This window comes from Microchirus variegatus (genome assembly GCF_963457635.1).
Source record: "Microchirus variegatus genome assembly, chromosome: 4".
In the NCBI taxonomy this organism is placed as follows: domain Eukaryota; kingdom Metazoa; phylum Chordata; class Actinopteri; order Pleuronectiformes; family Soleidae; genus Microchirus; species Microchirus variegatus.
Genome location: NC_139805.1, coordinates 566067 through 638155, shown reverse-complemented (window position 1 = coordinate 638155; position 72089 = coordinate 566067). Strand labels below are relative to the sequence as shown.

General features: G+C 39.5%; 3 protein-coding genes across 5 annotated transcripts in view; 2 read left to right on the top strand and 1 right to left on the bottom strand.

Annotated features, from left to right (window-relative positions):
- ppfia4 (PTPRF interacting protein alpha 4) overlaps window positions 1-8623 on the bottom strand; it is a gene marked incomplete at both ends in the record, with an annotated part of 104242 nt that extends 95619 nt beyond the window's left edge. Inside the window, one exon of the mRNA XM_083888630.1 lies at window positions 8357-8623. Coding sequence (XP_083744756.1) covers window positions 8357-8623 — 267 coding nt within the window. The remainder of the gene's footprint in view (window positions 1-8356) is intronic.
- A 6805-nt stretch (window positions 8624-15428) lies between these two features.
- On the top strand, window positions 15429-25089 carry tmem183a (transmembrane protein 183A). The gene is made up of 8 exons (XM_083887652.1): window positions 15429-15605; window positions 17215-17304; window positions 17397-17567; window positions 18571-18730; window positions 19088-19268; window positions 19603-19683; window positions 19802-19957; window positions 22306-25089. The coding sequence occupies exons 1-8, from the start codon at window positions 15542-15544 to the stop codon at window positions 22489-22491; spliced, it is 1089 nt and encodes a 362-aa protein (XP_083743778.1). The 5' UTR covers window positions 15429-15541; the 3' UTR covers window positions 22492-25089.
- A 1657-nt stretch (window positions 25090-26746) lies between these two features.
- tfeb (transcription factor EB) lies at window positions 26747-60405 on the top strand. Of its 3 annotated transcripts, XM_083888126.1 has the most exons (12): window positions 26747-26988; window positions 39910-40001; window positions 47931-48035; window positions 48228-48401; window positions 52246-52344; window positions 52443-52631; window positions 53264-53353; window positions 57484-57601; window positions 57782-57832; window positions 58427-58502; window positions 58606-58753; window positions 59465-60405. In XM_083888126.1, exons 3-12 carry the CDS (start codon window positions 48006-48008, stop codon window positions 60035-60037), a joined length of 1548 nt encoding a protein of 515 aa, XP_083744252.1. In that variant the 5' UTR covers window positions 26747-26988; window positions 39910-40001; window positions 47931-48005; the 3' UTR covers window positions 60038-60405. The 3 variants fall into 3 exon arrangements, with proteins under 3 accessions (XP_083744252.1, XP_083744251.1, XP_083744253.1); XM_083888125.1 differs by lacking the exon at window positions 39910-40001; XM_083888127.1 differs by lacking the exons at window positions 26747-26988; window positions 39910-40001 and adding an exon at window positions 37998-38096.
- Window positions 60406-72089: the final 11684 nt, after the last annotated feature.

Genomic DNA, 72089 nt, shown 5'->3' with positions numbered 1-72089 from the left:
ATTGAAATCACTTCCCTAGGTTGCTATAACATGCTATACTCAATTTGTCAAAAACATTAAAAAATTCAAATTGTATAGTATGACGTCTTTGTCAAATTTTGGATGGAAAATTTTGGGAGTTTTTTTTTTTCAATTTTTGGACGACAAAGTATAGTGTGACGTTTTTGTAACATTTTGGACGAAAATTATTTTTTTTAAATTTTTGGTCAAATTTTGGACGAACAATTTTTGGTCACGTTTTGGCCGAAAAAATTTTGGTCAAATTTTAGAAGAAATTTTTTTGGTCAAATTTTAGACGAAAATGTTTTGGTCAAATTTTGGACGAAACATTTTTGGTCAAATTTTGGACGAAACATTTTTGGTCAAATTTTGGACGAAACATTTTTGGTCAAATTTTGGATGAAACATGTTTGGTCCATTTTTTTTCTTCAAATTTTGGATGACAGTATAGTATGACATTTTTGTCAACATTTGGACAAAAATGTTTGGTCAACATTTGGACAAAAAAATGTTGGTCAAATTTTGGACAAAAAAATGTTGGTCAAATTTTGGACAAAAGAAATTTGGTCAAATTTTGGACAAAAACATTTTGGTCAAATTTTGGACAAAAAAATGTTGGTCAAATTTTGGACAAAAAAAATTTGGTCAAAAAAAATTTGGTCAAATTTTGGACAAAAAATGTATGGTCAAATTTTTTTTTCAAATTTTGGATGACAGTATAGTATGACGTTTTTGTCAAATTTTGGACCAAAAATTTTGGGTCAATTTTTTTTTTCAAAGATTTTTTCAACTTTTCGACGACATTTTTTGTCAAATTTTGGACCAAAAAAAAAAGAAATGGTACTGCAACCAGTAGTTCCTTATAGATGTCATTCATAAAGTAGATATTTGTAATTGTGTTGATTTATAAAGTGGAAATGCTGGTCCTGACTTTGTCAGCAACCCGGTCCTCAGTATGCAGCAAGTACAAGAATGTGTGTGTGTGTGTTTGTGTGTGTGTGTGTGTGTGTGTGTGTGTGTGTGTGTGTGTGTGTGTGTGTGTGTGTGTGTGTGTGTGTGTGTGTGTGTGTGTGTGTGTGAAAGCAGGCATATATAGGTCGCTGTCTCTGTGTGTTTAAAACCTAATTTGTCTATGGGACAATCCCATCTCTGAGGGCTATGTTAGAAGCATTATGCACCGTAATGGTTTGACATGTTAATCTGAAACCCTATTCTCTGTAGCTAATGAACATATCCATCCTAGACTCTGTATGCTCTGTGTGTGTGTGTGTGTGTGTGTGTGTGTGTGTGTGTGTGTGCGTGCGTGCGTGTGCGTGTGCGCATGCGTGCTTGTATTTGTTGCCTTTTAAGGACCTTTTCTGGCATAAACACTGACCTTGTCAGGATCATGGAGATAGGGTTTGGCATTAGGGATTACACTTTAGCCATGTTTCCATTGATTGGAACGGTTTGGTTTGGTACAGCATGGTATGCAATTTTTTTTTAGGAATAGTACCAAAATAAGGGTTCTTCTGTGTGGAGTTTGCACGTTTTCCCCATGGGTGAGTGGGTTCTTTTTGGGTATTGTTGCTTCCTCCCAGTCCACAGACATGCCATTTAAAAACTCTAAAGCGACCAAAGGTGTTAATATGAGAGTAACTGATCGTCTGTCGCTGTGTTTTTGCTCTGTGATGGAATGGAATTCTGCCATGTTTCCATCAAGTGGAAAGGTTTGGTATGGTACATATTTTCGCGCTACCATGAGGCAATAGAACCAAAATACCAAACAAACCCCAACTGTTCCATGTTTTTGGAACCCTTTCCTTGTGGTACCAGAGTAAAATGGTACAGTTCTGTCAGAGTGGAGGTAGACCGGCTCCACCCATGACTCATGATAGACAGCTGACTGGGCAACAGAAAAATGTCACTCCCTAGTAGAGCCTGTACCCTAACCCTACCAAGTAAAGATCCTATTGGTAGTCAAAACGCAACCTTGACCCAGGGCTTCACCATTCCAAACTGTACCGTACCATAATAGATACACAACATTTGTTTAGTTTGTCTAAATGAATGGAAATTAATGCTGTCGTCTGAAGAATAGCTGTTCAAACCTGCATGTGTGTTTATGAAAAGAGGAAGAGGGAGAAAAATCTCTGACAGTTTTGGGTCAGTCCAGTCCCATGAGGTCAGGAAACCTACAGAAGACATAACAAAACACACAAACACACATACACACACCTAACCCTGGATTTTCACTGGACGCGGAACGGCCGCGGAACGGCAGCGGCGCGGTCGCCGTTGCAAATCGCTTCCATTCTAATCAATGAGAGCATTCCCACCAGACGCGCTGCGGAGCGTCTGAGCAGCGTCCCAGAAGCGGCTCGCCGCACCGCAGCGCTATCGATAGGAATCAGTTCTATTTTTTCCGTTACCGCTGCTGAACCTCGTAAATTTCAACGAAGCAGATCGCACCGGACAGGAAAAGCGACACGGAATCAAAGTAAAACATTTCCGCCCCCCTTTCAAAACAAAACACAATACGCAGATCATATAGCCTGTCACAACTTCACATCAACATTACGTCGTGCCGCTGCTGTCAGGTAAACAGTCAATTAATCAGAGCGTCTCTGAGAGTCATAATGTACGACGAGAGACTGATTGTTGAAGTGGAGAAACATAAAATCATTTATGACACCAGATCAACAGTTCTTCCACGTCGGAGAATGAAAAGAAGCTGTGTTGTTGTTTACTTTATACACACAGTCTATCGCTGGATCTCGCGAACTCGCGTCCGTTCGAGATTATCGCGCGATCTTCTGTGAATACCGCCGGCTCCCAAGGCTCCGCGCCGCTGCCGTAACGCGCCCGGTGGGGATTGACGCTGGGGAGAGGAAGAAGCAGAACCGCGCCGCTGCCGTTCCGCGGCCGTTCCGCGTCCAGTGGAAATCCAGGGTAATACAGGTAAAAAGACAATTCTTTAGGCCTCTCCCTATGATCCGCATATTTGATTTGACAGAGATTTTGCCCTTCCTGACGCAATTTATCCAGGCTTGTGACCATCACAAGGAGTACACTGAATGTGGCACACAGGAAAAACATGTTTGTTGAAATACTTACAAATACTAAGATTTGGGCAAAAAAGGCTGTCTTAAAAAAACTTAAACATCCAGCTACACCTAATAATAACACATTACAATAATAAAAACACACACAGCAAGAAAATAAATGATATCTCACCTACACGTTTACATGACTGAGCAAAGGATGACACAGAAGGCCAGGAAGTGCATCACGGGAGCTGTAACATCGTATTGTAGTTCAGGGCAATAAAAACACCAGCTATGATCATGCTGAGCATGCTGGGAATCGGCCTAATTATCACTGACACATATAGGATAGTGAGGTCAGCAGCATCACCAACTGCTACAACACCACTCTAATATATTCATCACACCCAAACTTGAGAGATCAGATACAGTATGTTATTTCCACACTTCCCCCTCATGGTTACAAGATGCACTCTTCAGTTTCCAATGATGAATCCAGTCCAGACTCTTCTCACAGTAGAAACTGAGAAGAAGTCGTTTTCTAACTTTTTTTTTTCTCATTTCTCAGTATTGCTTCACCCACTGTCCATTGCATCATTATCATTGCTGCTATGTAGCTGCTGTGGAAATGACCACTGCTGTGTAAGTCATGTGAGTGTATGCAAGTGTGTGTGCTGTCTTGAGAGAGTAAGAGAGCGTGAGACAGCTTATGCATAAAATACACCAGTCATAATATCTGCATAATGTCCTCCAGGTTTATGGGTGAATTCCAATTCCTTACTTAATCCTCAATCTTAACCCTCAATCTCAAAAATGTTCTCCCTCTAGTGCAAGTGCTGTCCTGATTCTCAGAAAAATTAAGTTGAGGGTCAAGTTTAAGGGCTGTATCGCCCTCAATATTGAGATTTTCCGACACCACCCTTGGGAGCAAGGGCTACCCAGAATGCATTGCGTGTTTTCACATAAGAAAGATGGCGTCGAAAGCAGCGAAGCGAGTGCGATACAAATGAAGTATTTTCTTTGTTAATAGAGATATAAAAATGATCTTAGTTTAGGCCCATATTATGGATTACTGACATCATTGTTGCGTAACATTTATTTTTATTTTACCATCTTTTGTCAAAAGTCGGCCGGTGTGGTTTACTTTTCAATAAGTCGTGGTGTGTGGTAACTGTCAGCTGAATATTTGTATGAGTATCATCTTATAACTAACTGACAACCTAATAACTTGACTGAAATAATATAATAAATAAATGATCCTGATGTAAATGTTTTCTTCTTCTTGTTTTTTGGAGTTGACAGACTGGACGCGTTAAGATTAAGGGTTGAGCTTGAGGGTTAAGATAGGAATTGGAATTGGCCCTAAGTCTGTATAACTAATATTTTATATTATTATTATAGTCAGAATAAAACATTACGTTGAACCATAGAGGATTAGAAAAGAAGCATGACACCTGCTTGCCACTCTGGCCTCCTGACACACACACACACACCCACACACACACACACACACACACACACACACACACACACACACACACACACACACACACACACACACACACACACACACACACACACACACACACAGAGAGAGAGAGGTGTGTATGTGCAGAAGCAAGCAGCCCAGGGCCCTGTACTAGCAAGCAGCCATGTTTCTTCCAAAAGAGGCTGCAGTGAGGCTGTCAGCATTGTTCCCTCTCTCTCTCTCTCTCTCTCTCTCTCTCTCTCTCTCTCTCTCTCTCTCTCTCTCTCTGTCTGACACACACACACATAGCGTATTGTGACATCATGCCACACATTTAGAACAGGGTCAGAGGGTAACACAGCTCAATGTGCTGAAGCTTCGTTGTCGTCATGCACGGTGACTGCACCAGCCCTTATTCAGCTCTCTTTCTGTCACACACACAAACAGTGACATCCCAGTTTACCCTAGCTCCAGTATCACGTCCATTACCACTGACACACAGAGGTAAGGTTGTGTTTTAAAATCCAGATAACAGTATGTGTGTGTGCTCTGCCCTTGTCCGTGGTCAGCAGAGCTCTGGCTCAGCCGTCTTACAAACCCTCCACCCTAACCCTCCCACACACTGTTAAACCTACTACATTACCATTTCTACCTACTAGACATTCAGATCCTCCTGGCATGTTGCCACCATCAGTCTTTGAAGTGACATATGCCTGTATATCCCCATTATCTTCACATTTATCCTCATGAAGACATGCAGGAGTGTGTGAGGAGTTTCCCAGCTAAGGTATATACTTTGAAAATCCAGTCCTCCACTATTAACTCCCCCTTTGTGAATGAGATAATACTGCTCAACTTTTTCAGTTGCCACTCTAATGTGTTGCTCTTGTCCAACAAAGCAATTAAGATATATTTTCATTCCATTTTATACTAATTAGTAGGATTGATCTGCTGGTTACATCCTGTTAAATCTCTGCAGAGCAATACATGTTTTTTTGTTTTTGTTTTTAAATGACTTGGTCCATGATTTAGAAACGGGAAACATAAACATGAAACATATGACAATGCATGGGTGGTGGCATCACTGAGTCACAGAAGGTCATAGATTAGAATCCTGGTTTGATCAACAGCTTTTATGTGTGCTGCTCTTTTTGGGTATTTCCCACAGTCCACAGACCCCAGAGTGGGGTTAGGTCATTTGGAGACTCTTAAACTGACCAAAGGTGTTAATGTGAGACTAAATGGTTCTTCTGTCTCTGTGCTTTTGCTTTGTGATGGATTGGCAACTTGTTGAGGCTGTACCCTGCCTTCCATTAGGGAATAGTACCAAAATAACCAGCCCAGACAGTTCAATTGTTGGCACCCTTCCCTTGAAGTACCAGAGTAAACTGGTACGGTAAGATCACGACAGTCAGCTGACAGGGAGCGACAGAAATACCTCACTCCCTTTCTATTCAATGCACGCAGTCTATTCTCATACAAAGTTTGGCGTATTTTAGAGACAACAAACAGCAACAAACCGAGCAGAAAAAAAAGCTGCTGGATGTCCTCTGCTGTTGTCTGTTGTGTCGCTTTCGATGTCATCGATTGCCGTTTTTGCACCACTATGTATCTTGCTGATGCGGCCATCGGGCACAGCCCACACCCCCGCCTACCAAGCAAAGGTAGTGTTCTCAGACAAAACGCAAACCTCACTCAGGTCTTGACATTCCAAACCTTATCGTATGATACCAAAGAGAACCGTAGCATGATGGAAACACAGCTTGAGTCAGCTGACTCCAGTTTCCCCCAGTGACCCTGAACTAGATAACCAGTAGAAAATGAAGGAACAAATGAAAGAATGACTATGCAAATATAAACACAAATGTCTTGTAACTGGATCTGGACAAAAGCCTTTCAAGCCAAGATCTCCTTTCATAGAGCAGGACCCGCAACATGTCCTACATTCTGCTTCCTCCAAAGTTTCCAATCACATCAACAGAAACCAAGTAGCAAAGATAAAGTTCCAGTGTGTAAGAATTAGTGATATCTAACCGCCATGTCACACTTTCGGAGTCGTGTCTCCTACGTGGACTAACGAGAGTACACCACCAGTTCAATTCCATATAGACTATATGTCAACTGCACATGCTCCCTGTAGCACAACACTTTTCAGTTCACTTGGTGGCATGCTTTTATTTTGGTCAAAATAGACAACAAATAAGATGGTAACCATGGAAACATGCTTGAGGCTATGCAAGGAGGTTGCTGGTACCCAAGCACGTACAAATCAGTGCTCAAACAATACAAGGACGTACATGAGGGCACTACTGGTATGTAATATGAGCTGGAGTATGCATTCATGGAACACTAAACTGACACGGACCCTTATTTAAGTATGAATGGAACTGTGGGCATTTACGCAATTGCAGAAATATGAATCGACTCCCCGTGGATGTGAAAAGCCATGACCCAGCCCTAATAGTGAGACTGCAGATTGTAAAAAAAAAACCCAGAGAACTCCATCTCTATCAGGGAACTACAGTGGCCTTTACATATATGAAATGATGTAGTTCTTCATTAGTATAGTAAACTTCAAACACACACTCTGGCTGGTGTGTCTTTGCAGGCGAAAACAATACATGCTTCATACAATACATTTTAAAGTAATTATCAGCACCTTGGTTGACATCAAATTCAAGGACTTTTCAAGGACTTTCCAGGACCAACAACCCTCAAATTAAAAGACCGAATGTGCTGACACAGCTTAAGATGGAAGGCAACTTGTAAGAGCCGCTTCACCCATGGCATCCACTTTTATTGATTGGCATCTGGACAAGTGATTGTCCGTGGGATCATGGGCAAGGAAGTCTTTTTTTTCTTTAATTAGCCAGAGATCTTGGAAATTTTAATTTCCCAGGAATCATGTCATTTGCGCTCTCTTGCTTAGCGTTACTCGCTCATTGTTCTACATGGAATCTCATGTCTATGGCGGAGAGAGACAGTGTCCACAACACTACTAGTAATTACGATTCGATGTTTGTTCTGCGTAAGGTTAGTCCACGTACATCAAGCAATGCAGGGCGCATGAAACAGTGGGTGGTGTCGTAAGAAACAAGGGTGGCATTTACCTGACATTTACATTTACCTAAACTTTTTTCTTGAACAAAATTCAAGCACTTTCAATGACGATGATGTTCCAAACCTTTCAACGGCTTTTTTTTTCAAATTCAAAAACTTTCAAGGGCCCACGGTTGGTGTAGTGGTTAGCACTCTTGCCTTTGCAGCAAGAAGACCCGGGTTCCTGGGTTCGAGCCCCGTTTGGAACAACTTCGGAACAAGGGCCTTTCTGCAAGGAGTTTGCATGTTCTCCCCGTGTGTGCGTGGGTTTTCTCCGGGTTCTCCGGCTTCCTCCCACAGTCCAAAAATATGCGATATGGGGATTAGGTGAATTGGTGACTCTAAATTGACCGTAGGTGTGAGAGTGTGAGTGAGTGGTTGTTTGTCTCTATATGTGGCCCTGTGATGGACTGGTGAACTGTCCCCGCCTATCACCCTATGTCAGCTGAGATAGGCACAGCACCCCCCACGACCCTCTGGTGGAGGAAAAACTGGTAGATAATGGATGGATGGACAAACTTTCAAGGATTTCAAGGACCTGTAGGAACCCTGAACTACACACAAACCTGCTTATGGAAAGTGTGTTCAATCCTAAATGTTACACACTGGACCTTTAATTGACCTGTGTGAGCTTGAACCCTGTCCTGCTCACATGTCTCCTGCTGTTGTCACTTCAGTGTCATCAACTACTCCACAACAAACAGAAGCATCACATCATCACCCTCCTTCTCCAGCTCGGCCTCGTCTCATCTCACACACTCACCTGAGGCAGCGCGGCGTTGATCTGCCGCTGGAGCGCGTCCCTCTCGTGCAGCGCCCCCTGCAGTTTAGTCTGAGACTGAATGAGCGTCTCCTGCGTCTCCCTCAGGGACTCCAGCAGCTTGTCCCTCTCGTCCAGCATGTTGACCATCAGCTGCTCGAAGTTGGCCTCCTGCTCGGAGCCGTTGGGGACGCCGCCTCCGCCGGTGCCTCCTCTCGGAGGAGCAGCCGAGTCTCCCTCGCTGATGGTCGGCATCACCTCGCACATCATCGTCGCTGCTCTGTGGTCAGGGCAACGCTACAGGACAGTGTCGCTGTCGGGATTAAAGGGGAATAGATATGAGGGTTACGAGCCTGATAAAACACTTACATTAACTGATAAGAAGGCCTTTTAACGCCCCTGTAGCAACCGGCAACCTCTGCAGCCGTGAATACGCGCCTGCTTTCTTCGTAATAAATTCCCAAACGTTCGTTCCATGGCCTTACCTTATCAGAGTGATTGAAATGACGAGATGATGATCAACCTTTCATCCATATTCACCGGCGTTTCTTCACCCAGTGAGCAGATCCGCCCTGCCCGGCGCGCCATGCACTCACATGTACGAATCCCCGGCGCGATATGATTGACAGCTCAGAGATGGACGGCTGCGTTTGGAGGGGAGGTGGCCGCGCGCGAGACGGAGATCATCGCAGGCGACATCCGAGGTGGAGACGGTGATTAATCCGCGTGATTTTAGTCCCGAGGACAGACGGAGAGAGTCTGATCTGCAACCGCCTCCTCTGACTCCATCTCTGCACATCCACACACCAGCGACACCGAACTGACGCTCACTCCTCCTCCTCCTCCTCCTGCACACACACGCGCACACACACACACACACACACACACACACACACACACACACACACACACACACACACACACACTTTAGATGCTTTATTCAATTCCACATTACAAGTAAATTTTCATTAGGAATCAAATATTTTGAATGATCAAACAGATTAAAACACATTGTTATGTATGACACAGTTTCATAGATACAGAAAACATCTCCTTCTCCAGATAAACATGCTTCCGATAATGGCTGAAATTGAGCAGCACTTTACCAACTGTTTGGCTCTTGTTTTAAATAAACCCTCAATGCAAAACCCCCGGATCAGCAGCCTGTGTTCATGCCCTTAGACCTAACACCAGCACAATAAAACGGCATCTGTAGCCAAGGTTTTTAATGATGGATATTAATGATTGATATTTCACAGTCTTGGAAATGTAAGAGTCCTCCATGAACAGATCTAAAGCACACGTTACTTCAAATAGCCTAATTGTTCTGGAATGCTGAGACATGACAACAATATCTGGTGTATTTGGGATTCCTGCAAAAGTGTTTGCAGGTGAGCACACACACACACACACACACACACACACACACACACACACACACACACACACACACACACACACACACACACACACACAGCATTCATAGTGAGGACACTCATCGATACCTTACCCTAACTTTAACCATCACAACTAAATGCCTAACCCTAACCCTTACCCTAGTGCTAACCTAAACCTAAACCCAATTCTAACACTGAAGTCTTAACCCGCAAAAAGTCCTTTTAAGGGGCCTAAATGATCCAAATTGCCCTCACTCATATAATACATTCACTAATCTCAACCCAAATACCAAGTCTTAACCCATGTCACACAAGATAGCTCTTCATGGGAAATGTTTTTTCAGTCTTGATGACCACTCAAATGACCCTACAGTTCCCATTCACCCATTCACAGCCATTCACTCACACTTTCATATGTTCCTCTGTCACTTATCTTTCATACCCACTCACACGCTGCCGGCACAGGAGCAACGTGGGATTAAGTGTCTTGCCCAAGGACAGACCGGTTGTTAGACTAGCGTTGACAAGTTGAAAGACGACTCGCTCTCCCACTGAGCCAGCGTCCTAGTCCCTAAAACCAAGCATTAACCCTCAAAATAACACGTTTAAGGGGTGAGAGGATCAGCCAAAATGTATCCTAACTCGTGTTAACCCAGGTCTCACTAAACAACCCTCACTTTTCCAAATGTCCTTTCTCCCTGTGATTTACGTCCCTCGTGTTGGTCCTTACAAAAAAACACACACTCATGCATACAATGTGAGAACCTGGGTCTTTTTGCTGCAATGCAACAGTGATATCCACTCTCCCACCACCGAACCCTAAACTTAACCTCAAAAGTAATGTTCTGCCTCATTAGGACCAGTTTTTGGTACTTTAAAGGTGAATACACACACTCACACACATACAAGTTGGCACAGCTGTTCTGCTCAGGACACTGCATTGACTTCCATTCATTTGGACAGCCTAAGTGTTTTCCCTAACCTCAACCATAGCCAGTTAATGCCTAACCCTATAACCTTAACCTATATCTTTGTCCTAAACGTAACCAGTTCCTCTGGAAGGAGCTTCTGTCTCATTTGGACCAGGATTTGGTCTCCAGGAGAATGACTGGTCCTGACATGGTCGAGGTTTATGCTAGAAAATGCCATAAAGAGGTGACACACACACACACACACACACCGGTTTCCATACTTCAGAGGACATTGCATTGACTTACATTAATTTCCTGGAGACTTGCTCTAATCTCATCAATACTCACTACTGGCCTAATCTTAACCTATCCCTAACCTCAGCCTAACTGAAAACATGTCCTCACCTTAAAATGTAGATATTCATATAATGGGGATTTTTTTTCAGCGTAACGTGACTGGGTAAATAGATTTAGGTCTCCACCATATAAGGAATTCCAGATACACACACAAACACACAGGAGTTGTCACTGCAAGTTTGAAAACGAGAGACCAACACCCCCACAATCAGACTAAGTGATTTGCTCCACATGTGTATATTCAAACCAGAGAGAACTGCCCTCAGCTGGACAGTCATTCATGTCCACTATAATAATCATCACTAAACCACCGTGTCATGTTACAGCAGTAAACTCAGTCCTGACCCTGACTTGGCAAAATGTAGGCTACTAATTAACTTGTCTCATCAGCACCAATAAGCATGTTCATGACCTGACAGCTGACAGAGACTGGATGTGCATTCTAGTGGCATCAGCCTCAAGACACAGAGGTGGATTATTCACTCAGGAGTTTACCGTCACTGACATTAACCTTAATGTGGAAGCATTTCTTATTGAAAAACAATATTTTTTCAGTTAATTAAAGCTCTGGATATGATGTGTCCTTTAAATAGGACACTTTAAAGATTTGAGCCTGATTATTTTCCTCACCACGCAATCAAATCAAAAAAATAATCTGTTTTATACCAACATTGCAATTTAAAATAATGGAATTAACAAATGCATTTAATTATTCAAGTTTTGATTGGATACAAAGTTATCATCTGTGTATTAGACTTTAGTTAGTATTCTTTGATGGTGCCATTTGGTAATGCTCCATCAGATTTTCAATCTATGTTGCAGAGAATATTAAACCGAAGCTTGACTTAATTATATCGCAAATCAAATTGCAATTGCAGTGTCAGTCAGAGAAAACAACTACAAATTATTTGCCCTAAATCATTCAGCCCTACTGTGTAGAACAGTGAAATTACCTCTGATACATGATTATAAGGCTACATGGCAAAGAGATGACTGAAGAGCAATGACCATGTTTCTTAGGTTTTCAGTTTAAGAATAATTCCTTATAATCCTTCTAAATTGAAATGTCTTACAAGTGAATTAAAAGCGTAGTAATATACTCAGTATACTTTATGATTTTGATAGAATATAATCCAGATTCAAATAATCTGTGCATGATTATTTAGAGAAGCCTTTACTCTGCCTGGTTAAAAAAACAAACATCCATGGCTATTTGTCGCCACCTAGTGGTTGCAACTGTATGAGTCCTGCAAATCAAGTGTTCTTGCACATGGCAGAAGGTTGCCTGAAATACGTTGTGCCAGAAAGTGTTTGACATTGTGAAAAGGTCTATTTTAACCCAAGCCATGAGTTATTTTATTTATTTTTTCTCGCTCTAACTGATCCAAGTAGCTTTGTTGCCGACTGAAAACTGAAGCCAGGAAACTGTTCTGCCAAGTAAAGCTTATACTGGCAGAAGACTCTGAAGACAAACTTCTCCCAGCAGCTTTTCCACTCTGATATCTTCTGACCTTCACATGATGTACTACTGTCTTACTACTGTGGGGGCACCCTCCCACCTTCAAGCTTGATTATTATTGATTCAAATGTAGCAGTGTGAATTGCATTAATCATAGTTGTGTTATGTTATGTTTTTAACTTGATAGGGCAGTAGAATCACAAAAGTAGAAACACAAATACAGTTGTAAACAGTGTTCCAGCGCTGGGTGTTTCTGCTTTTCCATTGGGGATAGTACCTGGTACCTGCTCTGGCGAGGTTCCAAGTGAACTGAGTCGATAGTGAAATGTGACAACATCTGGCAAAAGAATCAAAGCCAACATATAAAAAACTGACAAGAGAGTTACAGCGAGAATATTACACGAGATGATCCAGTGTGTTTGTGTTGCATATAAAACAACATCACGGCACTATGAAGTAATGAAAAACCACATGCCTGATACCCAAACTGAGCATATTTGAGTTGAGTCGATCCAAGTAGTGCTAGAATGGACATGGAAAAGTGCCATAAGTGTGGGGATACTAAACTTGAATTGAACAAGTAAACTAGTTTAATAACTTTTGTGAACAGTTGTACACTAATGTGCACTAAATGAGACATTTTCCAAAATAAAAACAAGGCAATCAGAGATGGCCTTGACTTTCACCCCATTCACGCAATAATACTCTGGCGGTTGGTCATATTGGCAAGTGCAAATGTGGAAGCACAGACAAACAGACAGACAGACACACAGAGCCACTAAAAACAATACTTTCTCCTGGCATTTCTTGCAACACAGTTTTGAAACTCAGAGGGAACGAGACAATTGTTGTGTTGGCAGTTAATTTGTCAGGGAATACTTCCTGGTGGCAAGAGGTCAATGCAACACCTCAGCTATTTCTCTGGAAACTAATTTTGTTTGTGGAATTAGTCCTTGGAGATGTGACTCTCTGTCACTGAGCTTTTTTTGAGGTCTTGACAACAATTTTGTCATCAGCACTCTCTATCAAACACTCAACTCAGGAGCGCTTTCACATTTGGGCTGGTCAACATTGTCAGTGAAAATAGACAATCTGCCGTATAATCTGCTCAGGATCTGCTGCTGCTCTGGTGGCTCTGAAGGAAAGAATGTGCAGGGCCCACCCTGACCTGGTTCTGGAGATTCTGTGTTGTGTATATAGGACTGAGAAGTCAGGCTGTGATGTTTGTTTTGTGTGGGTTATTGGCCAATGTGGAGTGGAGGGGAATGAAATCTCAGACCAAATAGCAAATCTTCATCAAGAGACATAATAGATATGAGTGTCCCATTTGGGGAAAAGAGAAGGTTTTAGCATCTGTAAGGAAAAATTGGAACATCAGTGGCAAGAAGAGTGGGTGGAGTAGCAGAGGGGCAGGTATTAGTTTTCTTTGCAGGAAATGTAAGATATTGACAGTCAGATATTGCACAGAGATTGTGTTGTCCTGAGCATACATGAGGAAAACAGCCAGATGAACTATGTGAATGTGATTTTGTGGAAATAGTGCAGCATGTCATTTTCTTCATGTATCAGATAACAATTGTTCAAATACCTTTTAGATCTAGGATGTTTTGTTTTATTTCCTTTTAAGTATTTTTTGTTGATCAGAGAAAACATTTAAACTGCTCAGATAGCTGTTATACAGCAGGACTATATACTACTGGACTTTACATGAGAATATAGGACAGGGTCTCAAACTGGCGGCCCGGGGGCCACATGCAGCCCCCCCACTTAATATCATGTTATAATGAAAACATGGCCCACGACCTCACAGTCTGTTAAACACAGTGTGTAGCTGAGGCACAGCTGCCAGCGAGGTGATATATGTTTGCTAGCAATGTTTTTTAAAACAGTAATAATAAGACATTTGGTCATTATTATCCCATTATTAAATGTATCATATACAACATATTACATATATAAATACACTATGAATGGCAGTGGCCCAAAACGGCTCCTGGTACGAATTTTACATACAATTGTCCACACTGTTATTGATGTAATTTAAAACAAATGTCTGTTTTTGATATTATTAATACATTAATTTTGCATCATAAATTTTTCTCCACTTTTTGATCTCTAGGCCGCCCCCTCTTGGCCACAATAGATGCGCATTGGCGCCCATATGGAAGTAAATCTGTGCCATCTGAGTTTGAATTCGAATTTCTAACACTGAACTTTTTTGCATCGAAATTAGACTTTGAATTTTAAAAACCATCAAATTTCAAGCACTGTTTTTTTTGCCATTCATTTTTTTTTTTCAACGTTGAAATAAATTCAATGTAAAAAAATTTGATGTCTCAAAAAATTGACTTGCAAAAATTCACTCGCAAAAAATTCACTTGCAAAAACATCAGTTAATATCCGGGTCACCAGAGAGAAGCAATCGATCCCTGTCTCAATTCATCCAAGTATAATTTAAGTATCTCGAAGCAGAGCCAAGTGGTCTGCTTTCTAAATATGGAATTTTTGCAAGTGAATATTTTTAGACTGAATTTTTTGCAACTGAATTTTTTGAGACATCGAATTTTTTGCAACTGAATTTTTTGAGACATCGAATTTTTTGCAACTGAATTTTTTGAGACATCAATTTTTTTTACACTGAATTTATTTCAAAGTTGAAAAAAAATCAATGGCAAAAAAAAACAGTGCTTGAAATTTGATTGTTCTTAAAATTCGAAGTCTAATTTCGATGCAAAAAAATTCAGTGTTAGAAATTCGAATTCAAACTCAGATGGCACAGATTTACTTCCATACCCCCAGGTCATTTGAGTTTGAGACCCCTGATATAGGGTAATGGTTAGATTGTGCCTGCGGAGGGCAGCATTGGGCCATTTTGCGTACAGCCTGTCAGAAAACCCTATTAGAAGAAGAAGACGAACGTTACGTCATTCCATGATGGCTGAAGATCCCGGCGGAACATTTTTCAATTTCTCTCTCATTCTTCTTTCTTTCTGTCTGCCTCAGTTCGCCATAGAGACATGGCAGGACTCACACCCCTAAGCGTTCGCAGATCACTGGTGTCGACATGCCCAAGAAAGGGAACCGAAAACGGCTGAAGTTTAAGGCTGGGGACGTTTGTTCGGAATCAGGTGTGTTACGATTACATTAGCCACCAAGCTAGCTAGCTAGCACGCTCACTGTTAGCAGCGACAACAGTTTCCAAACTCATTTTACTGCGTTTTATGTGCGTCATTTGACTCTAATGTAATACTGATCAGCGTAATCGTACGACGGTGTTTGTTGTGTTGTGCGCGAGAAAGTCTTGCTGTACTGCTTTAGAATAGAGTCACAGAACATATATCTTTATTACTCAGGTGAAACTTCTACATGTAAGCGCAGTTGCCAGATCTCGCGAGAGCAACCGGGACTATGATAACAAACCCAGAACAGGCGACTATAGCTGATTATATCTGTGCAATTTGTTTTGCATTCATCATTGTTCACACGAGGGCTTGACATTTTGGTCAGGTACGGATTCATGGAACAGTCAGTATCGATATTTGTTGTGATACATATCGTGTTAATATTGATGATAAAACATCCACCATTAAACAGATACATGTTTCACGCATCTGAGGGAAAACATCCAAAGCAATAACATGCGTGTTATAGCCCAAGGATCTTGTCACTATACAGTAGAGTGAGTCATCTGTTGAATATTTTATCAAATAATCTAGATTAAGGGTGTCTGTTTGGCCCAGAACATGTTGAAAAATGTTTATAGGTTTTTCCAAACCCTTGAAAATTATGTTCTCAAATGTCTTTTTTTTTTTTCACAAACAAAAACAAAACACACTCCCAAAAGCACTCAAACACTCTATTTAACAATTATAAAATAAAATGGTTAACAATTAAACGAGTACTTGATTAATAATTGATTCAATTAAAAAAAGTAGTTACAGCCCTAAACCTTTGTTGCAGTTGAATATATTAATATCCTTACATAAACTGTACATATGTATGGAGAGTGAGTGGGAGGGAAAGATGTCGATATCTTGTCATTGAATAAGCCCTAAAAGATAGATTTAGAAAAGCAACAATTAGTCTTTTGAAAATGCATAAATATGCAAAACAATTATATTACTAGTCATACAAGTTAGTCAATTATAAGAGCAGGGAGACGAATAACATGCTTAAAATCACACACATTCGACAGACGATCATAAATTAGATTTTTTTTTGAAGAAAACTCAAACAGATACAAGTTAAAGTCAATGATAATTAAATTATTAAATAACATTACATACCCAGTAATAGTAGTAAAACACCCAATTTGTCCAAAGGCTGACTAAAGCACAGTAATACAGATCAGAGTTATTTAAAAGTACAGACACTACAGACTTCTTAGACCTGACATTACTGTATGTTGGTAAACTGAACCCACAGTCAAATGAAGGCATGATGAAACCCCCAGTGAAATATACCGTGACTTTACCATATCAAGGTGAAATGTTGTGGTTTCTAACATAATAAAGCTGTGACAGGTCAGTCTCAATCATGCCTGCGAGCACAGCACAATCTTGTTATACTCTTGTGGGGCTTGTGTCAGGAAGGGCTTCCAGCGTAAAATCTCTGCCTAATTGCGGACAGAAGAAAAAACATGAAGAATTGCTTAATACTCTGCAACCTTTGTCAGCCCTTGTTGATATACTGAAATGAATGGTTTATTGATTATGAAATGTGATGTTTTATTTCTAGTCACTGTTGCTGATTATGCCGATGCCGACCCAGCCATTGTGAAGTCAGGGAGGCTGAAAAAGGCTGTTGCCAATGCAGTTGTCAAAGAAGGTAAACTTGTGATTCAGTTTCACTATATCTTGTCTGTAAAAGGAGACTGGGGTGTTTTAACCAGTGATTGTGTTTTGTTTTTTATTTTCTAGTGAAATTACTCTGTGGTCTGGAAGCATCCCAAGGTGTTGTAGAGGAAGTCCTCTCCTCTGTAGTGAATGTCGAAACAGAATCTTTGGACAGCAGTGATGACCTGGACCCTGAAGAAGATGGGGAAAATGAAAATAAAGTGGCCCACAAAAAGAAAAACAAAAGAAGAAAGGGTATGATTTGCAGAGTACATTAACAAATGCAAGACATGCTAACTAGGGCTGCACAATATATCGTAAATCTGTCAGCATCGCAATATCAATATGCGTTGTGATATACATATCACAGGCGACCACTTAAAAGCAATAAATGTTTCCCAAATAGAACTGAACTGGACTGAAATGGACACTCAAAACACTCAAAAAGGGTTTAAAAAATATATCCAAATAAAAGTAGCTTAATTACTGTGAGTCTGAGTTACTTTCCCCACCGTCTGCACACACTCACCCCATGTATTGAACTGAAAGAGGAAGAGAGGAAATGATCATCCACGACTACAACATTTTTACATTCAACATTAACATTTGAAAGTACATTAAAATACACTGACACATATACAATATTCTAAGGCTCATGGAATCATAAAATGCCAAATGTTGATGATGATTGAAGTGATTGAAGTCCAGTCCAAGCAAGTTTTGAAAGCAAAAATAAATAAATATATTACTCGGTAACGGCTTGATGTTGAAATGTAGAGAACTAATTAACTTAAATTTACGTGACTGACTTTTGAAAAATACTAATACAAAAGTACAAAATAGTGACTCAATTACAGTAACGCGAGTAGTTGTAATTGGTTACTTTGGCCACTGATTATTCTTCACACAGATACACCGGCAGTTTCATTGATCATCACTTACTTTTATCCTGTATTTTTAAATAGCCACTGGCTTCAGCGACAATAACATGTTATATAAACCTTTTGCACTTGGCAATAACAATAGCTAAAAATATCAAATAAATCTAGTTCTTTTTGTCAGTATATTAATAAATAACAAAACAAACGCTTTTATTTTTATTTCTTTTATTGCTTTTATTAATTAATCGCGAGTGATATTCATATGTCATAACAATATTCAAGCGTTATCGCATATCTCATGATTTCCTAATATTGTGCAGCACTAATATTAACTAATAGCTCCTGGTTATTGTGATGTTTGTATGCTGTCTTCACAGAGAGCAGTGAGAGCAGTGATGGTGAAGAGTATCCAGTAGATATTTGGTTAGTGCTCTCCTCCTATATAAGGCCAGAGGACGTGTGCAGGTTTGCATTAATCTGCCGAAATGCCTGGACAGTCACTTGCACCGCAGCATTTTGGACCAGGCTTTATAGAAGGTGAGGTGGTTACATCAATGTGAACTTCACTTTTATGCTCCGCGCTCGACGAGAGACGCGGAGCATATAGCGTTAGCACCGTTCCGTCCGTCCGTCCGGACTAAAATGAATACCTTCCTGTGCGCGTACGTCCTTCACATTTTGCAGGATTGTTTAGTGGGTGAATATCTCCAGGTGTTTATTTCGTTTTGCCAAAAAAAATATGTTGTTCTGCTTGCTGCGTAAAGCTACACCACGACTGCCCGGAAATGACAATGACAGACTTCTGCTTACATGTTTCTACTGAAAATAAGGTCTATAGTGAATGTGATGAGGCAAAAACTCTCATAATTAATATATTTTCTCTCTTCCAAAAAGACACTATAGTATTGATGTGGATCTGCCGTTTCGTCTCCAGCCGGACTCTGTTCACATGATGCACTCTCTACGGGCACGTGTCATTCGCTGCCTTTTTCATTTGTATGAACCGTTCAGCGTGCGTGTCTCTAAAATCCCCGCTCTGCCAGAATCGACACCCACAACCGTGCTCAACTCTAAGGTGAAATGTCATTGATGAAGATAGATAGATGAAGCTGAATTTGTGTTCTTATTCCATTTCCATTTACTTGTATTTTACATGTCATTGGGCCAAATTTCCTGTCTTTTTCCTGATTGTCCTCATGAGGTTTGCCCTGTTTTATGAGGTTTTAATTCTGCACAACAGTGGTAGTAGTTCATATAGTTGTTATGTGTGTATATAATTTTTTTTGTTTCATATGTTTCATGTGATTGACAAAATACACTTTTTTTCTCAAGTTACATGACAATGACAAATGACATGACATCTTTCTGTCAGTTTGTATTTATTTGTGTTTTCATTTTTCACGCTGCAGTGTTTACTCTTCTGGGTCCAAAGGCTGTCAGGGGCTCGTTCAGAGGCATTATGGGAGTTCAACTTCAAGTTTTTAAAGCAGGTAACTCCTAAAACTATTTATTTGTATACTACGGTCATAGCAATTTGCTAATAGCCCACTTTGACTTCTGCTGTCATATTTATCATGTGTATACTTTTCTTGTTTTGCTCGATCACAGCAGAGCCACACTAAAAATGGTTGTGCCCCGTCCTTGTGCTCGCCCAGACAATACAAAGACGTCCACACAAACCCAGACTCTGACTGCTATGTGCTCCAAGTCACCACACTCAACTTCATCTTCATCCCCGTGGTCATGGGCATGACACTGACCCTGGTTAGTGCCGCACATTCTACAGATAATTTTTCAAGATTCATTATCCAAAGCAATTGTGTAGTGCCTAAATGAGATCCAGGTGGTTAATTAACAGTCATCAACACTAAACATCACAAAAAAAAACATTTTATTAAAAGCACAGTGGCCTCATTTATAGTTTGGATTTATAAAAAAACTAACTTGACATTGGTTCCATCACAGAAACTAACACACACACACATTCTTGTACTTGCTGCATACTGAGGACTGGGTCGCTGACAAAGTGAGGACCAGCATTTCCACTTTATAAAATTAAAACAATTACAAATATCTACTTCATGAATGACATCTATAAAGAACTACCGGTTGCAGTACCATAAAATGTCGGCAGGTGGAGCCCCATAGCAACAAGGGCAGGAAAACTTTTATTTATTGATTTATTTTAAATTTTTGGTCCAAAATTTGACAAAACCGTCATACTATACTTTGTCGTCCAAAAGTTGGAAAAAATTTGACCCAACATTTTTGATCCAAAATATGACAAAAACGTCATACTATACTATGTCGTCCAAAATTGGAAAAAAAATTGACCCAAAAATGTACCCAAAATTTGTGGTCCAAATTTTGAAAAAAAAATGTGACCCAAATGTTTTGGTCCAAAATTTGACCCAATGTTTTTGGTCCAAAATCTGACCCAAATTTTTTGGTCCCAAATTTTGGGTCCAAAATTTTGGGTCCAAAATTTGACAAAACAGTCATACTATACTGTCGTCCAAAATTTTCCAAAAAAATGGACCCAACATTTTTGGTCCAAAATTTTACAAAAACATCATACTATACTATGTCGTCCAAAAAGTGAGTTGTTTTTTTTGACAAATTGAGGATAGCATGTTATAGCAACCTAAGGAAGTGATTTCAATGAAAACAAAGTGAGGACCGGCCTAAATGTCCTCACTCCGTAAAAATGACCTCACTTTGTTGGTTAAAAACCCTCACTGGTCATCAGTATGCCGCAAGTACAAGAACACACACACACACACACAAAATATATAAAAAATTAAAACAAATTATTGTGAAATAAATTGATTGCATTTTAAGTTTGATTTCATTTATTGGATAACATGCTGTTCTAATCAAATTTACTATTATGAAAGTCATTGTGCAAAATAGTCTGTCATCAACAGTTTAATTGCGACAAACCCGAGCTGTATGTCGTATATACACCAACTTGCCTACGCACACGTTTTATAAATGAGACCCCAGGTCATTTCAGACCACAATTGCAGGCAACGCAACAGAAATATCTGTTGCGTTATAACATAAAAAAAAGATTATAATAGATAATAGAGGCACAGTCTAATTGGTGATACATTTGCCTTTTATTGCTCTTAATAGGCTGCGGTTTTACTGGCACACAACATGCGAACACAGACATTTGCTAAATGTTTTGATCAGATCTGGTGCCAGAGTTTAATTTGTGGACGGGCATTTTTGTGAGGCAAAAAAATGTAACTGCTTTAATCAACTTATTTTACTGTAACAAGACGGAGCAGAGTTGAGTATATTAACCACATTCTTCAAATTTCCAGTTTCCTATTTTTAAATTTCATCGGAGGTGGGCCTGATTGGTTAATTCTTGGGAATCCTGTTTCTCGGTTTTAAACCCTAGCTCAAAGAGCAGTGACTTTCAAACTAAAACATCCACAATATCTTCACTTCTTGCAGTTTGAGCTATGCCGAGAAACGTTTCAGGCACCACTGATGTCTGTCAAATTCTGTGATCATGTGTATTTGGAATGAAGTAATGCGACTTAAAGCTGCTTTTGTATATTAGCGAGTTGTCAATGAGTTTTACTCATGCAACATGTGTATGTAATGCTCAAACATGTCTTATAAACCTGGCGTAATAGACTTTTTTAGGACAAACACAGGATTTACCAGTAACATAAATTAAGGTTCCACTTCAGTATTAACAGAGCTGTGTTATTATATAATTAATTATTATTGTTAGTTATTGTATTGTTAAGTGTAAGGGTAGATCACGCTTAATACTTAAATAACGCTAAATAACTAATATCCTCTACACCTGTAGAGGATATTATTTGTTTGTTTGTTTTGTTTGTGTTGTTTAAAAACAACAAAAAACTGCATCCATATTTTCTGGATGTGTTCCAGTAAAGTGAAGTAGAAATAATTATCCTCTATTGTTATAGCATTACTAAAACAACACATTTAATGGCTAAGATTTCTGCACAGTACTGTATATTTGACAGCCTCAGTTAAAATGATCTTCAGTTCTTGGTCACAGATGAACGATAAAAAAAATCTCAACTTTTATTATCTGGTCTATCTTTGCCTTTTATTTCTAGTTCACGATCAACGTGAGCACAGACATGCGGCACCATCGCGTTCGGCTGCTCTTCCAGGACTCTCCACTCCAGCGGGGGAAGAAGAAGGGGGATCATTGCGGGACACAGGTGGTGTTGGATCCCGTACACAGTGTGAGGCTCATGGACTGGTGGCATCCACAGTACCCCATTGTGTTTTCCACGTAGACCTTTCTCTGTCCCTGCTGCAGAAAACTTTCACTCCAAGAACCTGCTCTTGACTTCATCCCGCTCATCCCAACAAAGAAGAAGGCCAATGGAAGATTCTGCAAAACCTCTGATGTTCAGTGACTGAGGTTGCAAAATGTTCTAAATTGGAAACTTTCCCTAATGGAAATTTATGGGTATAAATTGGAAATGTTCTAAATTGCAGTTTGGGAACTTAAATGTACTTAGTAATTATATATAGTGTGTATGTAATATATGTGTATATTAGCATAAACTTGGCTAAAACAATCAGAATGGATGCAAAAACATTTGAATGTCAATGCTGTTCCTCAAACTCCATTTGTATATCACACAATTTCTTTAAATTACCCAAAATGTTAAGTTAATTTCAGGTAATTTTCATTATTTCCCATGGAAAGTTTCCAATTTGGTCAAATTCCCCAACTGAAGTCCCAATGAAAATTTACTTCGCAACCCAATCATTGACTGAAGCCTAGTTCACACCACATCATTTTCAGCCTGATAATCTTTTCCATTATACAGTTCTAACACTACTCGACTCTATAGGGTTTGGCGCGTTGTTTTCCATTACGCCGTAGTACCACCTTCACATGCAATGGTTTCTGTTTGGTAGAGTTCAAAAATTTGAGTGTGAACCCTCCTTCCACAATCAATGGTCACATGTGAACTTACAGCAACTGCAAACACTTCATCACAAGACAGCACATCATGAAGCGTGGGATGCATTGCAGTCCTGTGACTGAAAGCTGTGCAGTGTGAACTTGGCTTTAGTTTTTGCTCCTTCACATTTCAAATCTCATTACTTATGTCTAACATCCTTCTTTAATGTCTTACACCCGACATGGTTAGATGTTAAAAAAAAAAGAAAGGAAAGCTGACTTAGGAGTAAATATTTTCTTTTACAATACTACAGTAAACATCCAGCCATCGTCTACTGCTTTATCCTCACTTGTAAAATCTCACAGTTCACATCCTCTCTTCCCCTCTTCTGGCCATGTGCATTTCTTTTCTGGCGTAGACGAGCCCTGGAGCCACGTCTGTGCCAGTCGGCATCCGTTTGCTTCTGTCAGTCGTTTTCCTTAGACAATTGTTTTTCTCTGCTTCTTTTTTGGCCAGCTCTGCCATGATAAACATCTAAAATAACGCTATCACTGCCTCGATCTTCTAGCCTGGCTAGGATGTGTGTCGTGCCGTGAAGCAGTTTGTGTGCGACTCCGCGAGATCGGACTCCAGGTCGATGGCCCTGATCTCTCTGCCAACAGGCAGTAGGGTGAATGGAGACAGCCCCCATTTATCACAGTAGCTATGTTTACATGGACACAAGTAATCGGAATAACATGTCATGCAAACATGCCAATCTGAAACCTCTGATCTAGTACAGCCCATTCAGTGACAAATTTAATTCTGAACAAGAAGGCTTGTCATGACTTCCTGGTTTTGTGTCTGATCCACATAAATGCGATGCATTTTCGTTTAGTTTCTGCTGTATTTACATTCCCAAAGAAGAAGAATTAACAGACATAAAAGTCAAATGTGGAAGAGGGAGGGAAATGAGATGGATAGCAGATGATGAGGGGATGACACAGCCAGTGTTTGTCTACTATGGTGGGAGTGGAAGTAAAGCTTCTTCTTCAGCTTCTACATCTGGAGAATTGCGCATGTCAAAATGGTCCATTCCGACTGAACGCTTAGATCGTGTGCACACACCACCATTGCATCATTTACTTTTGTGTACATGTTAAAGATGGAATTGTAAATTCCAATCTGAGCTAATCTTCTTTTGAAATTTTGCACATAGCTAATGACTCCGAAGCTGTTCAATTTGGCAAAAAATCGGACATAATTCTGCATTAAATTGCATAACCATTCACTAACCTCATCACCACACTACCTGTCATTTCTCTCTGGTCTGAATACAAATCTGCTAATGTCCACACAGACACATTACCCTGACCTAAAGCAGGAAGGATTTAGCATGGTAAATTTTTTGCTTTTAAATAACTTGAGTTTTACATTGATTTGAAATTTGACAGTGTTGCACCAACATAATTTTATTTCTATTTTTAAATATGTACCCCCCCCCCCGCGCGCATGTATTTAATCCAAGGCAGCCTAACGACACCGCTCTACACTGAAGCAGCCAAAAAAAAGATGTAGTTGGTGTCACACATATTCATCTGCTGATTTGGGCTTTATTTTGTGTCTGTTCTCAGTCTAAAACATCTAGATTGACTGATTGTAGCCATGGCTCTTTCTACTGCCATCTATCTCTGGAACCTCAGGCTCACCTGACTGGCTCAGTGTTTAAAGTGTGTCCTGTGTCTATTGAATGTCAGTACAAGTGCTAAGGAGGTAAAGAGAGCTGCCATTGACATCATCTTCACATCAATTAAAGTAATTTAAACTCTGTTTTGCACATAAACGTATAATGTTGGATTAGACACTTGCAGTGTTCACCTCTAGAATAAAAAAAATTAAAAACAGATGTCAGCAGGACTTCATAGCAGAAATGTACATGCATTTGATTGTTTTAGTGCTCTGGTTTTATCATGTGAGACGTCATCCTCTGATAAACATAGTTACTACACTGAAGCAGAAAATAAAACTGCACATGTTAAATGCCTCTGGCTTCCTGTCATGACATAAAGATGCACACTGTGTTTGCTTCTCTCTTGTGGTCATTCTGGGTACTACCATCAATGAGTGCCCACTCATTACAACAGGGTACTACCAAGGTCACAAAAGTCTGGGAATTGTTGAATATCCTTGGGAATTGATGGGAATAAAATGGAAATGTTTTGCTTGAATATAATTGTAAATAATGTACTGTATATTGTAGTCTCTGGGTAAAACAACCAGATTTGATGTAAATACAGTTTAATATCAATGCTATTTTTCAATCACGGACAGAGCACATTACTTACTGCAATCTGCGTCATTTGCGTTTTGTAATTTTTGTAATTTATTTCCAAAATTCCCGAACTGAAGTTCTCATGAGAAGTTTCCACCCCTTTGTATCCCTATACAGTAGACTTTTTCCTGTCCACATTTCTACTTTATTTTATTTTTGTCTTGTAAATGAATCAAGGATGTAACTAGCAAAACATAGATATGTTTGTACACATGTACACATCCACACAATTTGAGATATGCAAATCAGTTTTTATACAGTACAGAACTGTCATTTTTTGGTAATGGTAAACATACATTTACCACTTAAAAATATAAATAAATGGCACATTGAGTACTGGTCATTCACTATCTTCATTAATATTACTTTCAAAATCACATTTCATTTCCAAAGTGCTGTATCAGCACAGCATAAAGCAAGGAGTCATTTGAGTTTGGGAGAAATAATCCGTATGTCGTCATGTGACCTTCTCAAGAGGAAAGGGGAAGAGGGAAAAGAAAACAAGAACCATAAAAAAGTCATGTAGTAATGGATGAGTCCAGAAGACCACAGACGTTAGGAGGAGAGCTGCCAGTAAACGCCTCTACTAACCCAATACTGAAAGTGTGAACGTATTGCAGGACATAATGTGCAAATATAGAATCAGAAAAAATCGTACAATAAAAAAGTAATAATGAGCGTAAAACGTCATTAAAAAAAATACAAAAAATAGAATTTCATTATCTAAAGTGGCTCTGACTGTAGGTCATCATATTAAAGTGCATTTGTAAAAGGTATTTGAAAGCTGTACTAAAGTACAAGCCAATACCATTTGAAGTACATTGTGAGTGTATTACTAAAACACGTACTGTACGTTCTCTCTATATAATTATAATTGATTGGCTTATTTAGATATTTGTGTTTTCCAGATAATCTTCTATTGCTCAGCTTCCAGACATTTTCTAAAATCAGTTTTCCCAGTTTCTTTGAACTGAATTACTGTTTTCACTTGTGTTCATCTGCAACATTTCTACTACTAATAGTAATCAATAATGATTTCCAGTACTAAATAACCAGTTTTAGTGCTAGCATGTCAAAGTTAGCATGATTACTGTTAATAATAATTGTTTTATTGTGATACATTTATTGGATAATAAACGTGTGTGACCCACTGCGTTTGTTGTCAACACGCATTGCCTCATCGTCCCAAAATACCCCAGTGAGTCGCGCGGGTATTAGAGAACTACATTACCCACAAGCCCCTCTGCTCCCTCCCATTGGCGGTGGCACAGGTGACCACGGACGCCCTCGAGTTGTGACAACATCACGACGGACAAAACGAAAACAAATTAGCGTCCGAGCTTCTCGTGGCGACACAAGTCGCTGTGGTGTCGTGTCTGTGGAGAAAAAACACTGGAAACGTGTAAAAACACACGAGTGTTTTACTGAAGCACGAGTGGTTTCGTCCTTCACCGACAGTGAGTGACAGCTCACCGTGATCAAAGACGCCGCAGAGAAAAGCAGACACGCACTTTAAAAAAAAACAAAAGTTGAAGTCGACTCTTTACTTGTGACCTTCAGAGCTGGTAAGTGATATTTCACCACCGACACTGACTTTTACCTTCCGCTAAAACACTTAACACAGTTGGAAACACAAACAGTGTGAACTACGAGTGCGTCTTTTCCCACTTTTATGATTTGTTTGTCTAAAACCAATTGCTATTACAACACAATTATGCCTCGTTATTTGTAGCATCACTATCCTAAAAATGCTTCCAACGTAGTTAGACAACGGGGTTATTTCTGCCTGTGTCAAACGTTTATCCTTATTACATTTTAAATTTAGACTATACGCGTCTTAAATCACGGTTTTTAATGTATCCAGCTTGTGATAAGTTTATCAGAAGTTATCAAGGAAACATTCAAGATAAGATAAACATATACTTGAATGTCATGTAGGGACACATGTGACTTCAACAGTAGCACATAAAGAAAACAAACACATAAAACCACCTAGTATGTATTTCTATATGTTTGTCTTCAGTCACACACACTTGTATTCACTTATATGATATTTGACTCATATATTTGACTCGATTTCCTCTCGTCCTAACATAACGTGATATAAAATACTTTGATAATTCTTCTGTTTGCGTCGTGTTCAACAGGGAAACACTGGTTCTGACTCCTGGGTCCACCGAGTCTGACCCATAATGCACCTCTCTCCCTGTCCCTGTGCTCAGAGCTGCTCCTCTTGCCATTTATAAGCAGTAGACTGTCTGGTATCAGTAACAACACCTCAGCCCCACTGGTATGTTGCTATGTATAAGCTGTGACTGTAAATTGTACAGATTGTAATACAAGTGCTTTCATGGTGTCAATACTGATTTCCCCTTCGGTCATCTCTCTGAAGACATGGCTTATCTTAGCTTAGCTCATATATATATATATACGCTCACCGGCCCATTTATTAGGTACACAAGACTCCTAATAAAGTGGCAGTAGTGGCATCCACTGCTGTAGACCACCTGCGTCAAGGTTTGGTGAGCTGTGCTTTTCACAGGTGGTCTTATAATGATATATCATTTGGTTCAAAGAGAACTTCTACTCGCTGGATATTTTCTCTTTTCTCGACCATTCTGAAAACCCTAGAGATGTTGTACACAAATTCCCAGTATCAGTTTTAGAAACAGCCCATTTGTCACGGACATTTAGAGTCACTTAAATCAACGTTCTCCTCTCTTTCTGAGGCTCAGTTTGAACTTCAGTTTTGTTATCAAGCAGTTAGACAGGTGTACCTTATAAAATGGTAAATTGAGTGGTACATAATCAATGTGTGGGGTGGTTTGATTCCCGTCTCCACTAGTCTACCTGTGGATGTGGCCTTGGGCAAACACACTTAACCCCCATGTTGCTCCTGGTGGCTGTGCCAGCAGCATGTGGATGGATATTGAAGGTGTATGATAGAAAAAAGTGCTGGACATACATGCTCTGTATGAATGTGTGAGTGAATAAGTGAATGGACAAACTGTAGTGTAAGGGCCAATTCCAATTCCTATCTTAACCCTCAAGCTCAACCCTTATCTTAACTGGCCTCAAAACCAAGTGTTGAGGGTTATTTTGTCACTTAGAAATGGGACACCCCTTAAATGCAGATACGTCTTCAGACTGTAGGGGGCAGAATAACGTGAAAGCTGCGTCCAGTCTGTCAACTCCAAAAAAGAAGAAGAAGAAGAACACATTTACGTCACGATTATTTATTTATTATTTTATTTCAGTCAAGTTATTAGGTTGTCAGTTAGTTATAAGATGATACTCATACAAATATTCAGCTGACAGTTACCACACACCACGACTTATTGAAAAGTAAACCACACCGGCCGACTATTGACAAAAGATGGTAAAATAAAAATAAATGTTACGCAACAATGACGTCAGTAATCCATAATATGGGCCTAAACTAAGATAATACAATGGTTTTCATCATTTTTATATCTCTATTAACAAAGAAAATACTTCATTTGTATCGCACTCGCTTCACTGCTTTCGGCGCCATCTTTGTTATGTGAAAAAAACGCGCAATGCATTCTGGGTAGCCCTTGCTCCCAAGGGTGGTCTTGGAAAATCTCAATATTGAGGGCGATACAGCCCTTAAACTTGACCCTCAACTTAATTTTTCTGAGAATCAGGACAGCACTTTCACTAGAGGGAGAACATTTTTGAGATTGAGGATTAAGATTGAGGATTAAGCAAGGAATTGGAATTCACCCTCATCAAGACTCGAAAAGTGCTATATAAATACAGAAAAAAATGGTATGTCTAGATGAAGCCACGTGTTCTACGGAGGACGTCAAACTAAGCGATTCATTCCTTATAAATAATTATGTCTTTGAAGATTCACAATTTTAGTAGCGTGGTCCTGCTGCTGCTGTTGATGGTGTCAGTAAACACCAAAACACAACTTGGTCGTGAACCGGCAGCTTTTTTGTCCTGTTCTAATCAAGGTCAAATTTGATCCCCTCAATGGTTTTGACAGGCAGAACTACATGTTCCTGTAAAGTATGTGTGCCGACGCACTCGTAGCAAATGTTTGATATTAGACCCGGTTTGCTGACCACTGTGCCTCAAATCACATCACTCTGCAGAGAACACAGGTTCAAAGGTCTCACTAAGGCTTGACAGTTTGTAATTGTAATTTTCTGAGCTTACTGTTCTCTTTAATTTTGAGGACAGAAATTTCCCGTTCTAGTCATTCTAGTGGCAACAATGATGTGTTAGGAAAAGCTACGGTGACAACTGTATGAAGTAAGTCACCAGAAATAGAAGATCGAGACCTCAGCTATCCTAATAAACCAAGTATGTGATATTATTTATGGCACACATCATGGCAGGTGCACTGAGGCCACAGGGAACTGCAAGAAAACCAGAACAATATATGAACAAGTAGCAATAAAAGAGAAAAAGAATATTGACTGGGAATATTAAACGGGGTCAGTCGGTGTGTTTTTGCAACTATGGTTCAAACATTTCCCCCCAAATACAATAGTATTGATGCAGAATTTTGACACATGACTTATGTTATGTCATCATTGAATCACCACATAACTCGTCCTCTATTGTCTCCCTGTGCTGTGGTTTGTCCTCATCTGCCCAGCGATCATTTCTATGAACCTATGAATGAAACCGTTTCCGTTGTATAAACTGTTCCAAAGATACAGTGCTGTGCAATAGTCCCAGGTCATCATTATATGCATATAGCAATACTATAATGACAAAAGAGGATAATTATTGCTCAACCACTTTATTGGAACACTTCCATAAAATACTGGAAAGGTGTTTCTAGAAAAAAACCTGACGTGGAACCCTAATTAATGTTACTGGTAAAACCTGTGTTTGTCCTTAGGGTTGCAAAAGGGGAATTCCGGTTCCAGTTTGGGAATTTAGAAACATTCTTATTCGGAAAGTTTCTATTGGAATTTATGAGAATGAACTGGCTAAACTTTGGATCATTTTAAAGAAACTGTGTCATTTACAAATATAAACCCTTCTGTCATAAGCGGAGAAGCATGCAAATAGAGACAATTAAAACACATGATGCAGATTAATTAGTATATATACATATACATATATATATATATACATACATACATATATATGTATATATATATATATATAGCAACTATATATGAGTTCCCTACCTTCAATTTTGTACATTTCCAGATTATTTCTGTTAATTCCCAAGGAAAGTTTCCAATTTGACCTCTTATTTCATGTCAACCAATGTCTGTCGTGAAAAGGTCTATTACACCAGATTTATTAAAGACAAGCATGAGTTAAACTCATTGACATCTTGCTAATATATAAGACCAACTTGGAGTCACATTATATAAATCTAAATGCCAATCAGTGAATTTGACAGACATAAAAACAACAACGCTGATGTTGCCCTGAGATGTTTGCACAGCACTGAACATCTGCTCATCAGCAGCATTGGTATGTAGTTAAGGTGCAAACACTACCTGAATGTCAGGCTACCACATGTCAAACTGCTTTATTTAAATGATTTCCTCGCCATTTTTACCTGCGCTGTACTCATTTCCTGCACAGTGGTGAAGCACAGTCTGAAGAATGGGACTGATGCAGGGTTACTGGGTGCACTCACTTTAAAATGTCAGGGGTCAGTGAACACACTGAGCTGTTAGGTCACTGTCAGTAAGGTCAAAGGTCCACAGCTAGTATTTGGAGCAGCACTGACGCCCGGCAGCATGATTTTACTCACTGTCCCAATAGCACAGCTGCAACTTGCATAGATGTCCAACAAAGGAAAGCAGAGTCGAGTTTCACAGTAGAGGTGACCGCTTCCACTCACTGTGATAATTAAGAGTCTAATTAAAAAATGACTACTATTTCAAAGCCTTTCTCTTCCCTGGCCTGTGTTTACAGTCGTGTGCGTGTAGTAAATCACAAATCAATTTAATTCTTCTATTTTTGATTGTTATATCTTTGATGCAAGTTAAAAGATGGAATGCATACGTTGCATATGTTGAACACAATATCTTTAATGTATCATCTTGCCATAGGATCCAGAGTAATGCATTTTTATTTTTAGTAGTTAACATTGAACTTACCTTATACTAAATTATATCACAAATCAAATCGTCGCATTATCTAGCAGAAGAACAGCGAAATGTTTTTCCCAAATGATTCAGCCATCATTTAAATGTGTGACACAAAAACATCATCAACAGTCTCTGTCAATGATTATTGCAATAAAATGTCACATAGTTCAAAGTTGAGTTCAAGGTTGAGTTTTGCTCCTGAAAGACCAATTGTTGTTGTTGTTACTTTTAACCGAAAGCATCAAATACTTTTTCTTAAACTGACTTATTTTGTAAATCTGAGTCAAATTGTGTTTGTGCAACAGGCCTATTGGAGGTCTGCAACTAACCAGTATTTAGTTGTTTCATCAAGTACTTTCTTTGGTCCCTAAAGTGAAGAAAGAAAATTATATTGCCGTATTATACATTTATCTATGGAAGTAGTGTGTCTGTGCTGCTGCTGCTGTGTTCATGGAAACATATTGTGTGTTTTATATTTTCAGCCTCATTGGACTCATGTCTGCTTGGAAGTGTTGGCAATAGGGTTAATTTTCTTCAGGCAAACAGACACAGCAATACACACTCACTTATACAGGCACACAGGGCTCAGTGGATGTACTCTAGTGTGGTGGAGCATCAGGTGTGTGTTTACACAGCTTCATCCTTGTGCCATATGGACAGATCTCTCCTGACCTCAGCATTTTTCTTTCTCTTTTGTGACTTTGCCAGGAAATGTATGAGGAACTGTTCCTGCATTGTACCAGGCATTCCTTAAAATAGAAACAAAGAAAAACCAAAATTGTAAAACCAAAACAAAATATTGGTGAGTAACTGATGGACATTTTCTTGGCATGTGCTTTGGGACCACATGATTCATGGTCTATCAGAGATGAGTGTGGGTGGGACACTACAGGACATGTGCTGAATGTGTGACTCCACTTCCTCATCTTGCCTCCTTTACATGGTTTCATATCCTCTTTTCAATAACAGACAGTCCTGATGGTCTAATGCAGTTTTATCTTTTTGCTATTAAGAATGGTTTCTCAGCTGCATCTGTGAAACACACACGCACACATTCTTGTACTGCATTTTCAGTGAGGACACTCATAGACATTATGCATTCCTTAGACCTTTACCCAAACTGTAACTGTCACCACAAAATGCCAAACCCTTAACCTAACACATTAGTAGCCCTAACCGTTAACCCTTGAAGTCTTAATCCTCAAAAAGCCCTTTGAAGTTGTGAGGACCAGACAAAATGTCCTCACAAAGATAGATTTGAAACAGAATTTGTAATCTCAAGCACACACACACTCTGCAGCTGCTGCGTTGTGGACACTTTGCTTGTTAGTATGAACTGCAGGGGTTTGTCTTTACTTTGTCGTTGTTTCTCACTGCAGCTTAAGATCATTCAGACTTTATCTGTCCCTGAGTTATAGTTTCCGCTATAAAACATGTTGATGAGTCCACTTGGGGATTCTTTTTAGAAATATCGAGACCAATTGTACCCAAACAACAACACCCGTGTTATGATTGTGACAATATGCTTCACTAGACTTTATGCTGGGATCAGACACGAATTTCAAGTGATGTGTTTGTGGCACATTTCCAGTGTCAGAACAGAGATCAGGCGTCCAGGATGCTCCTCAACACCCCGACAAGAAGGCATGTTAAACTTGTTTCTATTTTTTCTGCCTCTTCTGATATCTCTTACGATGTGCTCATGGACGCTGACCAATAGTGCTGTGATGCGGCGAAACATATAGACATAAACATGGCAAAGAGGCAGAGGGATGTGGCTGCTGCTGTAGGGTGGAATCGTGACACCAAAGAATGTTGTTTTGTTAACCATTATTGACAACTCCTTGCTCCTTGTTGTGAATGATGATTGGCCGGGGTCATATTCGTAGTGTTTCCAGTCCGCCAAACAAGAATCCGTGCCACTGTGATTAATAATCTGACACGGTGACCATCGTGAAAGTCAAAAATATCATGTAGTCTGACCCCGGCATTAGGTGACAATAAACTACAAGACTCATCCATCATCCTAGGAATCATCAAACTTCTCTTTTTAAACTTTTTCTCTTAAAAAATAGAGCTTGTTTTTGGATTTGAAATGCTGACAATGTTTGTTAATGTTTTTATCGATAATTTCTCCCTCGTCTTTGATTCAATGTTAGGGTCAGACTGTTTGCGTCAGAAACAGTTTTAGACAAGAAAATGTAATAGAATGTATTTATTGTCATTGTACATGAACAGTAAATGCTTCAGGTACAACACAATTGCAGAAGGTGCAAATACAAAATAAATAAAATAAAATATAACTAACAAAAAAAATAGAATAAAATCTAAAAATAAGGTTAAATGTTTGCATAGAAAATCTTAATCTTATCTAAATGTTAATGCGTTTAATGATGCAGTCTGCATATGAGGTTTTTCTGTGTCTGTATAATGACAGACAGAAAAACCTTTGTTGGGATAATTGAACCAAAAACTGTCACCAATTGGTTAGAGCACAAGAAATTAATTAAAATTAATTGTTTGAACACACACACAGCTTAATGGCGTATTTCATTTAGTGCCATTGTTTTCCATTCTTCATGTTCTCTCTTTTAAAAACCTTATCTCATATTCATCTCTCTGTCAAAGAGGTCAATGTCAGCCACATCCTCCATAATTAGTGCTCATTTAGTTTCCTATTTGTCTACACTTTGAGGATGAAAGTTGGAGAAAGAGCGTCAGAACGAGGAACGATGAGGACAAAGTGAAAGGAATGTATTTTTTTGTGGTGGTTCAGGTTTGAATGTATGGCGGCTATAGTGAAATGACTTTTGTATATCTGTGTGTGTGTGTATGTGCACGCGCACGTGTGTGCGTGTTTCTTATCTACCAGGTCATCTCCCAAATGCCATTCATTCAGTCTCTCCACATGTGGTGACTCTCACCCATGCAAAAAGAAATGCTGCACGGCTGGTTGTCTCACTACTGAAGTGCTCTATCTCTGTACACTCTATATCCCAGGGTTTTTTTGTCATTTGTATTTGCAAAGTTATGGAAGAACAATACAAATTGTAATCTATAGTTCTTTTTTTCTTCTTTTTTTACTTGGTTAATATCATGAGATAGCAGGTGTTTATCATGAAAGCATCAGCTTATATGATGGATGTGTTACTTACAAGAGAAGACAGTGATTCACCACATACATTATTTTTCTATAAAACAAGTCTCAGTTAAAAATATTTTGAAAACAAAGGGGTAGGTAAAAGTAAATGTTAAAGTATCTAACGTTTATAATATGACAAACATGAGATACAAGTTCCAGACAGATCACAAACAAAAAACCACGGCGCAAAGAACAAATCGGGGAGCGCAAAGATTTATTTATTTCAAACAATAAAATACAATATTTTTGAATGATTAAATGGCTATTTTATTTGCTTCTTAAAGGTCCCATATTATGCAAAATCAACTTTTTAATCGTTTGAATACTTATATTTGGGACTCTGGAGGCCCTAACCAGTCACCAAAGGTTAGGGCCTGTCACAGGCATGTTCATTAGGACACCAGGGAACTACGTTCACTTGGAGAAATAGGCTATAATATGGGACCTTTAAAAAGTGTATCAATAACTTTTCTTGTATATTGACTCAGGTTGCAATGGGGCAGAAACTCTCAAGAACCTTGAGGATTTCACTTTGTTGTAGCAAGATATGATATGTCATACAGACAACATTTAAGAAAAACATACATTTATCTGCAAAATGTTTCTTTGAATGATGAAATGTCAGATATGCATTGTATTTCTAAAATCCTATCAATAACTTATTCCGTATATTGACGGCACTGATTGAGAGCCACAGGTTAACAAAGTGGTTCAAACTTTACTCCAAGATATCAACACAGTTGTTTGACACTTTCAATAGAGTTACAATGAGGGTCTATTTATGTAGTATTTGTTTGCAGCCTTCTTGCAACCATGGCAATGGTTGGAGTAAACGACAGGAGACTCGCCCGCCAGACAAGAAGAGAGTGTCTTAGGTGGTGTGTGTGTGTGTGTGTGCATTTGTGTGTGTGTGTGTGTGTGCGTGTGAGTGCACTTGCATGCTTGCTTGCGTGTGTGTGTTTAGGTCCAGCCTCCTCCATAGGCCATTGTCAAAAGGGAAAAGAGTACAAGTCTGCCTTGGTCAATGACTTCCCCTCCTACACATTTGCCATACGATTGGCCGGATGAGACAGGAACGCGGCTTTCTCAACCAATGGGCAGAGGGCCTGGGGGGGTCCTGCCCCTGGACCAAAATAACCCAGTAAATACACTGCAGGCACTATGAGAACTGGAGCTGTCCCACTGGTGAGTGCTTTGTGTACAAACAAGGGATGCTTGTCAGTCGGCGACTGCTGATCCCTGCTGGTCAGCCCAGTCCTCTGTGGTGATTGGTGCAACTAGCCGAGTGGCACACTGATATTAATGTTTCTGTTCCTGCTTTCATTGATACAGGATAGAGGGTTTGTTGGAGGTTATATATGGACACACATTATTAATTGGAGAAGCTACTGTACATGATGGACATTTGTGTGTGATCTCCACAGTGTATTTGTGTGGTGAGACCATATTTGTGACAACCTGTGTGTAATGCAGATTAACAGATGGCTCTTCTATTATTCTTGTTTAATGAGTGCAAAGTTACTCCGCGTTTCCTCTTAGTGGAGTTGTTTGGTACAATATGGTACTTATTTTTTGATTTCCCATTTAAAAATATCATCAAAATGTCCAGCCCCAACCATTCCATTCTTTGGCACCCTTCCCTTGGGGTACCAGAATAAAATGGTATGGTACATTCAGCTGATTGGGCGACAGAAAAACGTCATTCCCTTGTGATTGGTGTAAATATCCGATGGAAGTTGAGGCAGTCTATTCTCATACAAAGCTTAATGTCTTGTTGAGACAAACCAAGCAGGAAAAAAGAGCTGCTGGATGTCCGCCATTGTTGTCCTTTGTGTTGTCTGTTGTGTTTGGTGGTGTTGTTCGTTGTCATCGTACTGGCACGATGTCACGCTACGCGGCAGTGAAGCACTGCCCTGCCTACCAAGTAAAAGTATTGTTCTCAGTCGAAACGCAAGCCTGACCGTGGACATTTCCAATCCAAACTAGGGCTATTTTTTAAATCGCAGGATTTAAATATTTGTTACAGCCGAAATAATTGTCCTGACATATACACATCATATTCTACAGACTGAGTAAAAACATCTTTGTTTCTCACAGATCATAATCATTTAAAATGTGGTTTTCAAATGAAAATGAGAATAATGAAATAACCATTACCTCAGATAACGGGAATCATATCGCAATCACAGTGTCAGCCAAAAGAAATCGCCATTAGATATTTATTCAAAATTGTTCAGCCCTAGTCCAAACCAAACCATACCGTACCACTTTCCAGCTCAATGCACCTGTAATCTGCAATGGCTGCAATTAAAATGCTATTATTATTATTGTACCAATATTTAATTGAGTTAATTAATTTATTAATATTGATTAATATCTTTGAGTTCTAGGTTGATCTTGTGATGGTATCTTATGAGATAATGCTCCATCTTGTTTGAAATTTAATTTATATCACAGTAATATTGAATTAAATAGGGATGCACAATATATTTTGCTGATAGCTGATAGACCAGTTTATCAGGAGCGCTTGGGTCGACAACTAATACAATATATGAGGTAATTTATTCTGTTCTGCAGTGAAAATAACGGTTTGAACTCATTAGTTAAATCGATGGCCCTTGGTGTGTTTGTCGATATCTGGTAATGTGTTTTGAAGCCAATATCTACCGATATTGTGCCAATAATATGATCCTTGCAACACACTAAAGCACAGCTTAAAAACAATAGTATGTGTGCACTATGTAAGGAAAAGTATTGTGTGTTAACACTGAATGGGCACAGATTCACTATGATCATGGATGTGGTGTCATTTCCCTTCAGACATGGTGTCATCTGCTCAGTTCAATCTGTGTGGGTGTTTGTGTGGGAGTGCCGTTAAAGAAGTTAATATACTGATTCACTACCGTAGTTCAGAACAAGACGCACACAATGTCCTCGACGACGAATAAGGAATTGCCTCCAGGGACCAAGTGTGTTTGTTGCACACATTTCTGTAGAAGTACTGTGTGCAAATGTTGTTCACTGCTTCAGGAAAGAGGCTGGACTGAAGTTGTGGAGCCACATAAGAGAGAAAGAGACACAGGGATCTCCTTGTTGTTGCTCCAGACTACAACATTCAGATTAATTTAGGGGAAGAGGAATAGGAGGAGGAGGAGGAGGAGGAGGAGGAGGAGGAATAGGAAGCTGAGCTGGTAGTTTCAGGGAGAGAGGAAGGTGACTAATAGTGACTGTCACTCGGCCTACTGTAACTTTGGTGGTTGAGGGAGGAGTGGCTGCACAGCCACTGAACCGGCATATGTATGCAGTAGCTGGGTTAGTCAAGCCAGCAAACAGACTTCTGTCTCTGTCAGGGAGTGTATGTGTGTCAACACGTGGAGGAGCAGATATCTCTTGGAAACACCATGTTGTCTTTGGGATAGTTGGAGAGTTGCTGGTAAGAAAAAGTTCATACATACTGTATTACATGTATCAGTGTTTCTCACCACCAGGCTGTTGGACACTCGTCAGTCTGAGCTTTTGCACATGTTGAATTGCTACAGAACCAGACATTATACTGAACATATGAGTGTTTTAGGATCATGTAGAAGAACAAGCTCTGCTCAGTTCTGCTTATCACAGCATTGTGTATCGATGTATCATTGGTTAAGTGGAAGAACGGAGATGACACTGATTGTGTGGCAGTCTGGTGTGGAGACAATGACAATTGTTTGTTTGTATGCAATAAATGCATCTGCTTAAGCAATAGAAACTGTAAAATTATTTCACATTAAACGTTTAATTTATATTTTTTGTGATTAATTTTTTAAAGAATCGTATATTAAAATGTCTGCCAATAACAAAACAAACAAAGGTTTATATGCCGAGGACGTGGTTCAGCCATGGAGACTGTGTTGTGACAAACAGCTTGTGTTCTTTCCCTGCTGCCTGCAGAGGAAGTTGCTTCACTTAAGTTGAAGATGTGAAAATTGATTAAAGGAAAGGGGAAGTGCATTGCAGTCATTGTTGATGATGCTGGTGTTTTGTCTTTCCCATATGTCATTGTGTTAAAATCACTTTGTTGAGAAATGGCTGAATGTGTGTATGGATGTGTCAATTAAGTCAAATTATTTTCTCCGATGGAGTCAACACGCTCTCTGTGATCTGTAAAGCAGTGACCCAGGGGAAAGCAGGGCTGAGTGGACAGATTCATTCTGACCAACCAAGGGCCTCTCCATTTCAGCTATATTTAGACTGTATTTGGAAGGTGACAGGCATTGTGATTCAGTGTCAATGAGGTTTGCTGATTCATTCACATGACCTTCAGGAATCTTTGTTACTGTGGAGAAATGATGATGATGACGGCAAACTATGGCAAACGTTTTAGATGATACTGATTATTTTAGCAGTAAGCAAGTAGCTCATAGTGAAAAAAGACAAACGAAGAACTTCAGAACAAGCTGTCTTTAGTTGGAATACATTTTTGTCAATTATTATTTTTTCTTCACTGTATTTAGTCTTTGTCTAATCAAATTTTATTTTCATTTCATTTTATCAAACTAAAACGACTCGTGTCAAATGATATTGGAGTGTCAAAAAAACCTCAGACAACATGACAGCCAAAAATAACTGCAACAATCAAATGTATGTCATGAATAACAATTTTTTTCATAATCGATTAATTAAATTAATTAATCTCTATCAATTGAGTACTTGTTTGGGATGATGCAAAATGTTGATCGGTGTTTAACAAACCTGGAAATGATTACACATTATTCAGTGTTTTAATTATTTCTTTGTAATATGGGGCAAAGAAAACTGAAAGCTGAATTTTCTGAAATCTTGCCGACTGAGTAATTGATTATCAAAATAGTTGATGATTAATCTAGTAATGGAATAATAATCAACAAATCTAATAATTATTGCAGCCCCAGTTAAATGTGAAAGAACAAACAAGTGTAAGATGGTTAAATTGAAGAGTTTAACCTTCACACAGTTGTGAATATCCTCTCTCAGTACCTCTTACCACGCTCTGTTGCTTCCCTTGCTTCTGCTTCAGAAATTCACCTGCTGCTCCCCCTGTTTACACTCCACTGCTCCTCAGTTGCTTTTCCATAGTCACAACAATGCAAACACATTTACATCTACTCATCTATCAGTTTCATGTTTTATAATCAGTCATCCCTTTTTTCTTTGTTTTTGTCTGTCTCTCCCTTTTCCCTTTTTCTTTCTCCATCCGCCCATCCCTGCTTCATGACCTGTCCATGCAGATTGCCATCCACTTTGTCCAGTGTCCAGACATGTAGTCTGAAGCGTAAGCAGAGTGCATTCGTCTTTGTGAACTTTTTTCTTCCCAAAACAGGTAATTGTATGTGTGTGTGTGTGTGTGTGTGTATGTATGTTATTGTTTTTATCTGCCTTGTAAAATAGAAATATAATATTATTTCTAGAATCCTGAAATGACCTCATGTGACCTTCACACCCATGTACGCTGCAACCAAAGCTGCTACAATCCGATGCTAATATAATGCTAAGCACAGATATGAGGTGGTAACAGAAAGGGTTTTTTATATCTAGAGCAAGAACTGACCCAATAGAATACCAGTCCTGAGTGTATGAACATGAGCTGACTGTCTGTCTCTATCTGCATATTCGTGCCAAAGAGTGCAGTTCACTAAAGGATACAGCTGTGTGTGTGTGTGTGTGTGTAAGAGAGAGGGAGAGTGACACCAAAGAGGAAGGGTTAAGGACGCCATCATGCCTGTGAAGCCAGCGCTGACACATAATCCCACCAAACTTACTTGTTGAGTGTGCGTGGATGCAGTGGTTTAGGAATATTGACACTGTGTAGATCTGTTTACATGTTCTGAAAGAGTCTTCTCAAAAGCCAACAGACAGCGTAGAGCTGTAATACACATGCAAACGTACCCTTTTCTGTGCTCATGGCTCTGTCTCACCCCACCTACAATACACACACACACACACATATGCACACCATGGCTCTGGATGAACACTGAGTTCCTGGAAAGGAGAACAGAGAGCAGGGTTTTTTTTTAGTCATTAGTGTAGGCAAACATAGCTTAAAGCTGAAAGGGTGTCAATGTTTTTGTGCAGGGATGGAAAGGCTGTAGAAGAGCACAGTGCAGTGTGTCACATTTGAAACCTTTTTGATATCAACAAGGTGCAAACAATCTCTAAATTTGATAATCCATCTCACGATATCATGTACATGTAAGCATGTGATTAAAGGGCACACCAGGATACTGGAGTGTACCTGTGTGTTTATAATCAAGCTTTGTGTGTGCACACACACTCAGATACACTCAGGTATCCTTTATGTGTTCACACATGCAAAGCTTGAGTCTGTTAATTGTTATTGAAACACTTGCCATTTGTAAATAGGAACTCTTTACATTCGTATAGCTATTAATAAATAATGTTGCCTGGGGATTAAAAAAAAAAAACGTTTGTACTAGCGAGCTACTGTGCAGCTGATGCATCTGATATGTCCCAGCTCCTCCTGTCTGTCGTCTCGTCAAAGCTTCGCCCTTAAAACATACAGAACACACACTGACTGTCCTCACATCTCACTGTGACGACAGCATTGTTGATACTGACTACGTCATGTTTTGATCACCTGTAAGAGAACAAAACACTTTATAGGCATGGGCAGATTGCTGAGTGACAGGTACACCCGAGAATTAATATGCTTGGTTTGAGGCTACATTTACACTAGCTGGATATTTTTATAAACGGATGTTTTCTTCCCTCCGTTTTCCAAAATAACTTTGTGCACACATCGTTTCTGCTTATATTAAGCCGCATAAATATGCTCGAGAGCCATCATAACTACGCCAAGCCTGTGGGCGGCAGTGTAGGAAGAAGGGTAAAGCCATACAAGCCAATCGGAATCCTCATCGACAACAACAACGACTGATCTCTCACGCCACTCCTCCGAGACAATTCTCAAGGTTCTCCCGCCAGACAGCAGTCCGCCCAGGTCGGACCCAAAACCGTCGATGCTGACGGTGACGCGGTCTGGCTCATGACAGAAGAAGTTCTGAAATTGCTGACCTCCACGCCCTAATACATCTCTGCACCTCTAACTAATATAGGAGCTGTATTTGCAAATGCTTTTCTTAGTTTTTCTACGTTTACATGCAAACGTGAAAACGGGGTTTTCCTAAATCTCCACTTTTGCCTGAGTTTTTTAGAAAGAATCGTTTTCAGAGGCGAAATCGCCGTTTGTGTGTAAATGAAAGGCACAAACGCAGGGGAAAGATTTTAAAAATACACGTGCTAGTGTAAACGTAGCCTGAAAGTATTGTCTGTTTTTCCCAGATAAACTTATTTATTGATGGTTATATACTTTAACATTTTAGACATTTGTTATGATTTTAACTTACACTTGAATCTGAATCATTTTATGAACATTTTGAACATTTTATTTAAATTAAACTTATGCTTTTTCTCTTATTTACTCTATTGTCATAATCTATTCAATTCATGCAGATTTTTATTTACAATTTTTATGTCTAGTAATTTAACCCACAACCTTCCGGTTAAAAGACGACTCACTCTACCTACAATGAGATAAATGTTTCCTTACCAGTTGTTAGGGATTCATATCTTGATATTTCAGATGTTAATGCTCCATTAGGTTTTACTGTAACTAATACTGACAGAAAAAATTTAAGTAGATATTTTCCCCAAGTTGTTAAGCCCTAGTTAGGGTTAGAATTTAAGGATTAATCAAATTATGGACCAAATTATGGATCACTTTAGTGTGCTTTCGTGCCTTGCTTGTTCTGAAACAGGGGGTCGTTTCCCCCCTTGATCGGTTCTAATGGAATTGTGTAAACACAGCGATCGCACACCGTTCCAGCACAAATCAACCGGGATGAGACGGTGCCTCGAGAGGGTGGTCTCAGCTCAGTTGCAAACTAAGATTAAGATTAAGTGCAACAGGTGAAAGCACCCACGCCATGGCAAGTGTATTTTGTTTACATTTGTGTTTTTGTTGATGGCAGATGACAATACACAGGCCTTTGTCACATAGTATACACAGTGACTTTAATTGTGTGCATATTGTTGGCATGTACGTTTGTGACTAATCTGTAGCACAATCCAGAGTTGCCCTCTTGCCCTGGGCTTCCTCCGCTGTGCAGCCTCCTACTGGCTGTCAGTATTTGATGTGAAGGACCCGTGACATCACAGCGTTTGGCACACAATGGATCACTGTGTCCTCCTACTGCGTCACAGATGTTCACTCACACCACTGGATGCTAGGAAAGCTAATGTGGGAGACCATGCTGCTTGGTAGCAGTGTGTCACCATGCCATATCAGGAAGTGATATCCTGTCGTTGTGTATGCTTGTGTGTTAGTGTATTTATGCTATGTGTCATGGCTTAGTCAGCGCTAGAGGCTAATGGATGCATAAGTTACATGTTGAAATGTTATGTAACAATTATAGCTAAGATATCTAGTGTTTTTCCTTTCAAATAGGTGGGGTACTCATTTTTGAAACTGAAGGTTTGATGCAAATTGAAATTTACCGGGAATTTTCCTCTAGCAAGCTTTTCAAATTAAAATCCAAACTTCAAACGTCTTTACTCATATAAATATGCAACATTCAAACCCATGTGTGAGAGCCTAGAAAGTGGAAGTGTCTCTGTTAACCATCCAGATATTGTACTAAACTCTGCTACTGTTGTGCAATATAGAAGTAATGATGAGTAAGTGTGGTTACTTGACTCTGTGTCACATACAAAATCTGCAGTTGAGGATTGTTGATGTAGGCACATTTCATGGTTTTCACCTTCAGCATATAAAGCTGAAAGCATTGCTTAGACGTGTACAGTGGAATTTAATGTGGTTGGCTGAGCTCTGCTGTTAGGTTAGTTAGGTCAAATCAAGGTTATTTTAATTTATGCATGTGCAATGTATAACCTCAATGGAATTCCCAGTCTCCACAACAGACAGGTCTATCCTTAGACTCTGGACGCACAGAGCTCACATCACACCCCTCTCTCACTGGCATTCTTAATTTGCCCATTGAGTTTGCAGATGTAATCAGCCATTTGTCAGAATCTATGTATACGCTATGCAGCACCCCATCACAGTGAGTTAATGTATGCACACACTTGTTTGTCTATGTGGACGTTAAACACCCTGAAAGATGAAGTCACTATTGATTTCAGCAACAGAGCTTTTTTCTTCACAACTTCAGGCAGATATCCTAAATTCCCTTCTTTTCACGCAAAATGACTGCGCAGCTGGTCATCATCACTAGATGCTGACTCCACCTGTTTTATCCTGTAATGATTTTTTTCTGGTCCCTATAGTTTACCCTTTAACCCCAAGCCTCAAATTGTCTGTCTGGACTTGTCTTATTTTAACCATAAAAGGACAGAAAATGATCCTGTCACTAAGTGCATTTGCCCATTTTACCAGAATAACTTTCAACATCTGGCAGTTAATTACTCTTTAATGCATGTTAAAACAATACAAACAAAAAGTTGTATTAAAAAACAACAACAACAAAAGAAAACAAGTAGTTGTAGTTGTAGTTGAACACCAGATTTTGCGAGTTAAATTTGAAATTTGAAACTATAAAACATATTTTAAGTAAACAGGCCAAAATATGGAAACTATGTACAGGCGACTGGATCAGTTCTGTATGTGCAGCTTTATCCCCACATACAAATAATGATCATTATGACGGGGATCAAGTACAGTCACGATGAAGTGCAGGGTATCTGAGTAGATCTTAGTAAAACGTGGTTACAGACTCTAAAGAGCAGAGCACACTTTTCATTGTTTTCACTCAGTGGTTTCGATCTTTGTAGAAGACACTTTAACAGTGCAATGAAGGGAATAACAGATGCATCAGATGAGATGATCTCTTTAGTTAACTGCTCAAAGAGAGCGAATGTTCTCTGGTGTGAAGTGAATGTAACAGGGAGCTCATAATCTGCTCCATTTTCAGCCAAGTTTTGCTTTTGCGCAAAGAGACTTTCCAGAATTGAATAGGTGCTGTTCCACAGTGTACTCGCATCTTGTTGGAACCGTTTTATTGGTGGTAAATTTTTGGCCTCCGAATTTTCGGTGCATCCCTAAATATAACATCTTTATTGACAAGAGCAATAGAACTGTAATATTGGCGTATTTAAAAGCGCCTTTGTTCTCCAGTTTAGAAAAATCTATGGTGTATAAAAAAATCTATTTAAAATAAATATACAAGCAACGCTTAGCCTGCCGGCCTGCCTGCCAGTCTTGTAATGCACTGGTGTTAAAGGGTTAACCTTAATTATTGTGCTTGATGTAAATATTGAGGATGAGTTAAAATGCACCTCCAAATGAGTCATAGTTTTGTGCTGTTTATTCGTCGTACAACTGTTGACGTGCAAAGGCCTTCAAAGGTTTCCCTATTTCCCTTTTTCTTTATGGAGATACAATTGTATCTCCATAAAGAAAGTATGTTGCTGTATCAGGCTGTTTGTGTGGAGTCGACCTTTCCTAGTCCAAATTCTGGTCCATGTTTGTGTTGGATTGTGTAAATTTCAATGTGCATCTCTGCATGGGTGTGTGTTTTTCATGTGGGCAATCAAATGGGCACAAAGCGAGCAGTGTGAGTCTCCTCGGGTGCTGAAATGTACACTTTGGACAACGGGCGGCTTCAGTCCTTCTCAATAGGAGCTGCCCTTCTTATTGTACCTCATACACAATGAGCTTTTCTCTGTCTTTCCCTCTGTGTCTTTCTCTCTTTATGACCATATACAGACAGCATTTCTGATGAGAGACTGTAGGAATAGGATTCTGACTGATGTCCTTCTGTCAGTTCTTTTCTGTGTCTCATATCATAGCATAGCATTGGATAGATTATAGTAGAAACATGTCCAACATTTGGTTATCACATGCCACGTTATAGGTAGTTCAGAAGTGCTCAGTCATGCAGCGATTGAACACAAGTCACATCAGAAGGGGAACTGTTGGTGGTGGGGGTTCCCACTCAGTGCTTTTGTGTCTGTGAGTGTTTACACTGTATTTGAGAGAATAGAGAAGATGCTTATGGGGTAATGGTGTTCCCCATGGGCCTTCTGCTCACATGATCACCCAAGAACAACAAGAACACATGACTCCCACATGACCTCCCCGCCACTGAGGAAGTTATCTTCAGTGTGCCGGGTTTCTGAAGAAACAGTATAAAGGGCAAGTGATTGTTACCGTTTTCATCCTCAGACCCACTGCCCTATTTTCACCATGAGAGTGGTAAAATATTTGTTGCTGATCTGTGATTTCTAGATAGAATCTTAAATCAATCTCATTCAACAGAGACACAGCTAACTGAAAAAATACAGGAGTTATATATTAATAGACAGAGGGATTAGGCAGAACTTGTGTTTACTCATTCTTAGCTGTGAGCTGAGCATAAATGTAGAATGTAGGACTGCAACTAATATTCATTTTCACTAATCTGCCAATTATGATTATTATTACATTTAGTAATCAATTAATAATCAGTATATCACTACAGCCTAAGTAGACTGTGTTTTAATTAGAGCTGCAACTAACGTTTGTTTTTGTAATCGATGAATCTGCCGATTATTTTCTTGATTAATCGATGAATCGTTTGGTCCATAAAATGTCAGAAAATGTTAAAAAACATTGATCAGTGTTTGTAAAAGCGAAAAGTCTGTCGAAAGTCTTGTTTTGTCCACAAACCAAAATTATACAGTTTTAATGATTTCTTTGTTATGCGGAGCAAAGAAACCAATAAAATATACAAATTTAAGAAGCTAAAACTATCAGAAATCTGAGCTTCAAACTGATTATCGATTATCGAAATAGTATTGTTTCAGCTCTAGTTTTAAAGGTCCCATATTATCCAAAATCAACTTTTTAATCATTTTAATACTTATATTTGGGACTCTGGAGGCCACACCAGTCCCCAAAAATAGAAAAAATAAGACTCTGTCATGGTTGACAGAGTTGACAACATGGTTGAACCGCAAAGTTTCCATCACCAGCCATGTTCCTCCCACGGTTTGCGTTCAACTGTTGTCATGGTAACATGAGCATGCCGGCATGAGGGTGCCGGCGTCGACATTCCCCTGGAAGCAGTGGGTGTGTGTTTACCTGTGTCTCATTTGCATGTAAAGGGACCAGACACTGCTATTGTGCTTCATCCTTATGGTATTTTGACTAAAGCATGTGACAGACCTGTTGATTAGGGCATCAGGAACTAGTTTAACTTGGGCTAATAGGGTATAATATGGGACCTTCAATGTTATTATGTTCCTTTTATGAAGAAAGCATTAAACAGTGTTATATTAACATATGTCAATATATTATTGTTTGGATGTTGACAAAATTATAAAACCCAAGATATTTGCCACTGAGTTGGGTTCCTCTGTTTAAATACATCCAAAATTTGCCAAAGAAAATGCACTTTGTGAGTTGTGTGATTATCATCAGTCTCATGATGATATGATATTTCTTGTGTCACAGTATGATGATGAATTGCCTTTTTGATTGACTTATTTCGCTGATTTACAAAGGATTTGAAGAGTAGTGTTGTATCAAAACATTATATTCACTCATGACACTACACGGCAGACTAATGTTCACGCTTCATGTCCTTTTTAGAAACCCGATATATTTGCAGTTATTTTAAGCCCAATACAGACAGGAGGACTGAATGTTTATAGACACTTGGTAAACAGACTTGGGAGTCTAACCTTTTTAACAAATTGTAAAAGGTTGATTTGTCTTTTAGTCAGTAGAGTTTGTGTGATATGATAGGAAAACAGGTGATGAATCCAGCTTGCCCAGTGGTGCATCAAGGTAAATGTTTCAACATGTAAGTAGTGTGGCACCAATGGGAAAGTCCAAGGTCCCAGAGCTGACGGGTGGAAACTGTTAGCTAAGGTCCAGCAAACATGTCCTCGGCAACTACAATGTTTTGTTTTATATAAAGCTGGAGTGTGTAACTTTTAAATATGTACTCATGTCTTTTAACCTCAAACCATTGTCAAAGGAGTTCACTCAGTGCAACCTGCGTACGCATCACGACTGATGGAGAGAAGGTGGAATGAACTTAAGGAGACTTAGCTTAAGGAAATAAACCCATTTTTCTGAAATATAAGCAGACTGACTTATTTCATTAGCATATTAATTGAGACATTTATTTTCTCTTTGACTTTTTGGAATGAAGGAATGAATCATTAATAAGCTGCTGTTTATGTTTTATTGAATGACTCAACATTTCTTCTACACCCTTCTCCACAGCCTCCTCTACCTCTCGGGCTGGACTGCAGTGCACTGACGTCGGCTCGCCCTCCCCTGCCCCCTCGACCCCCAGCAATGGCCTCACGCATCGGGCTGCGGATGCAGGTAAAACACCCCCACTGCACCATAGAGTATAAGTACATGCCAACTTTTTGATTAGCTTTATTAGCTATTAATAAACAGAATGTGTAATGTGAGAGGAAGGTCAGGTAGTGTGCCAGTATTTGAAGGGCGTCTACACATGGCAGCCAGTTTTTCCACTAATATGTGTGTGTGCATGTGTGTTTCTGTATCCAGCTGATGCGGGACCAGCTGCAGCAAGAGGAGCAGCGTGAGCGGCAGCAGCAGCACCAGAATGCAGTTCTGCAGCCTTACATGCAGCATCGCATGGCCGGGCCACCTGCACCCACACCTGCCATTAGCGCCCCACAGCAATTCCAAAGCATGCAGGTCCCAGTGGAGATCCTTAAGGTCAGTAGGGATTGAAGCAGAGATATACTGCTGACTCGTATCAAAGTGATGGGTGGGTGATCGAGATCAAACATGATGATCATTTGGAGCCATGAGAGAGAGATTGAGGGTTACCTCTCTTGCTCTGTGAGATGTCTTCGTTCTTCATAAATTAGAAGCTGTGGCAAGTACAGTGTTGTTTCGCGCCAGTTTGACGTGCATAAACTTTACCATGAAGAAGTTTCTGTACATGCTCTATAAAGATAATCGGCTCAGTAATCACCAGTTTTGCCAATGCTGATACTGCCAGATTTGCAGCTGCACATGAGAGCACGTCCAGGTAGTTACTCGAGTCAGATGTTTACATGTTTGAACATTCTGTGTAATACTATTAGGGTCATTTGTTGCCAGAATTAGAAACAGAGAGTAATATACAAGTATATATACAGTTATTCATGTTGAATAGAAGTTGCCTTCTTATTTCTGTATTGTTGATGGGAGCGGAGCCCTAGTGCCCCCTATTGATGAGTCATTACTCTTCCAGTTCCTTCATAAATACAAAATCTTGGCAAAAAAATGAATACACCTGTGGAGTAGATAGGGTTGCAAAGGGTAGCATTGATATTCAACTGTATATGCATCAAATCGGGTTGTTTTAGCCAATAATACAGGACAAAAGTCAGTCCATCGCAGTATCAGCACTCTCACACCTACATTTAATTTAGAGTGTCCAACTAATCTCTGCGTATTTTTGTACATGTGGGAGGAAACCAGAGAACCCACATACACACTCAAAGGTTGATGGACCGGCAACCTTTTGCTGTGAGGCATAATTAAGTTATAATTATATAGAAAAAATAGAATGCTTGCATTTGAGAAGCTTCCCCCAGTGAGTTATTATATCCGCGAGAAATGCGGATATTATGGAATCGGTGTCGCGCGTCCGCAGATTTTAGCCGTTGACTGTAAAGGCGTTTGAGATTAAATGTTCTTATTTTTTTTATGGGTCACATACCCCCTGTAGATGATCCCTATTGATTTTGAGCTGTCTACCATTATTATTAATTAGTTAATTAATGAATTAATGATATAAAAACCATATTTTGGCCTGTATCTTCCAAAGTATTGCAGGTATTGGCTTCAAATTGTTCATGGGCATCACATACCACCTGAGAATTATCCCTATCTTTGTAGCTTTATTATTAATTAGCAAATTAATTAATTTATTATGCTAAAAACACATTTTGGGCTTTATCTTCCAGACTGATGGAGATATTGCCTTCAAATTTTATACAATGATTCATGTAACAACTATCTACAAGTACAATCATTATTACTTTGGCTATGATTGGTAATAGTTACATAATAACTTAACTGGTTAACTTAATAGTGAACACAGAAAAAATAGTTAAGACATTTTTTCTTTATTATTGAGCTCATTTGGACACATTGAGGATATCATGGGTTTATTTAGCACTTATTCATAATATGTATTACATTATAATATAAATTTATTAATTATCATATAAAAAATAGTTAAGCCTCAATTTCTTTATTAATGCATTGAATGGAAAGTTTGAACATATTGTAGCTTTTTCATGAAATGTAATAAACATAGTTTTTGCTTTTTCATGACATTTGGACACTTTGAAGATATGGCAGGTGTGGTTAGCATTTTAATATTCATAATATTTAACAAGGTATAATAGGTTAACTAGTTTGATTAAAAACTAGAGAGAAATGTATGAGTTCAGGTATTCTGTGTTCAATATGGAGTTTATATGGATACTTTGAACATGTATAAAGTGTAGTCAGCATTATATCATAATATTTAACAGTTATTTTGTTGAATTTATTCATAATTAATTAAAACAGTTAGTGGCAGGTGTGAGTGCATATACTTTGGGTATATTGGAAAGTTGAGGATTGGACAAGTTCGTGGATATACCCCTTGCTGTCGGCCCCCGACAGTGTAGGCTAGTTATTCTATGATAAATGACCTGCAAAACATGTGGTGTTTAAATTCATGTTAGAGTGAGAATGCAGCCAATTTTTAATGCCTGATTGATGCACCTAACCACCAACTCTGAGGCAGTAAAATGAGAAAAACTATAAAGTGTGCAGTCTGCGGGAAAATTGCAATGAGTGCAGTAAAATTTCTGTGAATCACCTGAGGTCAAAATGCACGACAAAGGCAAACAGATTTCAGCTCGTCAATTGGAAGAAGAGAGAAAAGATGTTTGATAAGAGGCCTTTAAAGACGGAGGAGGAGACGGAAGAGCAGGGTGCAACAGAGGCATGACTGCATGTTATAACCTCTCACACAGCAACACAGTCTCACATGGACAAATCAGGGACAGATTTGGAAAAGGAAAAGAGAGAAAATGTGGTGGCAGAAAGCAGTGAGGGAGACAGAGGAGGGAGACAGTGGAGGGAGGAAGACCGGTGGATAAGAGAGGTTTGACATGTTTTGCGATAGGACAGACAGGAGCGCTGTAGATAGTCTGAGTCAGAATGGGACAGATAAGGCTGAAGTGACATTCTGCCTGATTCCAAAGATGCCTCTGTGTGTCCTTATCTTTTATGGTGTGTGTTTAGTGTGTATTTGTGTGTGTGTCTCGCTGCAATGCTCCATTATATAGCTGTGTGTGTGTTACTTTATGATATTTTAAACTGTAAATCTACAGATCGTAGCAACTTGTCGTGTTGACAGTTTACTTGGCGCATGCACGTGTGTGTGTGTCTGTGTGTGTGTGTGTGTCTGTGTGTGTGTCTGTGTGGAATGTTGTTTATGAAATCTCTTGTGTTTGGGCTGTGTCAGTATCTTTCCCTTCATGTTGTAGATAAGGTGAGTTGCGTGTCCACCAGGACAGACATCAGAGTCTGCCAGAAGTCCTGTGCTGGGTTTCTTTGGACTTCACTGATGCTGACACTGTTGGGTCAGATAGGTCAAATAGCTGTGGGTGGATAGTTGTTCCTCTACCTTATGAGACCCAAACAGCTGACGGCCACTTGTGTGTATTTAGCCAAACTGTCAAGATTTGTTGGAAATTAGAATATATATATATACAAAGTAGAGGGAGTGAGAGTTAATGGTTGTTGAAAAGTTTCTGGTTGTTTTTGTAAAAGAGTTAAATCTTTCCACTGTAGTAATGAGGAGTGGCCATGCTCTATACTGAGCTTTGCTCTTTGATGTGAAGGAATGAGGCTAACCCATTGCTCTTTGTAGCCACAGCACGGGATTTAGTGTAGCTTTACGCTCGTAGGCATTACTACTGTCTTTTTTTTCAAATCACTGCCTCAGGGGACAGGGAGAACAGGTGTGTATCTGAATACTCAATATGTTGTGTATTTTGTCTTTTAATATCATTTTAAAACTGCACTACCAAATAAGTTTGTGTAATTTAAAATGTACACACATTGATGGTGTTAGTTGGGGTTTATATTATTGTTTCACTGTTTTGTTTTTTTTCAAGTGGGACCATAAGCTGTTTCAGTAATCCAGATAATTTGTTTGGATTCAAGTAACAGTAATACTAGAATATACAGTACATTTACATATTCTTATTGTTTTATGTTACCACTGGTAACTACAACAAACGGATATTTTCTTCTTGATTATTCAATTAATTCATTATTTGTCGATAAAATGGTGAAAAATGTTCTTAAATCTTAAAATATTCATGTGTTTTGTCTACAAGCCAAAGATATTCATTTTCCAGAGCATATTCACATTTAAAAAGCTGAAATAACAGAACGTGTTTGCTTCAATTTATTATTCGCTGAAAATAGCTAGCAGCTAATTTAGAAGTTGAGAATAACAGATTTGTTGTTGCAGTGTCAGAATTGTCCATCTTTCATACAGGTAGAGACTCACCTTGAGAATCCTACAGACTACCACATCCGTCAGTCTCGGCGGCAACAGGTGAAAGAATACCTGTCGACCACTTACGCCACCAAACAGGTACTTTGTTTTGAACTGGCATAGTAGTGTGATTCATGTTTTTTTTGTGTATTATTGTGTCTATATTTACGGTTTTGTCTCTCACTCTCTGTCATTAGATGGTTCATGCAGTGGCCGGGCTGGTTCCACCCACTTCCCCCACAAAAATGGGACCCGCAGGGGGTTCAGCGTCTGCCCCCCCTCCTCTCCAGTCCCCGCACATGCGCACCGAGCAGCTCATGACTGGCAACAGTGCGCCCAACAGCCCCATGGCCATGCTCAATCTCAGCTCCAGCCACGAGAACGAGGTAGTTGCATGCATGTCAGGCAGAAATGCTGCTCATGTTATAAAGTACATTTTACAAGAAGCAAATTGAACAAATATCCCTAAAATATGATATAATTACACTCTGTAAAAAAAATTATGAGGATTGACTATTACCTCGAAAGTGGCTTCTCTGCATTTTATGGATGTATCATAATGATTTAATTGGTTTTCAGTCTCTGTAAATGTGCTGGTGTTAATGTGTTGTGCGTACAATGTGTTGACTAACTTGACACTGGCTATTATCGGAATTTAAATGCCTTATTATGACCATGCAGCAGTGATTACAGCTTAACAAGTGACAGGGGGAATACTCTTTGAACCTGGCAGACTTTGACCAACTCTCCGCCTACGACGCTCAAACTTGCTTATTTCTGTGTCGCAGTCGAAAATTGTTTTATCTGTTAGAGTCCATCACATAGAAATAGTCTTTTCTCGTGAGTGCCTACACTTTCAGCTCCTGTGGACAATCAGCTTTCAGGTGCTTGAATAAATGTATGAGTAGTGACTGTGTATAGATTTGATGTTATTTAGCCACAGCTTCCATCTTAGTTTGACGTGGTTCTTTTCAAAATCACATTGGTAACGCTGTTGCTCTCCTTTTTTTTTTTCCAGATGGATGAAGTAATTGATGACATCATCAGCATGCAGTCCAGTTATGATGATATTCAAGCGTACACTGACCTTGTGCAGATGCCCAACACAGTAAGTAGAACCACTACAACAGAAGGACATAAGGTGTACTTTCACACTCACTTGAGTTTTATTCTTTTATATGCCACATATAATTTGCATCAAGCTGTTTTATGTGTTTGTGTGATAATGACAAAAAAGTACTTAAGTTTTTTTAAATCCAAATACCTTTGGTAAATTCGGTTGGAGTAAAATGTTTTATTGCAAAAATGGTTTCTATTACTCAAGAAGAGGCGAAATCAACAAAAGATTTTTTTATATTATATCCTTTGGCTTCTCTGGAGGGGTCACCACAGCAGATGATCTGCATTTTGCATTTGGCAGAGATTTTTAAGCCACATGCACTTCCTGATGCATCCCCGCCAATTTAGGGGGCTTGGGTACTTTGCTCTTGGTGACCCTAACCCTTGACCTGGTTGGGAGTCAGGTAAGCCAAGTTCCCTTTCCACTTGGCTATGAGCTGCCCTTAAAGAGAAAAACAATACAACAATAAAATACATACAATTAGCAGAGGATGCAAGTATAGAACAATAGAATATATACATTAGGATAGTACATGACTGTCCAGTGAGGAGTTGCTCAAGGGTCTGGGCAGTTCTCACATGTAAAGGAAGGATATCCCTATTTCTGTCAGGTACCAGACCATTGAGACATTTAAAAGCAAGTAATAAAATAGAAAGGAAGCCATTGTACCTGTCAGAAGACAAGCAGCAGTATTTTGGACAACCTTTAAATGTCGGATAGCCGACTGATCTCAACAAATATAGAGAATACAGTAGTCGAGATGTAAAGGTGCAAATTAGCCTCTCAAAATATTTCAAGGGACTCCTTCACCTTGATAAGGAGGCTTAATTGGAAGAAATTGTTTTTACTACTAAGCTTATCTTTTTCTCTGAGTCCGGCAGAGACTGAATGGAAGCCAAGCTGTTCCTCTACCTCTCTTTTCACCCTTCATGTTCTTAGTTTCTGTCACTGTTATTAGTGATGGTTGTGCTGGTTGTACAGTTGTTAGACTTGTAAACCATGTTAAATGTACTGTTCACTGTGTTCAGGCCAGCTTTGATGCCCCAAACTGACTTTCTTTGGCTGTCGGTCTGTCCTTGTCCTCAGGCATCTGCAAACAAGCAAGACATAAGTGTCTTATTAAATTAAGTGTTTAGAAACTGAACAAGCAACTAAGGCTGGGTTTAAAGTTGATTTTCTGATTCATTGTGATATTTTTTTGCAAGACCCTTTATTGATTCATTAAGTTCTCAGATTGATGTGATTTCTTGTCTGTGACCGCTAAGCCACCACCTGAGTCTGCAGATGTGTTTATTACTTAATCATTCATGGTGTAGAACCAGAAATACTTTGTCCACACAGGAGGACGGTTTGTTTTGTGTCTTTCATTGTCACCTCAAAACAACAGAACACCGCTATTGTCTTCTTCGGACGAGCAAAGAAGGCATAGATGCTCACAACACCCTTATTAATGTAAATATTAATATTTGAATGCACCAGGTTAGAGAGATGCAAAGAGTGACCAAAGAGTGACCAAAGAGTGACCAGCCCTACAGACAACAGGGATAAGGACTGTGCAGCACGTTGTGTTTGATGGAACAAACTCAGAAAATTAACAATTAAACTGCCAGCAGTTAGCGTTCAACTTGTTTACAAGACATTCAGACAGGGAGGGAGGTGGAGGAGGAGAGGGGGAGGCAAGGAAGGGTGGAGGGAGAGGGGGATGAGTGCAATTTGTGCAAGGGGAAAACAGGCTGAAAGTCCAGTTAGGGGAAAGTTCACTCTTGTTTGGTGGGGAGCAGAGGTAGAAGAAAGACAATCGTTGCTGCTGAGGTCATTCTCCCAGGACAAGGGTGGCAGTGGCAGAGAGAGATAGTGCGAGAGAGAGAGAGAGAGAGAGAGCTCACCGTGCTGCTTTTTCCTGTGAGAGAAGAAGAAAGAGCTACAACTCAGTGACGAAGGAGAGGAAGATGAAGGAGATGAATAAGACGTATGCCATTGTGGAAGTTTTTGAAGGAGAACAGATTCAGCTGGTAAGACACTGAAGTTTTGTTTGTAATATTGCTGTAATGTGAGCTTTAGTTGCTGCTGTGTGCGAGTTAGGGTTTTTAGTCGGAGTAAACCACAATTGAAGTGATGCAGCGGCAGCTCTAACTCCCAGCCTCAGGTCTCTGATTATGAGATGAGCCACAGCAGGGGGAGTGAGGTGGAGGCCGTTTTTATAATATATGTCTGTGTGTGTAGTTAGGCCACAATCAGGATTGAGTCTTGAATTTGAGTTGGTGTTGAACATCATGTTCAGTTCTACACTGCACATTGTGTGTATGTTATTGTATGTGTGAGTGTGTGTGTGAGAGAGAAACAGAAAAAGAAGGAGTTCTCATGTAGCTTTATCTAACAGCATGTCCTCTGTGATTGATTTGTTAAATCAGTGTGTCTGTGTCCACATGCATGTGTTTAGTTCAGTGTGTGTGTGTGTGTGTGTGCGTGCGCACATGCGTATCATCACACTGATTGATTAGCTTAGGTGATTGATCAGCCCTGAGGATAATCAGTGTGCATGAAGCCAGCACACAATACCTTGACTGAGATAGTTTCACAACTTCTTACTGATGCGAGCAGTGTTTCAGTGACACATTGTTCTTCTGACACACTGGAAACAACATTTGGAGCATTATTCTCAACTGACAGAGCGCTAAGTAAAACTCACCTGCTAATCCTGATGCGGATTAAAGCGGCAAACTGCATGGAATTCTTGGAATCTCAAAGTTCAGTAAGAGCTGGGAACACCACTAAATACCAGGCACAAGTGAGCAGTTTTACTATTTAAGTGTGTGTGCGTGCGAGCGCGTGCGCGTGTGTGTGTTCTGTTTGTGTGTGTGTGTGTGCGCGTGAGGATGGTTAAGGATGGTTAAACTGAGCCATACTGACTCCCAGTCATGTTTTTTTAATTGAGTTTGATGGTATGATGAGAGGCAGGCTCTCAGGCCAGGACACTGGAGGCCAGTGTGGTCTGGACTATGTTGACTTCAGAAAGCAGTGGTCTGATGAGGACAGTTCCTGTTACCATCATGTCCAGTATTATTAAGGTCACCGCAATAGTTTAATATGTATTACTAAAACAGTTAAACATACAATGTATGTGCAGTGTCACTTACAACATAGCACATCAGCAGTGGAAGTGCTGGTTATTGCTGGGTTTTTTTCACACACATCTTAAAATGATAATGTAATAAATAGATTATAAGAAAATTGCATTCTTCATTTAATTTTTGAGAAATATAACGGAGCGTATCATTTACATACAGAAGTCACCCTGTGTGAGTGTGTTTGATCTCACAGAGTAGCTAACACATAAAGTACAGATACCTTATCTTTCAGGCCTCATTAGCAGCAACACATTTGCCCTCGCTCCAGGGAGAACGACATAGTTCGCAACCGGGCATAAAAAGTCCGTCACACTCGTTAAACCGTGTCATTAAAAGGAAATTATGTTGTTTTAGGGGGCTCCATACCAAGCGACATTGCAGTTTTTACACAATGTCTAAAGTGCAAGAGTTAGAAAGACCGAGCCACGAGTGTGAGTTCAGGAGCTGGAGAAGGAGAGAATCATGCCATAAAGAGAGATAAGATAGATGACATGATGGTCAATCATTGCTGTGCATTTGGCAGGTCATTCTTAGGTGTGATATTATTGCATTATCTCCAGCTATCTTCTCTTTTATGGCACAATAAACACCAACACTGACTGTAAAGTTATTCACTCAAGTGTGTGAAGCAGTAAATACATTGTCATAAAAAAACGGATTATTTGGATTCAACACCAGTCATTTTCATTCAATTCAACATTAAAATTAATATCATTTAATGTGACATTGTGTTACTTGAGTCAAAGACTTGCAGAATGTGTCTTTGCCTTTTCCACATTGAAAACAGAGAGCAAACCTGTTATATGGGAATAATAATAATAAGGGAATCTTAATATGACATTGCATGAAGGCATATAGAATATTTTCAACCTTCTTGCCTTATTTCTACCAAACGTCTATTAAAAATACAGTACAAAGTTGTCATGTACAAGTACAATGTTGTCTAAATGTGTGTATTTTTTGTGTACATGTCTGTCTGTGTGTGTTCAGCTCCCTCTGTCTAGCAGTCACCTTGATGTGTATACAGGTCCTGGGATGAAGGGGCCGGCCATTGCTACGACCAGTAACTCCTGTCCTGCAAACCTGACCATCAAACGAGAACTGTCAGGTGCGAATGTCCAGGTTTTACACATTGTGGTGCATTTGCACATTGTAGTAACAACAGAGTGACTGCTGTGACGTCATGTAGACGACGTGAAAACAATCAGTGGAAATGTGTTTGTGATGATGAGCGATGGTCAGTCGGTCACAGCCATTAGTTAATCACTTTTTGTTATTGCAAAGACAGAAGCCCGTGCGATGGCCAAGGAGAGACAGAAGAAAGACAACCACAATCTCAGTAAGTTCTTTATAAATGTATGCATGTAGCGTGCACACACACACACACACACACACACACACACACACACACACACACACACACACACACACACACACACACACACACACACACACACATCATAATATGTCCCTTGCAAAAACAGTTTTACACTTCCTTGCTATAATTTAGCTGACATCGTGCAACTAGTGGGTGGATGGTTAACTTTGTAATTTTTGCTGCTCTGGCGCTTAAGTGTAATTGCCTGTGACTGAGCGTGTCTGCGCGTGTGCACGCTTGTATCCCAGTTTGCCCTTTATAATATAGTAGAGAAAATAAACTGCACTGGTTTGTAGTTTTGTGATGCTGTATTAACCTGTCAGCCTTAGATTTATACTTACACACTCAGTCACTGTTACAGTCTGTGTTGACTTGCTCTAAAAAATCAACTCTTGTAGTTTCAAGGGTCACAATCTATCAAGCTTACAGTATATTATCTTTTTTCTTCTTCCTTTTCATGCCATTGTTTCCTCTGTCCTACTGTGTTGATAATATGTTTACCAATGTCATTTCCTGTTTAATCTCACCCTCATATCTTCTTTTTCTCTTGAATAGTTGAGAGAAGGAGGAGATTCAACATCAATGATCGAATCAAAGAGTTGGGCACCATGATCCCCAAAACCAACGACCTGTGAGTTGATTGCTTTGCTGCTTTTTCAGCATATATGAAACTGTGAAATGAACACAATAATTATATGTGGGAATTGTTTTTTTTATTGTTACTGTGTGCATAGTGATGTGCGCTGGAACAAAGGCACTATATTGCGGGCATCAGTCGAGTACATCAAACGCATGCAGAAAGATGTGCACAGGAGCAGGGAGGTTGAAAACAACTTCAAAAGAATGGAGATGGCCAACAAACAGCTGATGCTACGCATCCAGGTAACAAACGACTTAACACATCGCAATGAACAAGAGGTCTAGAGAAAAAAGTGTGGGAAAAACACAATATTACATCATGATAGAGCAGTAAAGCTATTCATAATCACATTTCTCATAATTTCAAAGTAAAATGACTTGTTTTGATATGAAATGATAAAAACATATTCATGATTCAAAATAAATGCATTGATATCAGAAACAGACACATTTTAAATGTAATAAATGATAACCATGACAACTGTAACCAAAATACTAAACATGCTTATATAAATGTTATTTAATGTTTAATGCATCTAAGTATTATAAATGTAAGTATTATATTATTTCTGTATTCTATCACCTCACTGGCAGCTGTGCCTCATCCACACACGCTGTGTTTAAAGGAAGTTAACGGGACATGTTTTCATTATAAATGATATTAAGTGGTGGCTGCATGTGACCCTCTGTTTTAACACAAACACAAACTATATCAAACAAGCCACACTGGTTGCTGCTGGCTCGTAGTGACACAAAAAATAATATCTAGAGTTCCAAAAAATAAATATTCTCTCAGGATTCCGTGAACTTAAACATACAATTCAACTGAAACACTTTCTTATTCAGTCAGATATTATATATAATGAAATCATCATTGGCTGTCCCTCTCAAACAACAAACACAGCAACAAATGCACTGATAACGATAAGGATGTTGTCCTCTCACTGTGTGCAGGAGTTGGAAATGCAGGCTCAGATGCATGGCCTGGTCAACCCTTCTCCCTCTGCCCTGAACCTGACTGACATCATGGCACCTTATATAAAACAAGAGATCAGCCCAGAGGAGAAGCTTTCTCACCCTCAGTTACAAGTCCACCACCAGCCACAACACCTACCCCATAACCAGGCTCAGCCCCAGACCCCCCAGCACCACTTCCTTCCACAAAACCACCTCCACCCTCAGGGCCAGGCTCAGCCACAGCCCAGGCAGCTGCCTCCACTCCCTCAGCACCTCCAGCACCAGCTGCCCCTCCAGTACCCAACTGTGGGCAGCTCCCAGGCCTTTGACTACGCTCAGTCTTTGGACTTATGTGATGGTATACCTGGCTTCTCAGACGGCATGTCAGGGCTGGGTGAACTGGGTGGACTGGAAGGCCATGGGAGAAGAGGGGAGTTGGGCTTCCTGATGATGGATGAGCCCTTGTCTCCAATGGGCGGAGACCCACTGCTCTCAGCAATGTCCCCCGAAGCCTCGGTCGACTCCAGCCGCAGGTCCAGCTTCAGCATAGAGGACGGAGACATACTGTAGACACGTGCACACACACACTTACACAGAGGTGTCACATGGGCTGCATACGTGACGGTACATATACGCAAATGTAGACACATGTACAGCACATATGATGGAAAAGAAATCATCCACCAGATATCACATCAGATATTCACCCACTGTTTAGTCACAACACGCTACACACTCACACACACACACACACCGGTGACACTCAGTAAGGTGTTAAACATGGTACACAGCTCTCTCAACTGAAAACATCTGCACTAACATAAGTACACAGGTGATAACGTCAAACTCTGCCCAACAGACTGAGCATTTACACAGGGTTAACCAACACTGCCTGGTCAGGAGACACATATATACATATATATATATATATATATATATATATATATATATATATATATATATATATATATATATATATATATACATATATACCCATCAACCTCTTTTAGGGTAACCATAAATTATTGAGTGAACGATAGTGAGTAAAATGGAAATAGCGTCATGGACCTGAATGCATCATTTATCTGAAGGAGATGCAATGCTCTGTTTCTCAGTGTGTTTCTATCCAAGCTTACCTTAGTGCCTTAAGCGTGAGTTGTATGGTGTCAGACAAAGATCATATTTTCATCTTCGAGATACGATACTGTCCCTCAGTTTCCACAACTTAAATATTTTTTTCACACTGTGTCAGTGGCTTTTAGAGTCATCCCAATCTGTGAGGTGTCAAAATACTCAGGTACTGTATTGGAAACAGACGAGCAGGATCGTTTTAAGTAGAAGCAAATGTTTACCTGGACTGTGTTAGGGCCATGATCCACATCACTGTGCCTTCTGACTTGTGCAGCTGCTGCTTCTCAAAGCCTCATAACTTTTATATGTTAGAGTTCGTGACCAGAGACTGGTTAGACTGACTATCAAGCTCAGTTATTCCTGTAAAAGCTTTAGTTTGCTTCTGTACCAGCAAAATAATTAATAACACAGGAACTGAGCTGTTAATCTTTCTGTCTCTATGGCATCAGTCAGACCTGGTATTGACATCCATCTTGAGGGATACGAGTGCGACTGTTCATCACATCCCAGCATCTTTTTCTTCTTCATAAAAATACACACTGATTATCTACTGTATCTCAGGCCTTTCACAAGTCTGACTGTACAGATGTGTCCGCTTTCAGTTTGTGTGAGAAGTCTGAGTGAATCAATGCTCTACTCACGCCGCTGTAACATGAAAGATTTGAAGCAGAAGAAAATCTTGTGACGATAAATGCTGACTAACGTAAAAATACTGTTGAACTACAGGAAGTGGACACTAAAGCTGCGCTCACACCAACCGCTCATTTTCGTGCCACGGGATCACTGTATTTTTATGCAACGTCAAGCACCGCTGTCAGTCTCAACACTGGTCATCGCGGCATTGCATCAACTCAAGTTATTTTCCAAAGTTGAACATTTTCAAATCAAGCGTTAGAGCACTCCAAGACCTCCAAGTATTCGAAATGCGCATCTACTCATGTCTATGCATTGACCTCGTATGTAAACTGTAAACTATCCACTGCAGCATAAGTGTTCAGACTTGTCCACTTACTCACTCAGGATGGAAGCTATACCAGGCCAACGGGGTCAATGTGATTTTGTGGGCCTCGTAGTAACAGTGACACGATGTGATAATAAAGAGAGAGAGAGGGTTTGTGTCAGCTGACGGCAGCAGCAGCAGCAGCAGCAGCAATAGTTGTAGTTATCACTGTAAAAATCACAGCATTAGCACACTTTGCACACATTCACACGCTTATGTTCAGACATGCCTTTAACAGGGCGTGTACCCACCCACTTCACACGCATGCATTTTAATGTGTGCACACACACACACACACGCATACGCATATATACTGTATGTTTGATGTATATATCTATATATATATGTATAGCGCCTTGAGCTGTTTTCAGATGAGCACATTAACAAGCCTCCTGTGCTTCAGTGGAGTGAAGCTGTCAGTTGCAGAAGTAAACTGCAGACTCTGCTGTTCAAACTGCCACAAAGGGAGGCTGTTTTCTCACTGGCTACTGTGCTGTGGCCCCACCAGGAGCTTGGCTTTTATTTGACATAGCATATGATCAGTACTGCTCAATATAGAATTGAAGAAATTGAAGTTGATTTTTTTTTTTTTTTTTTGTGATTCAAAGAAGTGTCTGTTTTCTTTAAATATAGTTTGTTGTTTATTTTATCCCCCAAAGCACTGGAAAACTATGTTGTTGTTGTTTCGAATTTGTACATGGAAGAATTATGAAATGAAATATTGTATGCCTCTAAGCCACTTAAATGTATTTTATTTGTATTTGTTGTTTTAGTTTTATTCCAAAGCTAAAAAAAATGCCTGGCCGTTTTTAAGAGGTAAAGATGTTTCACTGGGCGAGAAGAGGGGAACCATTTATTAATGTCCAGGCAAGAGACTATTTAGCATTTTTACATTATTTTTAATTTTTCTCTCTCTTTTAACACCAATAACTGAGGAATGACAGAGGAAATCATTCATTAAGTCCAAATTGCTCATGTTGTCAATGTAAGGTTGGTCATGGTTTTGGTCTGACCAAAGCAGGTCAACATTTTTTTTTCCTTCCTCCCTGACTTTGGTCAGGAAAAAACAACTGACTTCATATTGACTCTCCATTTGTCTCTCTGTCTGCCGGAGTTGTGCCTTTTTTTCCTGTCAGCCCCAGTTGGACTGTTATACTGTCACTCAGCCGAAACACTCCAAAGAGCTGCTCAGGCCTCCCCCACTCCCCCACTAGAGGGCGATATACAGAGGAAATGACACAGGGAAAAGTGGATCTGATTTTTCTGAGAATATAAAATGTTTTACCAGAAACCATTCACTGTGTTTTGTTTTTACACTGATATTTGACATTAAGTGTGTGTGTGTTCTTGTACTTGCGGCATACTGAGGAGCACTGAGGGTTTTTAACCAACAAAGTGAGGTCATCTTTACAGATTGAGGACATTTTGGCCGGTCCTCACTTTGTTTTCATTGAAATCACTTCCTTAGGTTGTAAACATGCTATACTCAATTTGTAAAAAAAAAAAAAAATCAAATTTTGGACGTATGACATTTTTTTCACATTTTGGACCAAACATTTTTTGTCAAAGATTTTTTCCAATTTTGGACGACATAGTTAAGTATGACGTTTTTGTCAAATTTTGGACCAAAAAATTTTGGGTCAATTTTTTTTCAAATTTTGGACGACAGTATAGTATGACGTTTTTGTCAAATTTTGGACCAAAAATTTTGGGTCAATTTTTTTTTTCAAATTTTGGACGATATAGTATAGTATGACGTTTTTATCAAATTTTGGACCAGAAATTTTGGGTACATTTTTTTTTTCAAATTTTGGACGACATAGTATATTATCATGTTTTTGTAAAATTTTGGACCAAAACATTTTTGTCAAACATTTTTTCAAATTTTGGACGATATACTATATTATGACGTTTTTGTCAAATTTTGGACCAAAAAATGTTTGTCAAACATTTTTATCAAATTTTGGACGACATAGTATAGTATGACGTTTTTGTGAAATTTTGGACCAAAAATTTTGGGTCAAATTTTTTTCAGATTTTGTGGATGATATAGTATAGTATGACGTTTTTTTGTCCAATTTTGGACCAAAAATTTTGGGTACATTTATTTTTTCTAATTTTGGACGACAGTATAGTATGACGTTTTTGTCAAATTTTGGACCAAGAAAATTGTCAAACATTTTTTTCAAATTTTGGACGATATAGTATATTATGACGTTTTTGTCAAATTTTGGACCAAAACATTTTTTGTCAAATTTTTTTTGTCAAAAAAAAAATCAAAAAAAATGTTGTCAAATTTTTTTTCTAATTTTGGACGACATAGTAAAGTATGACGTTTTTGTCAAATTTTGGACCCAAAATTTTGGGTACATTTTTTTTTTTCAAATTTTGGACGACAGTATAGTATGACGTTTTTGTCAAATTTTGGATCAAAAATTTTGGGTCAATTTTTTTTTCAAATTTTGGACGAGAGTATAGTATGACGTTTTTGTGAAATTTTGGACCAAAAATTTTGGGTCAAATTTTTTTCAGATTTTGGACGACAGTATAGTATGACTTTTTTGTCAAATTGTGGACCAAAAAAATTGTCAAACATTTTTTTCAAATTTTGGACGATATAGTATATTATGACGTTTTTGTCAAATTTTGGACCAAAACATTTTTTGTCAAATTGTTTTTGTCAAAAAAAAAATCGAAAAAAATGTTGTCAAATTTTTTTTCTAATTTTGGACGACATAGTAAAGTATGACGTTTTTGTCAAATTTTGGACCCAAAATTTTGAGTACATTTTTTTTTTTCAAATTTTGGACGACAGTATAGTATGACGTTTTTGTCAAATTTTGGATCAAAAATTTTGGGTACATTTTTTTTTTCAAATTGTAGACGACATAGTATAGTATCATGTTTTTGTAAAATTTTGGACCAAAACATTTTTGTCAAACATTTTTTCAAATTTTGGACGACATAGTATAGTATCATGTTTTTGTGAAATTTTGGACCAAAAATTTTGGGTACATTTTTTTTTTCAAATTTTGGACGACATAGTATAGTATCATGTTTTTGTGTCCAATTTTGGACCAAAAATTTTGGGTAAATTTCTTTTTTCTAATTTTGGACGACATAGTATAGTATGACGTTTTTGTCAAATTTTGGACCAAAAAAATTGTCAAAACTTTTTTTCAAATTTTGGACGATATAGTATATTATGACGTTTTTGTCAAATTTTGGACCAAAACATTTTTTGTCAAAAAAAAAATAAAAAAAAATTTTGTCAATTTTTTTTTCTAATTTTGGACGACATAGTAAAGTATGACGTTTTTGTCAAATTTTGGACGACAGTATAGTATGACGTTTTTGTCAAATTTTGGATCAAAAATTTTGGGTACATTTTTTTTTTTCAGATTTTGGACGACAGTATAGTATGACGTTTTTGTCAAATTTTGGATCAAAAATTTTGGGTCAATTTTTTTTTGAAATTTAGGACGATATAGTATAGTATCATGTTTTTGTGAAATGTTGGACCAAAAATTTTGGGTACATTTTTTTTTTCAAATTTTGGACGACATAGTATAGTATCATGTTTTTGTAAAATTTTGGACCAAAACATTTTTGTCAAACATTTTTTCAAATTTTGGACGATATAGTATATTATGACGTTTTTGTCAAATTTTGGACCAAAAAAATTTTGTCAAACATTTTTATCAAATTTTGGACGACATAGTATAGTATCATGTTTTTGTGAAATTTTGGACCAAAAATTTTGGGTCAAATTTTTTTTCAGATTTTGTGGATGATATAGTATAGTATGACGTTTTTTTGTCAAATTTTGGATCAAAAATTTTGGGTCAATTTTTTTTTCAAATTTAGGACGATATAGTATAGTATCATGTTTTTGTCAAATTTTGGACCAAAAATTTTGGGTCAAATTTTTTTCTAATTTTGGATGATATAGTATAGTATGACGTTTTTGTCAAATTTTGGAACAAAAATAAAAATAAAAAAAAGTTTTCCAGCCCTTTTTGCTCTGGGGCTCCACCTGCAGACATTGTTTGGTACTGCAACCAGTAGTTCTTTGTAGATGTCATTCATCAAGTAGATATTTGTAACTGTGTTGATTTATAAAGTGGAAATGCTGGTCCTCACTTTGTCAGCAACCCGGTCCTCAGTATGCAGCAAGTACAAGAATGTGTGTGTGTGTGCGCGCGCTTTGTGAGGACATTTTGACCTTGTGGGGACATTTTTTCTGGTCCCTTTCGGGTATCTTTTAGGACTAAGATGTGGTTTTAGGGTAAGGGTTAGAATTAGGTTTAGGTAAGGGTTTGGCAGGTAGTTGTGATGATTATGGTTAGGGTAAGGGGCTAGGGAATGCATTATGTCTATTATGTGTCCTCACTAAGATAGAAAAACAAATTTGTGTGTGGTATAAAATACATTGAGATTAAAACCCAATAATGTCATGATGACAATAAGAAAACTCAAAAAAGAATAAAAAAGTATATATATTTGGTGTCCGCAGTTATGAGAATAAAACAAATCCCTAGCAAATACATGATCATCATCCTCAGAATCAGAAAAGCTTTTATTGCCAAGTACGATTTAACACATACAAGGAATTTGTTCTGGTGTCATTGGTGCATGACAAACAAAAATCTCTAAATATGAACTAATAACACTTAACATTTAAAAATATAACAATATAAATATAAGAACACAGATTTGAAAGTGAAAGTAAAAGAGCTGTACAGCTGTGCAGTGATGGTAGGTACCAGTGAATGTAACGGTGTGCAAATGTTCACAGTTCCAACGTTAATGTAATGATGGAGGAGTAGAAGTGCACCATCATTGTCTTTGGCAGGTTGAATTTCTTCAGCTGCCGCAGGAAGTACATCCTCTGCTGTGCTTTCTTGATGAGGGAGCTGATGTTCAGCTCCCACTTGAGGTCCTGGGAGGTGATAGTTCCCAGGAAGCGGGAAGACTCTACAGTGTCAATTGTGGAGTCACAGATGGTGATTGGGGCAGGTGAGGCTGGGTTCTTCCTGAAGTCTACAACCATCTCCACTGTCTTTAGAGCGTTGAGCTCTAGGTTGTTTTGGTTGCACCAAGTGACCAGATGATCAACCTCCCACCTGTAGGTGGACTCGTCACCATAAGAGATGAGTCCGATGAGAGTGGTGTCGTCCGCGAACTTCAGAAGCTTGACGGACTGGTGACTGGAGGTGCAGCTGTTCGTGTACAGGGTGCAGAGCAGAGGAGAGAGAACGCAGACATGGAGGTATCCGGTGCTGATGATCTGTGGGTCTGAGACGTGTTTTCCCAGCTTCACATACTGCTTCCTGACCGACAGGAAGTCTGTGATCCACTTACAGGTGGAGTCAGGCACGCTCAGCTGGGAGAGCTTCTCCTGAAGCAGAGCCGGGATGATGGAATTGAAGGCAGAGCTGAAATCCACAAACAGGATCCTGGCGTAGGTTCCTGCAGAGTCCAGGTGCTGGAGGATGTAGTGGAGGGCCAGATTGATTGAGTCGTCTACAGACCTGTTGGCTCTGTAGGCAAACTGCAGGGGGTCCAGGAGGGGGTTGGTGATGGCTTTCAGGTGTGAAAGCATGAGACGCTCAAAAGACTTCATAACCATAGAGGTCAGGGCGATGGGTCTGAAGTCGTTAAGTCCTGAAGTCTTTGACTTCTTGGGAACAGGAATGAGTGTAGAGGTCTTGAAGCAAGCAGGCAGGTGATATGTCTCCAGTGAGGTGTTGAAAATGTCTGTGAACACTGGAGCCAGCTGATCAGCGCAGTGCTTCAAGCTGGATGGGGAGACAGAATCCGGTCCAGCTGCTTCCCGGGGGTTCTGACTCCTGAAGAGTTTGTTGACATCCCTCTCATTGATGGAAAGAGTCGTCACTGAGGTTGGTGGGGAGGTGGAGGGGGGGACCTTTATGGTGGGCATTGGTGGAGGTGCCCAGGCCTTTGCTGAGGTGGAGGTGACACACTGGAGCTGGGGCTGTTGGGAGGTGTCGTGGGGGATGGTTGCAGGACTGTCCCGTTGTCTTTCAGAGCGGCAGTAAAACTCGTTCAGGCTAGGCATTGGTCGATGGAGTGGGGGGTTTTAGGCTTGTAGTTGGTGATCTGCCTGAGTCCTTTCCAGACAGAAGCAGAGTCGCTTGCTGAGAATTGGTGTTGGAGCTTCTCAGAGTACAGTCGTTTTGTTTTGCCTCTTTCAGCGCCTTGCTAAACTTGTACTTCGCCTCTTTGACTCTGTCTTTGTCTCGACTCCTGAAAGCCTCTTCCCTATCCAACCATAACCTTCTGAGTTTGGCTGTGAACCAGGGGTTGTAGGAAATTAGAGCCAAATAAGCCTTAAAATACTGATGAGCTTAAAAAGTGTTTTAAATCATCAATTAATCATGATAACATTGAATTATCAAAAACATTATATATATAAACTTGAAAGCTCTTGAAAGAGTTCCTGGCAAACCCTGAATGAAAAAGTTCAGTTAAATAAATGCAATCGGTGCAATAGGATATAATTACATTTCAAATTATGGTGAGATGAGATAAGTGTATTGATGTGTTTCATGTTGCAGGGACACTAAACTTACTCCCCTCACAACAATACTTTCATGAGACACGTTTTCATGTTGCTTTTCAGTGTAACGTGGAAACTGCAAACATGTTTGTAACTGAGAATATTGAGTAAAAAAAAGCATTGAAGTTCTCATTACATGAAATAAATGCTAGAAAAACATACATAGACCACATTTGCACATAGTAGATACTTGTTGAAAAATTATTCAATGTTTCTTACAGTATTAACCTCATCATGTGCAGTTACATTATACGTCCACCAGGGAGCACCAAAGATCTATACTGAGTTAGACATTGCCTCTCTCCATTACCTCTCTGTGATGTCATTCTTAGCTGTGTAATAAAAAAAAAACAAGTATCACTTGCTTGTCCACAAAATAAAGAGGTGATTTATTTATTTGTTAAGTTCATTGTGAGAGTGTTTCCATCTTGTTTTTAAATTCTCGAATTGCAGGAGAGAAATTCATTATGAAGGTTTTGACCAATAAAATGCTTTGCCCTAATATGTGAAAACCACTGTTTTCTCAAAGATGTCTTGTCTTCATACTTCACCTTCCTCCTCCTTTTGTTTGCCTCTTCTCTCGCTCTCTCTCTCTCTTTCTCTGGAGCATCTTTCCATCATCTCCTGAAGTATTAGTCCAGGGCTGCTTCAGGATGATCCATAAACCATTTAACTGCCTTTCTTAAGGTAAATCAGGGTAATCTAATTCCACACACACACACACACACACTGACTGATACCGCAGAGCATGTTAAAGTGTAGTGGTGGTATCTGCAGCCCATCCACAGGCCCATTCTCCTGGGTCTTTATGATGCTAATGTACTCCCCGGGCTAATAAATCCCTGTAGAGCTGCAGAGAGAAGATCTTATGGCTCACTCCGATCACCACCTTTTTTTGCCCATCGTCCCCCCCCCCCCGCCCCCCCGCCCCCCCGCCACACATTACCGCAGCAGAAGTGCCTGCTTTGCACTTCCACAGACACTAGGGTGGCTGCTCAGCAAGAAGGAGAGAGGGGAAGGGTTGAGACAAATCATACACACCAAGGTGCAATTTAAGAGATGTTGGCACAAGAACGACTTCAGCTGTGGTGTTGTGTGTGTGACTGTACATTTGTGAGGTCCAAAAACTGTATAAACCAGGAAGTAATATACATTTTGTAAGTGAGGACACTTTGGCTGGTCCTCTACTTCAGGGTTTCTCAATCCCCACTGCAGACACACCTGATTCAAATGGTCAGCTCATCAGCAAGCGCTGTGAAAGCCTGAAAGCTACTCCTTCATTTCATACAGGTGTGTTGGAGGAAGGAAGCATCTCAAACATGGAGGCTAGTGGGTCACCAGGACCAGGAACCCTGTACAAGTTCAGTCACACACAGTAAAAGAGCTATTTATGGGTAACAACCTGGGCTAAGGGCCTGGGAAACCATCGTGAGTGTTGTGACTAAGATAGCGGCACAAACAGTTGTATATGTGTTTGTGTTATTTTGACTTGTAAACTATAGGAAGAGAGGACATTTTTGTCTGGTGAACACTTTATGTTCTACCTTAAAAGGGCTATTCATGGTTTAAGACCTTGTTTTAGGGTTAGTCGTTTATTTGGGATGGTAAGAGTAAGTGGGCAGAGAATGCATAACGTCTATGAGTGTCCCCAGTAAACCAGCTGTACAAAAATGTGTGTGTACCACTTATGAAGGTAGGGCCTCTTGAATGTGGCTTGTTGATCAGTGGTGTAAGAGAAAGAGCAGTGAACAGGCAGCTTCATCAGATTTGTTTTTGATTGATCATTTATTGGAATAAAAGCTTAATTTGCTCCCTCGTTTTTTACTCCTCTTCCTCCTCAACTCATCTTCTCCCTCCCTCCCTTCACAGTTTTCTTCTTGCCACTGGGCTTTCTCCGTGTATGTGTGTGTGTGTCCTCCCTCCCTCCCTCCCAAGGGAGCAGTGTGTCACTCTACTTGAAGCCCACGGAAGCAAGGTGAAAGGGGGCTGATTGAGCTAATTTAGCCCCTGGATGTGAGAGCAGGAAAGGCCTCACCCTCTGCTAATAGACAGACATCAAAATGTAGATGAGGGAGGTGAAGTGAGGGAAAGAAGAGAGGATGATAAAACTGAGACCACTTTTTGATGGATTTATCTCTTTTGGTCCGATGGGATGTGTAGAAAACTTTTATGAACACTAAGTGACATTGTGAAGTTGGTAAAGGTTTATGTGTGTTGCCTTGAATTAAAACTCGCTAATATTACTTATCGATCTGTCCTCCTCCATTAAGAAACCGTCAATCACTGCCAGCTTTATGATCTCTCCTGCCCATGGCCACTCCCCATACATCCTTCCTGACAGTAGACTGGACCTCACATCAAAAATACTGGGCTCTGACCAAATGGACGGAAATTGGAGACACTTTTTATAGCCTCTGCAGACAGATTCCAGAGGGACCTGATGGCCCTGCCGTCAAGGAGCCTCTGATGAAGATGGCACCATGACACCACTTTGATTTTAGAATCATAAATCATCAACTTTGAAATACTTTTCAAAGTTAGCCTTTTCTAAAAAAGTGTTTGTTCACACCAAGCAGAAGCATGAGCTCACAAACGCCCATCACGCCATGCTCATCATCCCCTCACTGGCTAAATTGGTCTCACACTGTCACCTCAAACCTTCTACATTCCAGTCTCACCTGCCCTTCTTTATCCCACCGCTCCTTTGTCCGTCTTCCTCTACATATTTAATACTCTTCGCTGACTCCTCTCAACCCCCTCGTGCCTCGATTCCTGAAAGAAAGGGGAGCTCAAATTGGCTGGAGAGATGAATAATGTCCCCGCCATTAACGTTGGCATGGACAGATCTGTCTTTTCATGCGTGTGGAGGTGAGGAGATGAGCTGCAAGGAGAGGTGGGGGAGAAAGAGGGGAAGAGCTGTGGTCTTTATCCTTCTTTCTAACTTTGCTCAGACTGCAGCATTAGCAGCAGGTGAGGAACCTGGAGAGAACTGGACTGGGGATTTATCACATGAAACAAGCAGAGAGTCAAAGTAAAAAGGTTTAGACAAGTGAGGAAGTGATGCTTTGTGTGAATGAGTGTGACAGCTGACAGTCACCAGTTAGCATGTGAATCTACTTTGGCAAGTTTTAGACAAATACATTGAATAAAAAAAATTGTGTTTGAATTTTGTGTCTTTTTAAATATGCACTTTATGAAAGCTATGATTTAAGTTGATTAAAAATGAATTAGAAATTAGTCCAGCATTTCTTCTTTATTGATCATTTCCATGTATGTATCCTGGTTTATTGCCTCACTTTCTGTTCTACCTGCTTGTGATTTTGCCTCTAATTGGCCAGTAGGGGGAGGTAGTGGCCTGCAGCAGAGTCTGGCACAGTGAGAATAGGGGACTAACGAGACCTGATTGACATTTCTTAGCACTGAAAATGAATTTGTTGTTTGCTCTCGTGGTGAATGTCATCCGCTGATAGTGAGAGCATCTGGTGCAACCTGGTGGAAAATGAAGACATGGTGTCATCTCTGAATTATTACAGGCAACAGGAAAACTGTTGTTGCACAGTTTGATTGATCAGAGATGCAACACAAACACTGTAATGTTGTAAAATGAGGGGGGGGGGGGGCTGATAAATTATGCTTATCATTGCAAAAAAGTGTCTAATTTTGAAGGTTATCTACTCTATCCTTCTCACCGGCAGTTGCTGAGAGAGTCTTGTATCATATCATGTCTCATCTCAGTCTTTTTTACGTGGAATGGGACCTGAAATGACAGGTGCGCCCCCCCCCCAAAAAAGAAACAAACATTCAAACTAACGGTCTAGCGAACAGGATTTGTCCTATAGCCTAAGCTTCTGAGATCTGTTTGTTCTTTTTCTGTTTGTTTCTCTATCTGCCAATCCATCCACTCATCC

Excerpts from the sequence above, each read along its gene's own strand:
- tmem183a (XM_083887652.1), top strand. The coding sequence starts at position 15,542 with ATGCCCAAGAAAGGGAACCGAAAACGGCTGAAGTTTAAGGCTGGGGAC. Across the intron at positions 15,606-17,214 it reads GGACGTTTGTTCGGAATCAG|TCACTGTTGCTGATTATGCC; the intron begins GTGTGTTACGAT and ends TTTTATTTCTAG. Across the intron at positions 18,731-19,087 it reads TGGACCAGGCTTTATAGAAG|ACACTATAGTATTGATGTGG; the intron begins GTGAGGTGGTTA and ends TCTTCCAAAAAG.
- tfeb (XM_083888125.1), top strand. The coding sequence starts at position 48,006 with ATGGCCTCACGCATCGGGCTGCGGATGCAG. Across the intron at positions 48,036-48,227 it reads GCATCGGGCTGCGGATGCAG|CTGATGCGGGACCAGCTGCA; the intron begins GTAAAACACCCC and ends TTCTGTATCCAG. Across the intron at positions 48,402-52,245 it reads TCCCAGTGGAGATCCTTAAG|GTAGAGACTCACCTTGAGAA; the intron begins GTCAGTAGGGAT and ends TCTTTCATACAG.